The sequence below is a fragment of the Daphnia carinata genome, chromosome 3 (genome assembly GCF_022539665.2).
Source record: "Daphnia carinata strain CSIRO-1 chromosome 3, CSIRO_AGI_Dcar_HiC_V3, whole genome shotgun sequence".
NCBI lineage: Eukaryota > Metazoa > Arthropoda > Branchiopoda > Diplostraca > Daphniidae > Daphnia > Daphnia carinata.
In genome coordinates, this window is record NC_081333.1 from 5,224,153 (window position 1) to 5,296,241 (window position 72,089).

Consider the following 72,089-nt stretch of genomic DNA (forward strand, 5'->3'; position numbering starts at 1 on the left):
CAAAGTGGAAAAGCAAGAGTGAAAAATTTCGTGATGAACAACGGCAAACTCTACAAAGAAACTATAAAGAATGGGAAAAGTTATACAAGATTGTGCGTACCTGTTGACTATCGTGAGAGAATCCTATACGCCTACCATGACGACATCGTTTCCGGTCACCTTGGGATCAGTCGCACTCTACAAAAAATTTGTGATCGTTACTACTGGCCGAAGATGACACTGGACATAGTTCGTCATGTGCAGACTTGCGTACACTGTCAGAGCAGAAAAGGAGTTCCAGAAAACCTCCAGGACTTCTACAATGCATCAAAGTGGAAAGACCGTTTCAAAGAGTAGGAATGGATCTTCTAGGGCCATTCCCACTCTCCACAAAAGGAAACAGGATGATTATAGTGGCAGTGGACTACCTAACAAAATGGGTAGATTTGAAAGCTATGCCCACTGGAAAGGCAGACGACGTTGCAGAGTTCTTCGTTCAACAGATCTTTCTACGCCATGGGACTCCAGAACAAATTATCACGGATCGGGGAAAGTGCTTCATCGCTGATCTAACTCAAGCTGTCGTCAAGAAACTACTGACCAACCACAAGACGACTTCCAGTTATCACCCCCCAGGCAAATGGAGCAGTAGAAAGGATGAACCATACATTGGCAGCAATGCTCTCAATGTACGTCAGCAGTGATCAACGAGATTGGGATGAGACTCTGCAGTATGTGTGCTTTGCATACAAGACAGCTAGACAAGAGTCTACTGGATACTCACCATTTTATCTTCTCTATGGACGAGAGCCAAGACCTCCCATTGACTTGGAGTTGGAAGCAGATCCAAACCCATTGCTGGAGGAAGAGGAAGCGACAATGGCATATGCAGATCGCCTAATAACTGACCTAGCTGCAGCTAGAGAAAAAGTGAAAATTAGAATGGAGAGTGTGCGGCAAAAGCAAAAAGAAACTTACGATGCACGCCATAGAGAATTGTCATTCAAAGAAGGAGATTTGGTGTTGGTCTACAAGCCTGTGCGTAAAGTGGGAAAATCAGAAAAACTTCTTCATCGTTGGCTAGGACCATTCAAAGTGTTGAGACAAATCACACCAGTGAACTATGAAGTGATATCGGCAATCGGAAATCATTCCATGAAGCTGTGACGAGCCCTAGCATCACTGAAGAAACCTCAAAGAAAGAAGATGAAAATCATCAAGAAGAAGAATCGCAAGAGATACCTGCTTCAAGTGATCCACAACCTCAGGCTGATCCAGAAGAAAAACTAGTTGAACAGAGCAGTGAATCAACAGACATCGAGGAAAACGACGTGTTCACGCCCACTCCAGAAGTAATCACGCCAACTTCAACTAGAAGACCCACTCGTAACAGAAGACCTCCAGCCAGATATTTAACTCTACTGGTGCCGTTCCTTATTTTTCTGATTGGGCAACTGTCAGGCAACTCACTCATCCTGAGAGAAAACGCTATCTTCAAGCAACAAAGCGATGTCGCGTTCAGTAAATCATCATGGACCATCGTAACAGATCTTGACTTGGGAGTAGCTGATACTGCAACTGCATTCCTGAAGCAAAAGATACTTCAACAACAAGAAAAGGCAGAAAAGTGGAAGAATACAGGCTTACGATCACAACAGATAGCGGCCAGAAAAATCACCAGCAGAACGCAGACAATCCTAAAAGAAATGGAAATTGTAGCAGACCGATTGGCGAACATCAAAAAAGCTTTAAATCCTAACCAAAGAAACCGTCGAAGTCTTGTTGACGGCGGAGGATCAATCCTGAAATGACTGTTTGGAGTATTGTCGTGACTATCGAACCGGACGCGCTCCAATTCCAGTCGTCCGCCCCACATCCGCCGGGATTTATCGTCGTTACATGAGATAGGTGTGTCCGGACGGTCACCGGATCCCATCCGGCGGGATTTGACCCATCGACTGTGTTGTGGGCGGCTGGCGGGCACAATTCTAGTTAGTCTTTTGGACACTGTGGTAGCGTGTAGACCTTGAATACACTCCTTGACTCTGAGCTTTTAAGGCGAGTACGCGACAAATGGTGGAGATGCAGGCCCTTTAGAGGTGTTTTTTGAAGGGTAACGAGTGCGTACTTTTCCTTTTGAGCTCCGGCGTTTTTTCTTTTTGGTGTTGATGTCCAGTGGAAGGGGTGGACAGGCTACAGTGCGGTGTCGTTTGGGCAGTCGACGTTTGCGAGGGCTGCCGCCACTCGCGGAAAACGTAGCGGGTGGGTCGATGGACTCCTGTGATTGGGACAATTCGCAGACGGAAGTCGAAAGTCGCCAGGTGGGTCGTGGGCGCGGTCGCTTGCAAGACTGCGGGTTAGGCGCGGACATTTCGCACGTCGCGGGGGAGGTACGTGACGCGAATAGTGTGTTGGGTGTGTCGGCTTTCGGTTCACCGGGACGGGACGACGAGCCGGGGGACGGAGACGGTGACCTTGAGGGTCCGGCTGACAACGTTCTCCCTTCGCCGGACCAGCCGGCGCCGGACATTCCAGAGGAGCTGCACCCACGCGCCCCCGAGATGGCGGTGGCGCGGCCGCAGCTGCAGTTCAGGGCCCCGCCCGTGTTCACGGGCAAGGAGGGGGACGATGTGATTGACTGGCTTTCGCGATACGAGGCAGCGGGGAACATTAACCGCTGGTCGGATGATGACTTACGAATCAACTTGGAGATGTATCTGGAAGACACAGCCAGGAACTGGTTCCTGTGCCTCGACAATAGGCCTACAACCTGGCGTGACGAGGCACCCCGGGCTGGGCATCTAGGACAAGCCACTCCGGGGTTGAGGACCCTTTTTTTGAGAGAATTCCTGAATGGCAGCCAGGCCATCTTTCAGGAAAACAGGTTACGCAGGCGTATACAGCAGTTCGATGAGTCGCCCATCGATTACTTCTATGACGTCCTGAAATTATGCAGAACGGTGGACCCGGATATGACAGAAGCGGCGAAAGTCGAGCATTTGTATCGTGGTTTGAAACCGATTATAGTTGAGCGAATTTGTCCTTTCAATCCTAGGACCAGCGCGGAGTTTTTGGAATGCCTGCGGCGACAGGAGGAAGCAAAGGTGCGCACCTATCGTAGCGATCGAGCAGCTTCCCCCTTGCCAGCGGTGGATCGTGGCGTGCCGCTTGCCGCCTTGCCTCCTGCCGGAGATACGAACCGTGAGCTCTTACAGGCCATACGCGATCTGCACGACCAGGTGGCTAAGCTCACCATGCAACAGCAGTCCCGCGGGAGGAGACCAGCCACGCAGAGTCGCCCGAGCGGTCGCACGTTGGACGGGCGTACGATCTGCTACCAATGTGAGCTGCCGGGGCATATCGCCAGGAACTGTCCCAGCAGGCAGGGTCGGGATCAGACCGATGCACGACCGGATCAGTCGACTGCCAGAGAGCCCGCTCAGGTGCATTTTGCCCCGGTTCGGGCCCTGACCACGCGCATGGACGAAAACTTGGGAGTCAGCGGTTCGACGTCAACCGTCCAGATGCTGTGTATCCCTACCGCAGGAACGATGGTCACTAAGCGTATGGCGTGCCACGGCGAGCCGGTCGACGCCGTAATTGACACTGGGGCTGCCGTCACTGTCGTCTCCCCGCGATTGGCGGCCAGCCTTCTCTGCGTCGTGGTCCCATGGCACGGTCCACGAGTTCTGCTCGCCAACGGTACAGAAGCGGTGAATTTGGGCGCAACTTACCTGGAGGTCAGCGATGGAGCGCTGACGGCGAGGGGAACCGCCGTTGTCCTGGAAATGAAGGGAATGGAGCTCCTGCTTGGGAACGACTTCCTCCAACAATTCGAAAGTCTGAGGGTCCAGTATCGGCAGGACCAGGAGCCCCTCATCAGCTTAGGTGAGCTTCCACTGAGGGCAATCACGCTGGAGAGCGAGTCCCTCGGGCAGCGAGTGGTCAGGGTGAAGGAAGAATCCTGCGTCCCGGCTCGCTCGACTACGGAGGTGGAGGTTACGGCAGAGGGAGGGCCCTACGAGCAAAGGCTGTTGGAACCGGCGGAGAAACTGTTGAGCACCCGGGGGATGGCGGTTAATCCGGTAATCTTGCGCAATTCGGCCCAGATGTTGGTGCCCGTAACGAACTATACGCCGAAGAAAGCCTGGCTTTCCCCTGGCACGGCGCTGGGCGAACTAGTGGAGATCGAGGAAACCACCGAGCCGTCGGAGGAGCCAAGAGACCACACGGGAGAAGCCAAGAACGACGTTCTTAATTTGGCCGACCGCATAAACCCAGAGTTAGAGTCAGATAAACGTGAGATTCTGATTGCGATCCTGCTGGAACATCGACATTGTTTCGCCAATACTTCGCTGGAGCTGGGGCGTTACAAGGCCGTACAACACGCCATTCCCGTAGAGACGCAGGTTCCGCTTCACCAACCGCCCTACAAGAGTGCCTGGAAAGAGCGGGAACTTATTCAACGGCAAGTGGATGAGATGTTGGCTCAGGGAATCATAGAGCCTTCCGACAGCCCCTGGTCTTCACCCGTGGTGCTGGTCAAAAAGAAATGCGGAGGTTGGCGTTTCTGCGTTGACTACCGTAGGTTGAACCACGTCACTGTGAAGGACGTGTACCCTCTACCTCGGATTGATGACGCTTTGAGCCGTTTGACCGGTTCCCAGTTCTTTTCCAGCATTGATCTCCAGTCCGGTTACCACCAGATCGAGCTTAAGCCGGAGGATCGCCCGAAGAGTGCATTCGTCACTGCGGATGGGTTGTGGCAGTTTAAGGTCATGCCTTTCGGCCTAACTTCCGCGCCCGCTACGTTCCAGAGAGCCATGGATTTTACCTTGGCTCAGCTCAAATGGCACTCCTGCTTGGTGTATCTCGATGATGTCGTGGTGTACGCCCAAACCTTTGAAGAGCATGGCAAGAGACTCAGCCAGGTGTTGGAGCATCTTGGAGCGGCTGGTCTCAAGATTAAACTGAGTAAATGTCGATTCGGAGAGTACCAGTTAAAGGTGCTGGGTCATGTGGTGAGTGCGACAGGTATCGCACCCGACCCCGACAAAATATTGGCAGTACAGCAATTTCCAGCACCGGACGAGACCCATACGGTATCCCAAAAAATTAAAGCAGTACAATCTTTTCTAGGCCTCTGCTCTTATTATAGGCGACATGTCCCACAGTTTGCTAAACTAGCGTACCCGCTCAGTGAGCTCACCAAAAGTACCAAGGTTTTTATCTAGGGACCAGAGCAACGTGAAAGTTTTGAGGCTCTCAAGAAAGCCCTGCAAGAGGCAGCCACGTTAGCCCAGCCAAATTTCGATTTACCGATGGAACTGCATCCGGACGCTTGTGGTTATGGCATCGGATGCGCTCTCATCCAACGAGAGGACGGCACAGAAAGGCCGCTGGGTTATGCTAGCCGTCTACTCAGCCGCAGTGAGCAGAATTATTCAATAACTGAGAAGGAATGCCTTGCTCTGGTATGGGCACTGAAAAAGTTCCGTACCCTTATTTGGGGCACGAAAGTTCGCGTGTTGACAGACCATCAAGCCCTTTGCTGGCTGATGAGCAAGCGCGACCTGGCCGGTCGGCTTTCGCGTTGGAGCTTGTTCCTCCAAGAATTTGATTTGGAGGTTGTTTATCGGAGCGGGCGGCTACACCAGGATGCAGACTGCCTGTCGAGATTCCCGGTTGATAGACCCTAGCAGGAAGAAGAGGATGACCGGTGCCTGATGCTGGCTCAGATCGACGTTGATCCCGTACCGGGTCTGGATTGGCGGCAAGAACAAGAGTCTTTCCATCCGTTTGCTAAACACATTGAAGCGTTGGAGAAGGGGCTGAAGGCACCCAAGGCCTACTGCCTGGACCATCGCGTACTGTATCGTCGAGTATGGCTGGACGGAAGACCACAGCTTCGCTTGTGTGTTCCCCCCTCGATGAGACGCCAAATTCTAACCGACTACCATGATAGCACGATATCGGGTCACCTAGGAGTCAGCCGTACGCTTGCCAAGATCAAGCGACGTTTCTATTGGCCGAAGATGGCAGAACATGTGTGGGCCTACGTACGTTCGTGCTCAAGCTGCCAATCCCGGAAAGGGATAGCTGATAAGCCTGCTGGGTTCCTCCAGTTCATGAGGTCGTCTCGACCTTTCCAACGGGTCGGCATCGACCTGCTAGGACCCTTCCCATTGTCCACAGCGGGCAATCGACAAATCATCGTGGCGGTAGATTACTTCACCAAGTGGGTGGAGACTCGGGCAATGCCTACTGGTACCGCCCCTGACGTAGCGGGCTTCTTCGTGGAACAAATTTGTTTGCGACATGGGTCCCCCGAAACCATTGTCACGGACCGTGGCCGATGCTTCATTGCCGAATTGTTTCAAGAGGTCACCCGTCTGCTGAGCACGAACCACAAGACAACATCCGCGTTCCACCCGAGCGCCAACGGACAGGTGGAGAGGATGAATCATGTCCTAGCGGACATGCTGTCCATGTATGTTAGCAGCGAACACCGTGATTGGGACGAAGTCTTGCCGTATGTTTGCTTCGCCTACAACACCAGCAGACAGGAGTCGACGGGTTTCAGCCCGTTCTTCCTCATGTACGGGAGGGAGCCATTGCTCCCGTCGGACCTTAACTTTGAGATTGGTGGCATTATCACTAGTGAGAGTGACGCTGACTCCCCAGTTGAATATGTGACGCAGCTTCGCGAGCGCTTAGTGCACGCCCACGCTACCGTTCAAATGCGACTTTAGGAAGTGCATCGGAAACAGAAGGCGGCCTTCGATGTCAAACGCCGCGATGCTAGTTTCCAACCAGATACGCTCGTCTTAGTCTATAAGCCGATACGCAAAGTGGGCCACGCCGAAAAGCTTTTCCACCGCTGGTTGGGACCCTACCGCGTGGTGAGACAGACCACTCCGGTGAACTACGAGGTTAGGTTACCCAATGGACGGAAAACGGACATAGTTCACGTCAGCCGGATGAAACCGTTCCACGCACCGGATGATAGTTGGGAAGAACAAGAGGAACCCCTCTCTGAAGCACCAGATACTACAGGTATATCTCCGCGGGGAATCCTGGATGGGTTGCTGGTGCCGAGCCCACCGAAAATCGGTACCCCGTCCGGGCCAGCGGAACCGGAACCGGCAGTCTTGGCCGAGACCGAGAGCCCCCTACCACCCGAAGACGACGGGGGCCGGAAAAATCAACGCCCACTACGCAACAGGCGGCCTCCGTTGCGCTACGGGCTAGCTCTGTTGGCCCAATTGTTCCTTCTGTTAACAGCGACCGGTGAACCGCCCGCTTCCGATCTAGTAGTCCGCGGTAGCGTCGCATTCCTCGAGAAGGGGCAAGTGGCCTTCAGCGAGTCCACCTGGACCATTGTGACCGAGTTGGCGACTAGACCCGCGCTATCTATGCTGGAACGTCTCGAATCCTGGCTGCGTGACTTAAAGCCTTATGTCGGGGAAGACAAATTCCAAATCATGACTCAGGAATACATCAAAGCCCGGAAGCAGCGAGCTGCGGACCGCCTATTGAAGACGAAGGAACGGCTCACCCCGATAGTGGTAGCTCCGACGCGCGCCCACCGTCGGGTGCGAGGGGTGATTGATGGAGGAGGCGACTTGTTAAAATGGATGTTCGGCACCGCCACCGAGAAGGATGTGCTTCACCTTAGCCAGACCGTATCCCGGACGTTGGAGCAGAATAAGGAGATAGCCCATCTTGTGGAGCACCAGGCAACAGTGGTCAACGCCACCCTGTGGGAACTACAGTCACACGCGGAAATATTGCGTGGTTTGCTGACCGAAGACAATAATCTGTCTACTTCTCTCCGACATTTACAGGCCCAAGTTTTACGCACACAGGCTGCGGATGCAGAGAGGTGGGTGACATGGCTCGCGGTCGACCGAGCCTTTGAAACAGTGGAACAAGGCCTAACATGGTTGGAGGACTTTGCCACCGATGTGGAGGCAGGTTTGAGCGCCGTGGCTGGTGGACACCTTCCCGCCAGATTGTTCCCACCGAAGCAAGTCAAGACAGTTTTGGAATCAATTCATCGACAACTGCCTCCTGGTTGGGACCTCATGACCGGTTCCGGGCTCGGGGATACCTGGACCTTGTACAGGGACGCTAAAGTGAGGTTAAGAGTAGCAGAGGGTGTCATCCGGATCCTCATAGACCTTCCCTTAGTGGATCGGAACCACCTGTTCCACCTGTATCGGATCGTCAATTTACCTGAAGCGATAGAAAACGGCAGAGCCGGCAGGCAATTGGAGCTACCGGAGACTCGCTCTAGCTCCCGACCTGCAGGTCTTCGTGGAATTGACACCAGGAGAGACCTCTCATTGTGGGGGCGAAGTTCCTATATGCCGCTTTTACACTGGATTGTTACGGAAGACTACAAGACCCTCTTGCGCTTTCGTACTTTGGAGAGATGACACACGGGAGGTGGAGCGCTGGTGTCATCAGCAGCTAACAACTTGGGAGGGCTCTCGCACTGCGTACCTCGGACGACGACGTTGGATGGTTTCGGCTACCAAGAGCCAAGAAATTGTCGTGTCATGTCCAACTGGGTTCTCGGGACCTCCTCGACAGACGCTAAAGTTGAACCCGGTAGATGTTTTCCAGCTGCCGCCAGCCTGTACCACGCATTCGGACGAGTGGATCTTCCCGGCGAGTGCGGAGGGAGGAACCACGCTCGAGGCGACGCCTGTAGACGCCCCCGACCTATATTCGCCGACAGCCCGGCCACGGAAGACAGAGATCACGGTAGCACCCGCACCACCTACACGGGACCCTACCGAGCTGTTCGTAGACCCCAAGACGCGTGAAGAGGCCCAGCGGAACTTGAAGGATCTGCTGCGGTCCAGGATTTGCTGCGGAGGATGGAGGAGACCCCGGTATCAGAATTCTCCGGTTACAATTGGTTCGCGTCCCTTATCAGCACGATCGTCCCGACGTTGGCGGTGGTCGCGTGGTTACACCTTCGGGTCCGGCAACTGGAGGCCCGTCTCGCCCAGCACGAGTCTTTGGAGGATGCCGAACGTGACGAGTCGCCAGCGGTAGAAGGAGCAGTTGGGGGAGCTCCCTCATGAGTGTATCGTACTTAACGCTCTTTACGCGTTTTCTTTTTTTTTTTGTCCCTTTCTTCTCTTCTTTTTCTTTTTTTCTTTGATTGGTGGTTGTTTTTTTTTTTGTTGTTTGTTTTCTCTTTTGTTTTATCTCGTTTGTGTTTTGTTTTTGTTTTTTTTGTGGGTTTTGGTTTCTTTTCCCCCGTAGCTATGCCTGTTCTGTTATCGTTTACTTGGTATCTGTAGCTGTTAGCCTGTCTGTTCTTGGTCGCGTCGGCCGCTCACGGTCCTACTCGGGACGAGTAGGGCTTGGAGAGGGGGATCTGTCGCGACTATCGAACCGGACGCGCTCCAATTCCAGTCGTCCGCCTCACATCCGCCGGGATTTATCGTCGTTACATGAGATAGGTGTGACCGGACGGTCACCGGATACCATCCGGCGGGATTTGACCCATCGACTGTGTTGTGGGCGGCTGGTGGGCACAATTCTAGTTAGTCTTTTGGACACTGTGGTAGCGTGTAGACCTTGAATACACTCCTTGACTCTGAGCTTTTAAGGCGAGTACGCGACAGTATCTACACAAAATGATTTAGAAGAATTAAACAGTCAAATACAACTTGTTTCTCGAGATCAAAGAGAAGTAATCCACATCATTGATAAACAAGCAACAATAGTGAATGAATCACTTTGGGAGTCCAGAACAAACGCAAAACTCATCAGAGAGCTGCAAGGCCAGTATTCCATACTGAACAATGCCATAACACACCCCATGGAGACGGAGGGGAACATAGGACAGATAATATTAAATCACTTCGAGTATTACATCCAACTAGATGAAACACTTGAAGCCATGAATCAAATCTTGCGGTGGCTACAACAATTTGCTGATAGTCTCGATATCGGTTTCAGTCTGTTAGCCAACGGGCATTTGGCGCCACAAATTGTCTCTCCAGCAAGATTTAATAAAGTTATTAAAACGATAAACGAGCAATTACCAAGAGGATGGTTTATTTCCAGCGATGAGCTTTGGGTCGCCTACCGAGAATCAACGATAACCGTGGCGGCAATGGAAAACTCGTTTCGTCTCTTCATACATGTTCCTATCTTCGATCACGCTCAGCAGTATAAGCTCTTCGAAATTATCAACCTCCCGGCAGCTACAGACAATGGAACGCATGGTGTCTTGTTTGGAAATCTACCAGAATACCTTGCTGTATCTGCTGATCTCGAAACGTATCTAGAATTGTCCAAAGAAGATGTTAAAGATTGCAACAAACTAGGAAGACCACTGTGTAAATTCCATACCGGCATCAGCAAGAGAACAGCCCGAAAGTCCTGCGCAATGGCCGTCTTTTTAAACGATTCGGCCCGAATCAACACACAACGTAAAAAGAAGTTCACAGACTGGCGTGGACCCTAAGTAGTTTACATGGGATCCAATCAATGGGTCTACTCAGCCACAAAGCCGCACGAGATTGTATTCTCATGTCCAGCAGGAGGAGAGCAGCCACCTTTGAAAACAACAACGTTACCAGCTGTAGGAATATTTGAAGTACCTCTGGGATGCACCGCTCGAACAGAAGAATGGGTATTCCCAGCCAGCATGGAAGGAAGCGTAACGGCGCCAAAACTACAAACAGTTGTTCTACCATCAGTAAAAATCTTTGCACAAGATGTCCAAGAAGCTGGTGGCAAAAAGCACACTTTCGTTGAGCTCCCGACAGAAAATAGTTCGTCTGTAGACATCATTAGTCAGCTGCTCCATCGTAACGCACAAGCAACATTGTCGTCCGAGATGACTGGAGAACAAATCCATAACTTAATCGTTGAAAAAGAAAAACAAAAAGAGTTTTACCTTACTCGTTATCCTTACGAGTTAGTGGCTTTTAACATCCTATTAGTGTGCGGAATAGTGTTCCTAGTGATTAAATACTACACACTTTATAAGCGTCTTGTTGCTCATGAGAGGTGCGACAACGCTCCACCCGGAGACGGCGGGAGAGATGTAATAGAAACCGAAAATCTTTAGAAAAAAGAGGAAAAGAACATCAGTGTAGAACTAAAAAATCAAGTAAAGAAGACTACTTACCTGTAATAGAAGTCGTCCACCTAAGTGGGAATTGCTAATTGTAATTGTATTTTTTACGCTTGTATTGTTCCATAGTTCTAGCAAAATTCTTTTTTGATGAAAGCACGTTGACCACGCTTCATCGTATGGTTGACTTCTACTGTAGTTGTCCCTTTACCTCTCTATAGCGACCGCGCTTTATCGTATGCTTGACTTTTACTATAGTCCTTCCTCTACCTTAATTAAGCGATCTCGCTCTTTCATGTGCTTTCTCATTACTATAGTGTAACGAAGCCGAATATATCTTACTTTAACTTTTCTCGCTTTTGCTTCAGTAGTAAATACAAGTCTGGGCACGACAATTGCAACACTATACGCAGTACAGCTGACCTAGATGAACACCTGCAAGCTGATTCACGCAGACGATACGTCACCAATATCACACCATATTGAACGCGTCCTTTTGATTGGTTAACCGCGTGAAGCCTACAAGCTCCTCCCAATCACGCCACTTTGCAATATGCAAAGTTCCGTGGTTAACCCAGCATCTGAGGAAGATCAGACAAGTTGTTGCAGCCGTGCCGAGTAGTTGCCCTAAGTCATTTTTCCTTGCTTATTTGAGTAGTATTGTGCCTTAATTAATGTTTCAGTAACCAAACCTTTTGAGTAGAAAACTCGTTCTCGTCTTGAGTCTTCTCAGACGTTCTGTGCCAATTCTTGCGTTCCAAACTCTGTCTGTGTGGAAGCTGAATTCCAAGCTCGTCTTGTGTCATTTTATCTTCCATTCTTGCACTCGTGAGTTCACGGTAAGACCCTGTTTAATTGTTCCCTCTTTTAACTTGTTTTCTGAATGTTTCTTCTCGTCTTTTGTTCTCTTGTCTTTTTATTTCTTATGTCTTAGCTTATAATAAACACAGACGTCATTGTGGGTAAAACGCCTCGAGTTCGATTTACATTTATTGTCTTAATTTCGGTAAAGTCCATCTTCCCACACGGGAAGATGCTTTACATTATGGTGGCAGCGGTTTCTCGAACTCAACCACAATGACTGATGATGTTATTTATGGCGGCCATAAGATACCTCGCACACCTGTAAGCACCCCCTTGTTCCCATAACGCCAGTGGTTCAAATAACCGACGAAACAGTTGCTAAGTTAATTGATTTTGAGAAACTACCAGGTCGTTCGTCGTCCACGTTAGATAAGTTTCAGGGCTGTAAAGCGTCAGAAGCAGACACTGAGGTCGTTACGAAATCTGCTTCCCCTGTTTTGAAACCTAAAGTGCAGACAGATAATACTCAGTTACGTAAATTACGGTCGAATCCTGCTTATGAGGAAGTCGCTCCGTTCGTTAAACCCACCCATAAACAAACTGGTACACGTGCTAAGTCTACCGCCGCAGCCACTCAACGTCCACGATCGGTCTATGCTAAATTCTTTTCTCGTCTTGCTCCTCCAAAATCACCTACGAAAAGCGAATCAAAGGCTAGTCTCCTCTCGAGTACTCTTTTAAGCTTCTTTCAAAAGAAAAGCCCAGTGAATGGACGATCACCTCAACCTGAGTCTCCATCACCTATACCACGAGATCCAGAGCAATCCATCCAAAGTATTTCCGACGCCGTCGAGTCCGATTCCATCCCTAATATTAGCACTCAAGTGTCTGAAGGAGAGGGTGTTGGACTTCCAGTCACACGACCCGAAAATTTGGAGCCAGCTGACCCAACTACTGAACGACTTCGGGCTGAGGAGCCGCCCCTTGGGCAAACCACATTTGCTGACAGACGTGGAGACGCCAACAGTGTTCCTGAGATACCTAGCTGCGATTCAAGAAGTGAGGGCCAGCGGGAGGATAAAGCGGACAACGCGGAAGGCGGACCAACAGGCGACCGAGTTGACAACGTCCTTTACGACGTATGCGAGGCAGTTTACGACGTTCCTGTTAGGACAAACGTACAGCATAGAGGAACTACAGACGTTCGTACCAGCCAAGGACAAGGCCCTCTTCGGCATTGTGCCGAAGGTGACAACGCAAGCAAGCGAGGAGGAGAGGCATTACGAGTTTCTCATCCTGAAAACATTCGAATTCTCGATCCACCTGGAGAAAACATTGTTAGAGTTCCAGCTGACTCTTCTCACGGCAATATTAAACCTACTCTCGTTCCTGAGGAAGCTTCAATCAATCACCTGCTTGGAACCACTGTTACCCGAACTGATACTGCTCGAGACCAGATTGACCCACTTCCGGAGAGTGGCAAGACCGTGCAACAAGCAGCTGTCGGCCATCATCAAAAACGTACTCACCGCGACTGCCAAACAGTTGAAACAGTTGCTATCGTCCATTCGGGAAAATCAGGAAGAGCTGGAGATCAACCCAACTTGTCCGACATCATCACAGCAGACAGACAAGCGCCAAACAGAACGACTACGATTCAAAAACCGTCGATACAACTGACCGACAATAAAGTAAGCGAATCCCGGTCAGTTTCGAGCCGCATTCCGGGCATCACGCAAACTCACCATCGCGAAGCTCCAAACTCCCCTGTAACTTTTTTTACCGACAATATGGCTTACTCTTATTCCCCTATCAAGGCAGCTACAGTTAATGATTTGAATGATATGCAAAACAACCAGCATACCTTTTCACGTCTACAACTTCTCCCTCCTTTTTCCGGAAGTCCAATTTCTCGTTTTGACTCTTGACTGGAATCTTTTGAAAGTATAATTGATGGGGCAGGATGGTCTGAAGGGAAAATTATTCAAATGATGCGTGCAAAATTTACAGATAAAGCTTTTTCTGTCATACAAACCTTAATTAAAAATCATCCATACGACTATGGTTCCATTAAAACGGCTTTGCTCGATCACTTCCACGGAGACGAAAATGTTGATGTGTACATTAAGAAATTCAATAAAGCTAAACGTAAACCTGGAGAAAAAATTGTTGACTATGCTCATCGTTTACAGGAAATTTTTAAAAAGGCATATCCTGATGGGTATATGGAAAAATCCTTCGCCGTTATCCTCATGCAGAAATTTATCGAAGGATTAGATTCAAAATTACAAGCTAAAGTCAGATATAAGGAATTTAAAGATTATAACGAACTCGTGGCAGCAACACGCGTCTATGCTGTTCGGTTGGAAGCTCTAGAAACAGACCGCGAGAAGTATGAATTTGTTAGGGCAATTGACGAGTCATTTAACAACAAAAATTCGGAATTAAAAGAACTTAAGCAAATGTTACTTGACCAGAAAGAAATTGTAAGCAGTGCCGTTGCTAATATTCGCCAAAGCCATAAGCAAGGGGATAATCCAAAGTCGGATAAAGATGAGATCAAGGAGGTTATTCACGAACTCACACAGGCTGTAAGACAACTCCAGCAAGATAGGAAAGATTATTCTTCTGCTACACCAGGAACTCCTTATAGGAAACAAGTTTCATTTCAATCGATTAACCCTGATCAAGGCAGGAACTGGAGGCCTCCCCAGCAACGCCCCAATGATAATTATAATAATAACAATTATAATCTTAATCCTTACCAACACCAACCTCCTCGATTTCCAAACAGACAAACGCAAGCTGCGCCCCCTTTCTCAAGGCCACCTAACCATAATAATAGTGACAGGTCTGATCAGCAGATAATAACTTGTAAATTTTGTGGTTACCGCGGTCACACTCAGTTCAACTGTCGTCAATTCCAGCGTCACAGTCTGGAACAAGCCCAGCCTCCAGTCTGCTACTCCTGCCGAGAAATTGGGCATAAGTCTAATAATTGTCCGAAATATAGGAATTCACAAAGACCTAATATTCCAGGGCCCCCTCAACATCAGGGAAACCAGTAACTATCAACTGTAGCTTCGGGTCAGTTGATAACGAGCCTCAGATTAAACCCCGACAAGTCGCAAAATTAACCACTATTACGAATGAATCAACCCCTAGAATTCCATTAAAAATATTCCAGATTCCGTTACAAGCATTATTTGATACAGGCGCGTCTAAAAGTATTATCCACGAGAGGTTGTTTAATAAGTTACCCCCTAGAGGTCAGGTGATCTGCAGTCAACTTGATTTCGATTTATATGATGTAGGGGAGAAGAAATTACATACGCTGGGAGGAGTTATTTTACCCGTACGATACGGAGAAACAGTTTTTGAACAAGAATTTATTGTAACTAATGGTGTTTCTGAGGACTGTATCCTTGGATGGGATGCAATCCAGAAGCACGGATTTCGGCTTGACGGAGAAGCCAGAAGCATTTACCTAGCGAGGGATGAGCAGGGATCAGCCATCTCTGAGGTACCCGACATGGCGGTTACTACCGTCAAAAAGACGACGCTATTTCGTCAGACGTCGACAGTAATTGCAGCGGAAATGAAAGATTCATTTCCGTATGTCCCACGAAATACAGCATTTATATTTACCCCAGCACAAGATTTGCCAGCAGGCATTTATATCGAAGAATTTATCGGAAATGTATCGGAAGATGGAACTTATAAAATTTTGGTCGAGAATCATTCACTACATCAAATCAAAATTCATAGGAACACTAAATTAGGCGTAATTGAAATAATTAAACATTGTATCGGAAAAATTTCGTTAGCGAAATTAGAAGATAATCCTAAACCAGTAATTGAGCCAATTTTACTCACAGAAGTAGATTCAGAATTTCAAGAACCGCTTTCAAAATTATTACTCGACTTTCACGACTTGTTTGCGTCCAAAGATTCGGAATTAGGAAACACCAACCTTATAAAACATACGATTGATACACAAGGACGAGGCCCCATTCGACAACGCCCATACAGAGTAACAAATAACCAAAGGAAATTATTAGATGATAAAATTCAAGAAATGCTTGATGCAGATGTAATCCGATATTCGCATTCCCCATGGGCTTCACCCGTGGTTTTAGTAGAAAAGAAAGGTGGTGAACAAAGATTTTGTGTTGATTATAGAAAATTGAATAGCATTACGAAAAAAGATTCATTCCCTATGCCTAGAATAGACGAAACATTGGACAAATTATATGGGAAGAAATTTTTCACAACTCTTGATTTAGCTTCAGGCTATTGGCAAATTCAAATTGACGATCCAGCTATTGAAAAAACAGCGTTTGTGGTAGAAAACAACCTCTACGAATTTAAACGTATGGCATTTGGTTTGTGCAATGCACCGGCCACATTCCAACGGCTAATGAACTACGTACTGAGAGACGTCTTGGGGCGTAAAACATTAGTTTATTTGGATGACGTTATCATCTTTTCGGACACTTTCGACGATCATTTACGTGATATTCGAGAAATTTTTGAATTATTACGAGATGCTAATCTGAAATTGAAACTCAAGAAATGCCAGTTTATTAAACGCTCAGTAAATTATCTAGGTCACGTAATATCGACCGATGGTATTAAACCGGATCCGAGCAAAATTGACAAAATAGTCAATTATAAAACATCGACTTCAGTCGACGAAATCAGATCGTTTCTCGGATTAGCTGGATATTACAGAAGATTTATTAAAGATTTTGGATCAATTGCCAAACCGTTAACTCGATTAACGCATAAAGATCTTAGCAGAAAGCCTTTTTATTGGGGACCTGAGGAACAAGTTGCTTTCGAGAAATTGCGCAATTCTCTAGTAACGCCACCAGTTCTTGCTTACCCCAATTTCAATGAAAAATTTATTCTTTTCACCGATGCCTGCGACTACGGTATTGGAGCAGTGCTATCCCAAATTCAAAATGGCCAGGAACATCCCATAGCCTATTCCAGTAGACAGTTGACAAAAGCAGAATCGAATTATAGTACGACAGAAAAGGAAGCCTTAGCAGTCGTAGATGCCATTAAGCATTTTAGGCATTACCTATTAGATAAACCCTTTGAAATTATTAGTGACCACCGTCCCTTGCAATGGCTTAAAGAACAGAAAGATAATAATGGTAGATTAGGGAGATGGGCTATACTATTGGCCGCAACGAATTATGAATTGAAATATAGGCCAGGACGTGTTCACCAAAACGCAGATTGCCTGTCCCGCTTAAAAATAGCTAGTATCCAAACAGTGAGCAATATTACCTTAATTTGTGAAAAACAGTTGAACGACGAGCTTTGCATAGCCATTCGTAATTATTTGGATAACGGAGAACTTGATCAAGCTTTTCTTCAATCTAAACCAGATTGGGTGAAAGAAATTGAGTATTTTGAAGTTATTGATGGAACACTTTACCGGCACGTGCTGCCATCTACCGATAGCAAAAGAAACGAAACTAACCATCAGTTAGTCTTGCCTGCATCGTTACGCCATCTAGTGCTCAAAGAACTACATGACGCACCGATGGGTGGGCATTTAGCTTTTTATAAAACCTATTTGAAAATAAAGAATCATTATTATTGGCCGAATATGAGAAAGGAAATTAAAGAATACTGTCAAGCTTGTGAGGTGTGCATTGCCAACACTTCTTCTCCATACAAAGCATTGTTGCATCCTCATGAAATAGCAAAGGCCCCTTTCCAGGTCATTGGAATGGATTTTTTGGGTCCTATTACGCCGGCTTCACCTAATGGAAATAATTATATTTTAGTTATTACCGATTATTTTAGCCGGTGGGTAGAAGCTATTGCGTTAAAAGATCAAACAGCGCAGACGACAGCAGATTGTGTATATAAAACAATTATAGTTAGACATGGTATGCCTAAAGCCATCCTTTCCGATCGTGGAACTAATTTCACGTCCAAATTATTCCGTTACTTCTGTAAGAAATTAAAAATTGATCAAAAGTTAACAACTGCTTACAATCCAGCTAGCAATGGCGAAACTGAGAGATTTAATCGAACATTGACCACAATGTTGAGAAAGGAATTAAAAGATAGAGAACATGAGAATTGGGAAGATATGCTGGATGATGTTTTATTTGCTTACCGTAGTTCTGTCCATTCTTCGACATGTGAAACCCCATATTATTTACTGCACGGTAGAGATCCTAATATACCTATTAACGAATTCCTTGACGCTTCCCCAAAAACATTTATCTCCGCATCAGATTACGTAGGTAATTTAGCTGATCGCTTACGTTATAGTTTCCAACGCGTCCGTGAGGAGAGCGAAAAAGCAAGAAAACGTCAGAAGGAACAATATAATAAAAGAGCAAATGTAAAACAATATGTGGTAGGAGATAGGGTATTATTAGATATTAGAGTAGTCAAAGAGGGCGATAGTAGGAAATTTACCTCTAAATATAAAGGTCCTTATAGAATTGTAAAAGTATATTCCAATAATACAGTAGATATTGCTGATAATTCATACATTTGTCAACGCACTCATGTTAACCGCCTAAAACCCCTGTACGAAACAATGTTATGGAAAGACGAACATTGTCCCCCTATCGAGACGCCTTCGAAGTTCGAGAATCGATTTCGTAAATCGATTTCCACCCAAACAATCGAAACTATGGAAAACATAGAGCGAAACGCGAGCGAATGGGAAAATATGGAATTGGAACCTTTGGGAACAGTAAATGTGGGTACGGAAAGAAATGTTGAAAGTATGGATGCGGAAAGTGTGGAATTGGAAACTTTGGAATTGGAGGCAGCGGAATTGCAAATGGCCGCCACCCAAAACAATAAACATTCTCATATCGTCAGCGAAACCCAAGGAATATATACTTCAGACGATAATGAGTCAACTCATGTTGGTGCGTCCAATAAAACAAAGAACACCACAACAATTCACGGAAACAACGCAGCTGCGGTGATTAATCTTGAATCTGACGCCCGACAGGTGGCGCCTGCCATCAGTCAGCAAGAAATACTGCCACCCCAACATGCTACCGGACGCCCGCAAAGAAATCGAAAACTACCAATGCGTTATAGGAATTAGAAGAGTACATTTTCGTCGAAACAAAATCAAAACGATCACATAACAACCGTCGTGTATTTAACAGCGAGACATTTCAAAGGGACTTCACAACGTTTTCGACACTTGTTGAGTAAAGTTCTCCTCAATTGTGCTCCACAATTTTAAAAAAATCCCGAAAAATGGACCCGTGCGCTAACTCCGCTAACCAGCAATCCCAGGCAGCTTGCGAGTGGCTAAGTGCCGACGAGCAAGCAGAGAAAGTGATGGCACCAATGGCTGCCATCCCCGTCTACGCCGATTGGACGCCCGTTCCGGACAAATCTAGCAACATCGTCAGCCAAACGCCTCAGTCCCCGGAGCTCGACGACATGGAAAAATGGGACATGGAACGTGACCGCTACGAGCGCCATATCGAGGAACGCACGGCTGCGTTCATCCGTCAACTAAATACCAATCTTTACACCGAAGATTGGGAGGGAGCAGTCAACACCCTGAAAAAAATTCTGGATTTGGATCCAACAAAGCGCTACCCCCCTCTTTACAGCTTTTTGCCTGAGCAGTGGGACACTGGTCGTAAAAGACAGAGGCGCGACCCTATCACCATCCCACAATAAGAAAACGGAAAACAAAAAAGGATCAAGACCACGAACAAGACATTTTTCTCTTTCCCCTTATTTACCCCTACCCCAGTAGAAACATGTGTTTATTCCCCATAGGCTAGGACTCTATCCAACAATTTTGTTTCCCCCTTCACATTATATTCTCTACAAAAGTAAATCGAATAAACACAGTAGGATGCATAGATCTTTCATTATATTACTATTTAAAACAAACTTTTAAATAAAGCGACGATCTAGAACAGGCGAATGAAAAAGGAAAAGGGAAATGTAGGAAAATAAAAAAATAAAAGCTAACATATCGATTTAGGGGTATTTCAAAAAACAGCCGAGGCAAGGATTGAACCAAAGACCCTCAAGTTTTCACAACTCTAATTTTAGAAAAAAAAGAAAATAGTTCATTTTAAGGTTTGCAATGAAGGCTGAGCCGAGACTCGAACCTGAGACTCCCGAGTGGTGGTCGAGGGCTGTGTCGCTATGGCGTCTAGAGATATATGTACACCCCATCTTATATATCAAAACAATCTCAGCCCAAACCAGAACCTTCAAATATCTAATAAAAAATTCAATCATAGCAAACTAGTTATAAATTCATCAGCTTCGCAACTCGTGAGGTACTTACAAAATTTTTCGAGCTATGATCATAGCGCGGTTTGAACCTTCGAATTCTGAACCATATTCTAGGGCTATAACAACTATCCATATAGTTGTATAAATATAAATTTCAATACTCAGCAACATTCGAAAATTTGAAACAGGATAATTAGAATTTTTAACATTTATTGTTAATCAACCCACAGAATAACAATTAAGAATTAGCTACCCTCAGCAACTCAAGTGGAATCTACCAGTTAAATTCTAAGTCAAGGTCACGGCGTGATTCGAACTTAAGACTCCCGAGTCGAAGTCAGAAGCTCTAACGTTATGCCACGTAGCCAACGCCTATACCCCGAATCCCTCTCAAGTTGAGATACCCAATTTACGCCTAATCAACCCTATTCACGTGTAGAAGCACTATACTTCGTCATTTCTTCTTTCACTTTTCCTTCTTTCTCTATAACCATTTAATAAACAGTAGTGAATCTAAATTTAAAAAAAAAAAAAAAAAAAAAAAAAAAGAAATGAAAGAAAAACGAACCATGTGCGCCCTTGGAAGAATGCTACTCGACCCTACACAGCAATAAATAATTCCCCTCATGACAACGGCAGCGAAAACTGACACCTGCTAAAACAATCGAGGGCCACCTCGAGGGACTTAGTGTTGAACTCGAACTTTTGAAAAAAAAACATAGATGTGAAGAAGTGGTAACCTACAAGTGGAAGGTTTGACCATATAAGTCAACGCGGTTCGAACGCTGAGCCTCCACTCTCAATTCATCACTGGAGATCAACAGCACTACCAAAGCTACCAAGAGAACCACTGCTATTCTACACGATGGCCGAAAATCACTCTCGTCAAACGGGGATGCCTCCTTGGAAACGAATCTGTCACGGTCTTACCGCTGAACGATCCTTCATAGTGGCGGAAGCTACTAGCACCTCTTCAACAGTGGAAGAGAAGGACCGGGCCATGCGGGAAGCCCTAGACCACCGGCGCCCATCCGGATCAGGGCTGAGAAACTTCCAGCACCATCTCCAAAATCGGTGGAGAATCGCCAGGCTGACGAGAGCTCGCACGGAGGAACTCGTTCAACTCCTCGAACGTGAAGAATGGAGCCAGGCAACCGAAGTATTTGCTTCAATCCTGGATCTGGACCCGGAAAACCGCCGTCCCATTCCGCCGCCGGAAGAAAATTGAATTTTGTCTTCCCTTGTAACCCCAATCCCGAATGTATCTGTATGCTGTCATATGTTTCCTAACAAAAAAAATACACCCAGCTACCAACAATACTCGCCCCACTTGATTTTAAATAAATATGTCACGATCCATAAGATTTCCATCCAAAAGACAACAAGTAAAAGAGAAAAAAAAAGAGGGCCCTCCCTATAGCGGCGCATGGGAAAGATATTCTCATGCGTTCGACTTTACTATACAAATTAGAATTCTCTGAAACTCCCCCCTAAATTTTCTTTTTCTTCTTCTCCTTTTCTTCTTTTAACTTCTCGTCTCTCTCATTTCATGCAGTTCTTCCCTGCCCCTTTGGTCCTTCTAAACAAAACAATAGACATAAGCTCCCAAAATTTTATCTTCCGCCTATTTTTCCCCAACTCCGTGTGTCTGGGACAAATTTCCCTTGTCTCGCACGAGCCGCTTCTCTTTCTTCCCCATATGTTTCATTCCCTTTAGCGCCCTTTTACTTCTTTCCCCATACCATTTCTCATGCGTTGGACTTAGGAAATAAAAGTTAGCTTTCGCGTCGTTTTATTTACCATAAAGAATGAAGTATAACCTTTTTCGTAGGTTAGAACCCTCATTAATGGATGAGTTATCTAGTCCTACTGAGGATTCGAACCTCAGACCCACAGCATCACAGCCGAACGCTCTACCTTTTGAGCTATTAGCATCTGTGTTACGCCTTACGTTGAGCTTAGGAAAAATGCACCCTCCAAGCCCCCCAAGCGCGCCCTTTTTTTTTTTTTCTCTTCCCTTGCTCGTGTTTCACTTGCCTTGTACCCTATCCGTATGCGCCTTTGTGTCACTCTAAAGAAAATTGACCTGTGTTTTTCCCCGTCGTTACAATTATATCATGCATTTTCTTCTTCTCCTGTCTAATCGATGCATTGTTTCCCGAATTTTTCTTTTGCATCATTGAGATTATTCTTTCTTCTTCCCAATGACACCAGTCACCGCATAAAAATACTTACTCTTATATTAGATACATAATGTTTTTCCGTGCACTACATGCGTATTTTTGCTCGCTAGCGACCATCGGCAACTGTTTACGGGCCGACGGAAGATCGTTGACCTTTTTAATTGCCGTCATATATACCTTCTGCTTTTGCTTTTATTTTACCTTCTTTATATATTACTCATTTAGTTTTAAGAAACCCACATGATGTTGTATTATGCTTTTATCTATACCTTCCACTGTTGATGTTGATTGTAATGATTATTATATGTTGCCCTCTATAGAAAATGTCGCTGATTCCATTCATACTGTTGCTATGTCTTTACGGGCTACACCCGCAGGCATTTCAAACAACCGTATGCGATTGTTCCGAACCATTAAAGACGGGAATACTCCAATTTTCCGACGACAATTGCCAAGCGATTGCGCCCGATAATAAGGCCGTGAAAGTGAAATATGCGATTTATAGTGAAGACCGTGCCGCGGCTAAATTTCCTGGATATATTTGCGCAAGATGGAAGAATATACGGCGCATAACAATGAATTTTTTCGGTCAACTAGTGATTGTGCCGGATAAAATTTCGATTGACACTTCACCCGCCGAGTGCAATGAAATGATTAACCAAAAACGATGTGACGAAAATCGAATGATTTTTTCAGACGATAAATTTATATTTGATCGTGAACCTGACATTTTCGGATATTGGCTACAGACAATTGATTCTGAAATTATAAACTGTGTTTTGGAGAAAGTGCAACTTTTTCAACTGCACGAAGACGCCGATTTTACAACACCAATCGGAACAGCTTCCGCCACGACTGGAAATTTATCACACAATCACTTAACATTAATTTGGGACAAAACCTATACACAAAAGACTAAACCGAAAACCCGACTAGTGGAAGATGGGATAGGTACACTGGTTCGTCTACCGGGCGACGAAATAATTTTCAGGCTACAAGATGACGCCAGACAACTTGATTTTCATTTGACACCTACAACACGCTGTGCCTCCCTACAAAACGAATGCACCAATAGAACTTCGTCGTTCGAGATCATCGGCCAATCGAAACTCACCGTTTCGGCGGCGGCCATCATGGAAAATTTACCAACCACTTTGGAGACTCCGGCGCCATCTACCGATGAAAATTTAAACGTACCCGCGAATATACAATATATTCGAGACCAACTTACTGATCATGAAAATGAATTAGCAAGACAAATTCGACTAATGCAATGTGAAGCTCGCAAGGCCAAACACGAAAGGGCCGTTACAACGGCTCAATATAACGGATGGTTAGCAGCTTCACAGTTAAATTTACCACAATGCACGAAATTACAAGCCTTTGGAAAAACGGTTGTATTAATTCAATGTAAAACTTTAAATGTTACATTTGAGACTATACTGACATCTTGCGGACCGCAGCCGAAATTTCAAAATTACACCATTAATCTCGATGGATGGGAACTTGTTAAATATTCCCCTTGTTATTGGACTAACGGTTTCGTTAATTTTAACGACAAACCTTACGCCTTCCGTAACGACACATGGAAACCAATCGAAGCAAACATTGTGTTACCGGAACAAACACTTGCACATTCTTTTCGGTATGAAAATGTCGAGTTTCTCGACTACGACCATCGAAGCAACCCGGCATATACTGACAATATGCTAAATCATATGAACATTATGGCCGATATAGCCGCCGCGATTAATGAACATCCTGCACCTGAATTTGCCTTACACCACAAATACAGTGCGTCGACCGTCTTAATGACATCAGCCAGTGTCGGAACTTATACATCTTGGTGGGACACCATCACGAATTATTTCTTCATCGGCATTTTATGTCTTTTGGTGCTTATCTTCTTGCGCATTTGCTATGCCTGCGGTCTTTTTACCCTCATCTGGGCTGTCTGCTGTCGCCCTTCCGATGATCCAAGACCTGCGGCTCCCGAATCGATTCCGATGCATCAACTCTGATTACGGGACGTAATCTCACGCCGCCGGGAGTGATGTAACGAAGCCGAATATATCTTACTTTAACTTTTCTCGCTTTTGCTTCAGTAGTAAATACAAGTCTGGGCACGACAATTGCAACACTATACGCAGTACAGCTGACCTAGATGAACACCTGCAAGCTGATTCACGCAGACGATACGTCACCAATATCACACCATATTGAACGCGTCCTTTTGATTGGTTAACCGCGTGAAGCCTACAAGCTCCTCCCAATCACGCCACTTTGCAATATGCAAAGTTCCGTGGTTAACCCAGCATCTGAGGAAGATCAGACAAGTTGTTGCAGCCGTGCCGAGTAGTTGCCCTAAGTCATTTTTCCTTGCTTATTTGAGTAGTATTGTGCCTTAATTAATGTTTCAGTAACCAAACCTTTTGAGTAGAAAACTCGTTCTCGTCTTGAGTCTTCTCAGACGTTCTGTGCCAATTCTTGCGTTCCAAACTCTGTCTGTGTGGAAGCTGAATTCCAAGCTCGTCTTGTGTCATTTTATCTTCCATTCTTGCACTCGTGAGTTCACGGTAAGACCCTGTTTAATTGTTCCCTCTTTTAACTTGTTTTCTGAATGTTTCTTCTCGTCTTTTGTTCTCTTGTCTTTTTATTTCTTATGTCTTAGCTTATAATAAACACAGACGTCATTGTGGGTAAAACGCCTCGAGTTCGATTTACATTTATTGTCTTAATTTCGGTAAAGTCCATCTTCCCACACGGGAAGATGCTTTACAATAGTTTTTGATGAATTTTGGACGATCACGGGTTTTTCCCCAATGTTTGATTATGCCCTTGATTTCCTTTTAATAATTATTAGTACAGTCGGGTCGCCTGTCTTGAAGAAGGGGGACCTGTCGCGAGGAAAAATAGTGACGTTGACGTCATTTCTGAAAATTGCATAACAAACCACAATCAGATAAGCGTACAATGCCGCTTCTCTTGAAAAGAAGTTGCGACATGCAAATCATCTGTTAGAAATTAACCATTCCTTGAATTTATGTAACCATAGAGATGGGGCGTATACCTTTAACGAGGAGTATAAAAGCCCACACACTTTTAGCCCTAGTGCAGTGCTGAAGTCCTTAAGTTCTTCTCAAGTCCTCAAGTGAGTTCTCTTCACGTTCCCGTATTTCAGTTAAGTAAAGTGTAGTTATTCGACCTTTCTGTTATGATTTGTATTTTCCCCTTTTAAATTCAATACAATTTATTAACGAAATAAAGTCCAGTGCGACAATATTCCACTCCTCCCAGACCGTTCGTCATATAGTAACTACAACAACGGTCTGACGGAAGCAGATTATCGCAGCCTAGAATCTTTCTACCAATCAGAAATTAACAAAAAATCAAAACGAATTGGACACACCCAAGAAAGTGAAGCGAGTAACATCTCCGACGAGATACAAAATCAAATTATAAATCAATTGAAAAAACACGAAACCCTATTTGCAGAAAGAGAATCAGATTTGGGTCTAGCAACTGATGTAAAGCACTCTATTAACATAGGATACAATGCCCCAATTACACAACGATTGCGCAGAACACCAGAAGCATTAAAACTAATTGTCAAAACAAAAATAGATATAATGAGTAACAATATTATTAGAGAAAGTCACAGCCCATTTGCGGCAGCAATTGTAATGGTTCCCAAAAAAGATGGAGAGATGCGTATGTGTATTCACTATAGAGCACTTAACAAAATAACCGTAAAAGATAAATACCCATTACCAAGAGTTGACGACACTATTGATGCATTGAGCGGATCAGTTTACTTCTCAACATTGGACTTACTAAGTGGCTACTGGCAAATCGAGATAGAGGAAAGCGACAAACACAAAACCGCCTTCATCTGTGAACTAGGACAATACGAATTTAATAGAATGCCATTTGGACTAACAAATGCACCAAGCACTTTTCAACGAGCAATGAATAACATATTGAAATCAGTATTGTTCAGGTTTACATTGGTTTATCTGGATGACATCATAGTGTTCAGTAATAATATTGCTGAACATGTGACACATCTAGAAGCAGTGTTTAAGCTTCTTAACGAAGCAGGATTAAAATTAAAACTAAAGAAATGCGAATTTTTCAAAGAAAAGATAGACTTTTTAGGATATATTGTTTCCAAAAAAGGAATAACACCGAGTACGAAAAAGGTAGAAGCGATCATCACATACCAAGCTCCCAAAAACGTGAAAGAATTAAACTCATTTCTAGGGTTGGCTAGCTATTACAGAAAATTCATCAGGGCTTTTGCTGATAAAGCCCACCCACTGACAGCGCTAACGAGAAAATCAGCCGAGTGGAAATGGGAAGAGGAACAAAGGGACGCCTTTGATTGTATCAAGAACTGTCTCATAACTAGACCTATCCTAGGTTATCCAGATTTCACGCGCGAATTTATCATCTACACAGATGCTTCAGGATACGGTATAGGAGCAGTCTTGGCTCAGATGCAGACTCTACCTCAATCAGCGGATTCAGCGGATTCCGACGTACAGGAACCACGTGAATCAGACGGCGCAGAAGTCGTCATAGCGTATAGCTCTAAACATCTGAACGACCGCGAAGCCAAGTGGTCAACCACAGAGAAAGAGGCTTACGCAACCATCCACGCAATTGACGTGTTTAGAACATATCTATACGGACGCAGATTCACCGTATTTACAGACCATAGACCTTTAGAATGGTTAATGAGTAAGACAGAACCCGCAGGAAGATTAGCTAGATGGGCACTAAAAATACAAGAATTCGACATCGTCATTGGGTACCGGCCTGGGAAGTCGCACCAAAATGCTGACACCCTAAGCCGTATTCCCATAGTGCCAATAGCACGAGTAGAAACAAGGGCAATAGAAAAAGGAACTGCCATCAGAGAGCTTGAAAATATGCGAAAAGAAACTGAAAGACTAAAAGAAAAACAAAGGATCGAGAGATTAAAGAAACAGGAACACCTTGAGAAAGAAAATGAAAGTATTCAAAAAGAAAGCGAAAGTTTTAAGAGGGAAAGTCTTCAGATGAAGAATGCAGGTTTCGAAGGAGAAATTGGAAGTGAAAGTAATAGGTCTTGGAGTGAAAACAGATGAATAGAATTACAGCAAACAGATAAATATTGTCAACAATTAATAACGAAAATACAAGAAGATAGCCAGAACACTAGAAATAAAAGATTCTCAAACAACTTTGTAATCAACGAAAAGGGTCTATTTACAGATAGGCAAGGAAAATTAGTAGTCCCACTACCGTTAGTTACCGATATTTTACGTGCGAATCATGACCACATGTTAGCGGGACACTTAGGTATAGCTAAAACAATAGCCAGACTTCGAGAGCAATTCTTCTTTCGACATATGTGACAGAATACATCAAAAATTGTCTAAAATGTGCAAAACGCAAAGCTGTAGGAGGAAGCAAAAGACCATTGCAACCTATGCCCCCAGCCGAAAGGGTGTGGGAAAGACTTGCGATGGATATTGTAAGCCCCGTTCAAGAAAGCGCAAAGGGACATAAGTATATTTTAGTCCTATCAGATTACGCCAGTCGGTTCGTTTTTACAGTACCAATGAGAGACCAAACTACCCAAACAATTGCTAACATATTGGTTAATGATATTTACACCAAATATGGATCCCTCGAAGTAGTCTTAACAGATCAAGGAACTAATTTCCTATCGAGCTTAATCCTAGATATTTGCAAATTATTTAAAATCAAACAAATCAGAACAACAGCATACCACCCCCAAACAGACGGATTAGTAGAACGATTTAACAGAACCTTGTGTGACATGCTAGCTTGCTACGTAACGGACGAACCAGAAAATTGGGACAAATATCTACCATTTGTCACATTTGCTTACAACACAGCGAAACAATCAACACTGCAACAAAACCCATTCTTTTTATTCATCGGAAGACAACCAGTGCTCCCAAACGACATCAAAATAGATAGACGGCACGAAACATACGAAGACACCAGTGTAATGTACTCAAATCAATGGAAAAAGGCTCAGCAACTAGCGAAGGAACACCTATTTCGGGCACAGACAAAACAAAAAAGATATTACGCCAAAGGAACAAAAGCAATCAAATACAACATTGGTGACTTTGTGCTACTGAAAGCCCCACCAACGGCCGGAAAATTCATCAACAGGTGGAATGGACCATTCAAAATCATCAGAAATTTCTCAGACCTCACTTACGAGATTCAGCACGCGAACAATGAAAAACTAAAATCGGTGGTACACGTCAACCGCCTAAAATTCTACGTCCCGGAAAACCAAAGAACAGAAAGATCATCTGGTGCACCACAACAACCAAGGAATGAACCAGTACGACGAGGACCAGGAAGGCCAAGAAAAAACTTCAGTAACACCGTAAGAAGGCCTGTCCCTAGAACGCGTATACGTCAAACAGCAGAGGCGGAGAATTGTATTATCATCGCACCAAATATCCCCGGTTCCATACCATATAATCCTGCACGCATAGAATGACGAATCCACGATACAACTTACGGCAACACCATGAAGTATCGAGATTCTTAACGTCCAAATTTTCTTTTCACAGATGGAACTGATACTATTACTCATCCAATTACTCACCATCATTCCATCCACATATCCCATCTATTCAAACGTATGCGACTGCAAGAACGTAAGGACCAGAGGAATTTTAGATATAGAGGCACCGTATTACTGCAACAACAAAGAATCAGATACAGCTCACTTACTCAGAATACTCACGTTGTACACTTTAAAAACGACCCAGAAACCAGCAGCTTCTTGGAAAGGCTGGACCTGCAAGCAATGTATAAAAACAAAGAGAATAACTGGATCATTTTGGATCGGATCTTTCTACACAATATATACACAAAAAACTAAACTAATTACCCCACTGGAATGCTGGAGAATGGTGAACGACAAGAAGTTTGGCGATAACAACATGCAGACCGGACCAGCAGGACTAAGTTTTACAGCCACTCCGACAGGCGAAGGGCAATGGTATGCCATAAAACAATACCATACCCTCAACTGTGTAGCAGAACGAATCACGCTACGACAAGAAAAACCAGACGACCCAATCGAAAGCCCTTTCGGACCTTTGAACACAACACAACAAGAAGGACACTTCATCCAGAACCAGAATACAATTGTGTGGGGAGACAGAACAACAAACAATTCATACACACAAATACTGCTTAAACGAGATGGATATTTAGAACTCCCAAGATTGCCAGAACACAAAAACACTAGCCGTCTTTACGACACCAACAGACAGATCGAGATTTCATTCTTCAACAAACCAGATCGGGAGATAACACCACAAGGTTACAAAGTTGTGGGCGTACCGCTCACATACCTAATCTTTCCAGCCGAAACAACGAGAAAATTGTACGAGATGTTCAAAACAACTATACATACATGTATACAGAATACTAACCTAGACACATCAGTGTGCAAGGACTACAGGGAACTCCAGTTAACCAAACGGAAACGATCCAGTCAGCAGGAAGTTACATTCCTGCTCAACAATCCTTTGGAAGACTCAGGAAAACGTCTGTACAGCATTTCGTACGCCTGGGGACCAATAAGAATGGGATATCAACAGTCAATCAGAATCAACGAGAAGGACCGGAGTGTGAATTACAACGCCACGATATACATAATATACAAACCTGACGAAAGCACTCAGTTAAACGCTCACTTTCGTCTCAAAAACGATGATCCACTTCCTCAAGGATCAGAATTCGAATACATCGTTGACCAAACAATAAGAGACCAGAACAGTAATATCTGTATCACGGAAGGAGAAGCAGGCCGACTAATTGTTGCCAAATGTTCAGAATTTTCAACACGGTGGATTCTAGATCAACAAAACTATCAATTAATTTCACAAGAATCGTATCTCTGTATTACGATTGCCGGAGAAATAGGACCCGGAGATTTAGGGCCTCAAAAGAGGACCTGGAGAAATAGGACCCGGAGAATTAGGACCCAATCATCAATCATATTTTGAAGGGTCCTATTTTTCCATAGTAATGGTCCTATTTCTCCTTGGGAAATAGCCGTAAATCCCGCTGTTATAAAGGAAGAATCGGACGGCTTATGTAGTTTTCCGCACTCCAAACCACGTTATCAATTGCTCGTGTAATCAGTCCATCATAACTTTTTTGTTTGAATTCATATTTGCATTTTTTTTTGGACGATTACACGCATTATCTATTGCTTTACACAGCTCATGTATAAAAGTTATATTTATTTCTACGCAGTGTTTGATTTTTTGCCCTTGACCTTTCGTTAGTGGCGTTTCCAGTCCTAGTATCACCCTCCCCCCTGGCTGATATCCTTATTCCATGCGAATTCCCGGAGACGAGGGGCATGCTTTCCCCTAAGTACTCCTTAATACACTGATAAATAATAAAAAAATTATATATATATAATTTAAGACAAGCACATTTTTTAATAAAAAAAATATATGCCGCAAAACCATAAATAGAGACCTACGTGGCAAGAACGAAAATAATGAGTTCCGCTCGGATCATGGAAGGCATGCCAGTGTATTGTTATACAAAACTATCATGGCACGGCTTGTAAATAATGGAACACGAGGCAGCTCATCCATGTCAATATCGGCAATTCATACGATAAGTTTGTTTTTTTCGCTAGTTTATTCAGTTTATGCTTTCCTTTCATTTTTCGTTTTCTTAATGTTGATTTATCCCTTTTCTGTTGTTGTTCCTTTCTCTTTTCTTGTTCTTCGATGCGTTCAACCAACTTCTTTCTCGTTTGTGATGTTGATTTTATTATCTTTCCTAATTGGTTTATCAAGCTCGCAATCAATTCCACATTTTTTTTAACCTATTGCGCTTAGTATTCTTTTATCTGTTAAAATACAGAAAAGTAAAATTAGTTGAAGGTCTATTTTTTTTTTTTTTGTCGAAATCAAAGTTTACCTTGGCATCTGTTATTTTTCCTTTGCTTGTTTAGTTTCTTCTTCTCCAACTTATCTAACTTCCGTTTAAGTTGAGTTTTCATTTTATCAGAGTCCTGCTTTTCCCCTGAAATTGGATGACATATGCTGGCTTGCCTTCCTTAAACAAAAAGATTATAGCACATACATACCCTACTAGCCTTTGTCCGTCCCAGGGACATCCCATCTACGTCCTGGCTGGCCGATCGGGACGTCCCATTCTGACGGCAGATGTACGTCACCAGAATGTCCTAATGTCCGGTTTTAGGGACGTCCACTGGAGGACGTCCTACGGACGTAATTAATTGGAAGTCCTGGTAACGTCCTTATTTGGGAGTACTACGGACGTCCTTAGTTGGCCGTCTGCAGGATGGCAAATCCGTACGTTCAGTGAACGTACAGTATCCTGCACAAAAAGAAGAACACCCGATTTTATTTTTAAAAGCCATCTATGGGCAAAATATATTAATTATTGACCTTTTTTAAATAGGGTTAGGGCGGGTTTGGCGCAAAAACGCTATAAGTTGGGAAGGGTAGTTTTAAGTCCAGACACCTTTTGCTAATGCCTCAGGTGTTACGAAAAATGTCTGGAAAAAGTAGAGTCTAGTCTTTTTTTGTTAGACCCCAACCCCCATGCCCCAGGCTAAGATGACAAATATCTAATGAAAAAAATATTATCCTCAGTCACCCACTTTGTTCAACAGCGCCTTAACAGCGCGGGAAAAATTTCGTCTCACACCGGGTTAGAACCACTGCAATCCGTATCTGAATCCGATCCTGTGCCACTGACCTATTACTTTTACTCGTTGTTGTCAATACTTTTGCTTATAAAAGGATGTGGAAGATGAATACAAAAATGGCAGTGCTATACGCTGCCGATCTAGTTAGTCATTATGGTGCGTAAGCGGTAAGTTTCGCTTTACGACGCGGGAGATCGGTGCTCAAGACTTCACATAGAAAATCACTTTTATACATCATGTCGTTCTGAAGAATCGTTTGTAAATAATATAACTTACAAATAGTAAAAAATTTTCCCCTTCAACCTCCATGAAATAAACGATTATATAGGTATTTATAAGACAATGTCTTAAGAAATTGTAGCTCAGTGGTAGATGTTCGTATTCAGACACGGATAGCAGTGGTTCGATCCCGATATGAGACGAAATTTTTACCGCGCTGTAAAGTCGCCGTTGAACAAAGTGGGTGACTGAGGATAATATTTTTTTCATTAGATATTTGTCATCTTAGCCTGGGGCATGGGGGTTGGGGTCTAACAAAAAAAGACTAGACTCTACTTTTTCCAGACATTTTTCGTAACACCTGAGGCATTAGCAAAAGGTGTCTGGACTTAAAACTACCCTTCCCAACTTATAGCGTTTTTGCGCCAAACCCGCCCTAACCCTATTTAAAAAAGGTCAATAATTAATATATTTTGCCCATAGATGGCTTTTAAAAATAAAATCGGGTGTTCTTCTTTTTGTGCAGGATACTGTACGTATTGGAACATCCGCGAAATGTCCGGATCGCGGCAGCCAAAGGACGCAAGAAAATTTGTTTAAATTAAAATAATACCATAAATTTTTGGTAATTGATTTACATATCATTTATTTTTACAAAATACAAATAATTAAACAAAAAATTCAAAAATAACTTTTTCGATTTGACTTCGGTAGCAACAGACGAACTAAATCCAGGTAAGCATATTATTTACATTTGTTGTACCGATCAAAAAGCTCTTCAACTTCCGCCAAACAGCGATGATCTTCTTCCTCATTTTCACAAATTCTTCCAACGGATACTAAAATCACAAGAAATATGAGATCAGGTAATAGTTTGAGCCTAATTGAAATTTTAAAACTAACCTTGTGGCGAGGGAAGGTTCCAATTGGCCAGTCCTTTGTAGGAATGTCCAGTTTATGGACTGGCTTGGTATGAGTCGTGATTAACGTACCAAACGTTCTGTCGTGGAAAGCGCCTTTTGTAACAGAGCAAAGGCTTTCATTTAATATTGATTCAAGATTGTAACGTGTTTCTAAATACCTTTGAAAGACATAAGAGTCAGGTCAGAAACACCAGGCAATTGGTTCATTACGCAACTCGTCTTCTCCTCTGGGGTATATGACTTATCTCCCCTCTGTTTCCGGCGATACCAAACGAAAATTGCCTTGTACGCATTTTCGTTTGAGCACGATCCACACGCCATCGTCGTTACCTTTAAATATATTTTTTATTATTTGCAATAGGTCGGAACAATTAAGGAGCTACAACTTACCTCTGTATGGCCTTTGGGAGCAATACGTAACAGAGAATTCTGGACTCGCTGAGGATAATTTTCACCAGGAAATACACCGAGGGCAGGTCGGTTTATGAATCTTTGAGAAATATAAATTAAAATTTTGATGTTGCCCAGACAGGTAAATAATCAATTCAATTACGTTCTGATGTTTTCTTTATCTTGACATCTAATAATTCAGGGTGGTTGTAACCTAATGGAACTGAAGAGGTTTGAGTGGAAACATCAAGCAGAATATTGCCATCGACATCGTATAAATAGTTTCGTATGCTCTTCGAATAATCGGCGAACAACTGCACTGCGTCCGAGATCTGCAAAGATAAATTTGGTAATTTAAAGTCTTACGACGTTAACACAAAGTATGGCAAATAGTATAAAGAAATATGGCAACTGACTTGAATTTTTTTCACTTTTTTTTCACACTGCTATGCGGCCGTTGCTCAGGCTGCTGTTGTTGCTGATGGAAAAAGTCGAATAACTCTGTTGTTTTACTTTGCGGGCCTTTCAACTGCTTCCAAAACTAAGAAAGAAAAAAAAACTCAGGTTTGATGAATGAAAATTACGAACAAGAAAAACGAACAATAACATATAATATATAGCATGCAACAAGAATGAACAACATGGAACGAATCCGGGTTTTTACCATCTTTATTCCTGCTGGATGTTAGGGTTTGCCACCTAAGACGATAATAAATTAAGGTAGTTAATAGTTGAAAATGCGTCTAACTGAAATGATAATTAAACAATGGCTCTCAGATACTATCTAGTAGGAAGATTATAAAAGTTTTTCAACATTCCAAAAAGTTATAATTATCGAGTACTTTAAATTTTAGATAAATACGAAAGAAATTCACCTGTGGCAATAAGGCACTTGTCGTAGGTGATGGTAAGGCCGTCATCTAACTCAGCTTTGAGACCAGCAATGTCCAGTTTAACTACATGATGTCCTCGCACAACTGAAACACCACCATCATGTTCTTTGGCAACTAATTCCACTGGACTGCAGTAGAATTCATCCTGATCGAAGAACAAACTGGATCCAAAAATAGGTCACATTCATTAAAATAACGCAACACAAAATTATAACTTTAGACAATCACCTTCACTTTTTTCCGTTCCACTGCTTAAACTTCAGTTTGTTTGACACTTCGGGATCGTCACTGAACCACAATTCTTACGCGATAGTGGTGGCCTCATGTAAGGCAAGTGGTTTTCTTCACCAATGACTAAGACCTAGAACAAATGATTCAATTAAAAATGGCGAGATATTTTATGGCATGCTTATAAAAGTCCGATTCGATGAGTTGTAGCCTTGAACGTGAACGGAAGAACGAAAAGCCTTTAAACCATAAAAATAAAATTAATTTAGATTCAATTACACATATTTTACCATTCATAGCTGGGTGTGTAGTTGGTTTTCTCCTCAACAACAGAATTGGTTGTCTTGCTTATGTAAATTGAAATCCGTTAAAGCTCAGTACTTGCATCTTGAGATTAATGTCTTGACGTAACTAACAGCTGTAATGGTGTTATTTCATCTGAACGATAAGAAAAATGATTACATAAATTTCACGAACAAAAAACTGTGAACATCTAGATTACCAGAAGGATGATAGTTATAAGGCAGCTAACAAGTTGGTTCCCAAATGGTTCATGGTAAATCATCTCTAGTTTCATGATTCTCCTTGAAAGTAACCACCTAAGAAACATTTCGGATTAGTAATCTGTGTCAAATTTCCAAATGCAATTAATAAAATTATGTCTATACTTTAAATACCTTTCCTTCCAAGTAAATTTTTTTCTTCTGTGGTGCTAATGCCAACATGAATTTGAAATGTACCAAAACTGCCAAACCTAGGAAATAAGAAATTTTTAATTTTATTGAAGCTAGCCACTTACCTGTCAAACAAACACCGCTTACAATAAGCAACTTCAACGATTCATAGAATTGTAGGATGTTGACACTTCGAGCTTGCAACAGTCGTCTGCTTGTAGTAACCGTTGCAATATATATCGTAAAAAACAATATTTTGCGCAAGGGCAAACAGTGTTTTATTATGAAATTAACGTTTATTAAATTATTTTTATGTAATAATTTTCTTAGTTATCTGTGTATTAAGAGGTACTTATGCGCCCTCCCAAGAATCCTTATTGAGGCACGAAGAAAAAAAAGTGAATAGTGACACTAGTAAAGGGCGGGTGATGGTAGGCCTGAAAACACCAGTAAGAAAATGTAAAGTGCAAAAATTCAAATACTGTGTAAACAAAATTACTTTTCTATTAAATGAGCTCTAAAAAGCAATAGAAAAAGCATATAATCCTGCAAAAATATTATGAATGTAATTTTTAAAAATAAAAGTTATAATGCAGTGAAGAGGCGTCATATTGATAACGGTGTTTGGAGTGCAGAAACCAATATAGGCCGTTCGGGGTTTTTTTCAACATATAGGAAAACCAATTGTACATTGATTTTTTATGATGGAGAAATAGGACTTTAAGGCTGGAGAAATAGGACCCTCAATATGGAGAAATAGGACCCTTCAAAAAATGTTTGAAGAATGGGTCCTATTCCTCCAGGTCCTATTTCTCCAGGTCCTATTTGTAGGTCCTAAATCTTCGGGTCCTATTTCTCCAGGTCCTATTTCTCCGGCTACCCTGTATTACACTAGGAACATACCAAACTATCATATTGACAGAATGCAGAGATGATAAGAACAGCGTAACACAAAAATGGATCTTCGAAACTGTAAACACCAATCCAGACATCATAAAAAATTTCCCAGACAAAACTTTAGCAGAAATGCAGGAAATTCAGCAAGAACAACGGAAGGCAATCACAACCACGATTAATTCACCGCTATTTGGAGGAATTTTAAAAACTAATCACGGTAGCGGAAATATAATCTGGGACATGATTGCCTGGGGACTATTGAAGAATGGAAAAGCACCGAATGAAAAATGTTTAACACAACATGGAGTAAACAAACAGATGACACTAGAAGAATGCGACGCGGATTGGACCAAATGTCAAGAAAACCTAAGAACACTGGTAACCAGTAACGACCCATTGGTGCAATCACAAACTACAGTTGTTAACTGCAGCAGAACAACAGAACGAGGACAAGCTTTCGAATACACATCTGATTTTACCATCAGACCGTTCAACACAAACACCTGTGTTAAAGCAAATACGACAATGCTTGTTCTTCAAGAATGCGCTAACACCAGCTCAATCTGTGGCACATTCGAACACACAGGACAACTCATGGCAACAGATAGAACTGGATTACATTCACCTTCATCAGACAGAAAATGCCTAACACAGAGAGTAGGACGTGTTAGCCTGGGGCATTGTCACGGCTCCAGCCAAAAACAACATTTTAGCTTCGAATATCGGAACCCCCATCAGCCAAAAACGCTTTCAGCGGCAGCCATTATTGCACTACACACTCAACACCCATTGGACGGAAAAAACCTCCCATACATTCCACCACTAATGCAAAGAGAAGTCAACAACCAATCCGAAAAAAATGCAGCATTGACTTCCGCCCCCTGCCATGCCCACAACAGAGAAATCCACAACAACGACAAGCGCGACGACGACTACGAAGCCAACAATAAAAACAACATTGGGAACAACGACAAAAACAACGGTACAAACTACGACTACAATTAGGCCATTTGTAACCACAGCAACAAACAAACTCACAACAACGCATAAAATTACAACTAAGCCAAGTATGACGTCAACTTCATCAAAACCCCCAGCAACTACAAAGCCAATAATCACGTCAACAAGCACTAAACCTACCACTACAACTAGGTCTACGACAACTGTAATAATAACTTCGACTTCAACAACCAGTACAACTACTAAGCCTACGTCAACGACAACTATGTTCACTACGGCGAGTTCCAGAACAACAGCTTCAACAACAACGCGCCAACCCAGCACAACGACGCAAAGTACGACGACAGTAAAAGAGAGTCCAACGACCCCACAGTCGTCAAAACAGACAGTCAGGATGACCCCATTAACTACAACAGAAACAACGTCTACAACAGAAGACAATCAAATTCAGGCCATCGAGGAGAACAACATTCCAAAATTACCGCCAGCAGAGTCCTTGCTAATGGATTAGAAAAATGAAGAGTCATTAATTAATGATAATTTGGAATGCGGTTTACCTAAAAACATCGAAGAATTCAACGACAAAATTAAGTACGAGATAAATAAGATGCACGACCAATATAAAATCAGTATCGAAACAGAACACGAAAACAAACTAGCAAAAGAAGTTAGAGACGTTTATTGCCAATTATCAGCGATCAAAAGAACACAGGCAGTTATTTTAGGTCAAACCAACGGAATTATGGCAGCAGCAGCAGTAGGTTTACCTATTTGCACGAGACAACAAGGCTTCGGTCAAGCAATGACACTTCAACAATGCGAAGCCAAAAGAATTTTTATATCAGCAAATGAAACAAAATGTGGATTTCAACCATTTTTTACTTACGAAGGAAAGAACTGTACGATCGGAACAGATGGATGGTCAATTCATCCATTTTCCGATTGTTTTTGGAAAACACCGTTAGTGAATTTGAATGGATATCCACACACCTGGGAACACAACTCTACAACAGGAGATTGGATACGACAGAAACCTAGCATCCACATGCCTAATCTAGATCTCATTACAGAATTCGAAGAACTCCACCTAAATGATTTCGACTTCTCGCTGAAAAGTCACCCAGCACACGAGACAATGGAGATGGAACAATTAAATATTCTAAATGACCTAGTTGGCAGAATGCAAGAAGGAAATTCGAATTCTGTTGGAGATATGTGTTTGAGATATGCCCCTTGGCCGGGCGATTCTCAATGCCGGAGTCTGCCGGCTCAGCGTAAAGTAGTGGTGTTGGGTCCTCTGAGACCCAATGCAATAGCCGCGATACGTCTGGGCAGCCGGTTGGGGCACCGTGCTACTATGACTTGGCGGACTGGACCGCAACGACGCCAGACAATGGTTCAGGAGGCCAACGACCTCAAAAACGATGCCGAGACGGGGCGCGGCCAATATGACGGACACGAATAACAAAACGCTAGATTACTTGCGATCCTTGGCGTCGAGTGCCCCCGGGTCGAATGGATCTTCAAGTGAAGCGACGGCAAAAACAGGATCCAATCCGGATGAGAATTGCTGCAAAGCAGCTTCGTTGTAGCCGTCGAGAAAATGAGCCGGGCAGAACGAAGCGGGTTGACGGCGGAAGCAGCTTATCACGGCCGGGCAGAAGTTGACGGCCAGTTGCGACGGGCAGCAACACAAGTGATAATAAGCGAAACTTGATAGTAATTACCAGTAGAAATGAAGAGCCGACTCCGGGGGCTTCGGTGAAACTCGTGTGTATTGTACTCGGCCAAAACCGGCCTTTATATACTCAATTTACAAAACACCGTTGACTGATATATATAATAGCACGAACATGAATATCAACGCTGGAGTAGATGTCACCGTTGTTCCGTCACCCTTTTCAGCCTCAGGAACTGCCGCTAACCTCCAACCTCCAACTCTCCTTGGCCGACCCTCTGTCGGTTACTCCTCCGGCACCAACCTCTTCCCTCTGGGCTAAAACTGGCTCCAGTCACGATGGGTTTTAAATATTTATTTCCTCTGGGCTAAAACTGGCTCCAGAGCGGGCGTCTTTAATATTCATTTCTGCCTTTGCTCGACAGAGACCGCCCTACATAGCTGTAAACTACGTAAGGTTATTTCAATATTATAGTCAAACGTCTCCAACTTCTATCGTCGGGACTTATAGCATCAAGTCCCGCTTACATTCCATCTATTACCGTCTACCGGTCTTTCTCGTACCGTCACCGGGAACTTCTTGGTTAGTTCCCGCTTCACGATGGACTTACCCCGGCAACCGACTCTCTGGTTCCGAGTGCCCCGCATCTCCGCTTCTACTCGTCTATCTCTTCACCGTCCCCTTGGACAGTGTTGGACGTCGGATTTTCCGACACTCCCCCCGTTGGACCCTCGTCCAACTCAGAGTCCGAACTGTCCAAGTCTTCAGTGTCTTGGAACGGTGAAGTATTTTGATGGTCATCGTCTATCGTCCCTGCGTGTAACTCTAACGGGTAAAGACACTTAATGTCCCGGTATATGGGTATTGACCCTTTCCCTGAACCCTTATCTGCAATTAATACTGCTACCCTCCTGAACTTGTTATCTGAGCCCGGGTATAATTTGGCCACTCTTCCTACTTTCCATTTCGTTCTCTTGGATTTCTCGTCGTGTATCAGCACCACTTGTCCCACCTCAACTTGTTTTGTTCTACCCGGCGTTGGACAGTGGAACTTCTCGAGGTCTGCCACATATTCTTTATAGAAATCTCCCCACCAATTTGCTAGCAGGTTTCTTCTAATTTTCTCCCGCTTGGTTAGACGTATTCTGTCTGAATATTCTCTCTCCTCCTCGTCTATCGGGTGTTTTTGATTTTGTCTATAGCCTGTGATCAAATGCTTCGGCGTTAGAGGTTCATTATCGTCGTCAGAGACATACGTTAATGGCCTCGTGTTTATCGTATCTTCAATCTCGGTTAACACCGTTTGGAACAGGTCATATTCCAGACACTCGTTTCCATACGTTTTGTATAATAGCCTCTTCACTGTCTGGACCATCCGCTCCCAGAACCCGCCCCACCAAGGGGCCAGGCTCGGGGAGAATCTCCACTTGACATTTAGGTCCACCAGTGTATTATACACGTTCTCACTTTTGTACGCCGCTCTCAGGTATTTCGCGGCTTGTGTGAATGATTTCGCGTTATCTGAATACATGGCTTTCGGCACCCCTCTTCTTGCAAAAAACCTTCTCAGTGCAAAAATACAGGATGCCGTCTCCAAGTCTGTGGTCATTTCTAAATGCACGGCTCTTGTTACCGCACACGTGAACAAACAAATGTAGGCCTTTGCTTGTCCACCTCTTGCCGTCAGTTTTATCGGGAACGGTCCCGCAAAGTCTATCCCCGTTACATTAAACGGGTTCGCCATTTGAAGTCGATCTACCGGTAGTGGAGCCGGGACTTCGTTGAACGGTCTCGAATCTAGTTTCTGACATTTCATGCACCTTTTCAATTCTTTCTTGATCGTTTGCCTTAGTCTTGGAATCCAAAACGTCCGCCGTACCTCCACCATCGTCGTGCTTACTCCAGTGTGCAGCAACCGTTCGTGCGTCTGCTCTATGAGTTTGCCCGTCAAATAGTGGTTTTCTGGCAACAGGATTACCGCCTCTCTACCGTTAAGCCGCAACCAGTTTTCTTGGCGGCCGTAACACCTGATTAGCCCGTTTCTCTCGTCCCAGGCCAATCCCAGCTTTCTCAACTTATCATTTTTCCAGGGTTTTTTCTCTTTTATGGCTTCCCTTTCATCTTTGTATGCGTCCTTTTGCATTTTCCGCCATAGATCTAACTCCGCTTGTTCTACCTCTTCTACTGCGAGGATGTTGAACTGTTTCTTGTCGGCGCCACCCGACACTTCCGCCAGCGGTGTCTCGGGATTCGGTTGTCCCTTAAACCTCTTCACCGCTCTCTTCACTGTCGCCCAGATTCTGATTATCGTACGCAACGAACTATAGTTCTCGTACCACTCTTTTTCTTTTGACATCGAAACACTACATTGTGTTATCTCTTTCATTTTTCCTCTTTCTGATTTCTTCTGTACAATCCTGCTCCATTTGGGCTGGATTCTTCGGCCAATTCTCTTTTTTGTTCAGCCACTCTGGGCCTGACCACCAATCTTTCTTATGGTTCAGCTGGCTCACTGAAGCCCCTCTCGATGCTATATCTGCCGGGTTCTGAACTCCCGGACAGTGCCTTATAGACCCTATGTCGATCTTCTCCCTGATTTCTGTCACCCGGTTGTGGACGAACTGTTTCCAACGGCCTGATTCGCCTTTCATCCACCAGTAGGCTATCGCCGAGTCCGTCCACAGTGTTTTCTCAAACGACCGTCCCAGAGACTTTTCAATGTATTCCCCCAGTCTGACTGCCAGCAGATTACTGAGCAACTCCAGTCTGGGGGTCGACACTGATTTTTTGGGGTCCGGTGCTATCCGGGTTTTGCTGCATAACAGCTTTGTATCTTCTCCGTTCTCCAGATATGCGGCTACACTGTATGCGTCGTCACTCGCGTCGCAAAACAAGTGTAGTCTCGGTGAACGGATCTCTCCAGTCCACCGCCCCAGCTTTGTGTTCTTGAGGTCCGACAAACTTTTAATGAACGTCTCCCAGTGTGGCATTATGCTTGCCGACACTGGTTCATCCCAGCCTGTCTTGTCTATCCAGACCTTCTGCATGATAATCTTCGCTACCACCGTTACCGGCGATATCAATCCCAGCGGGTCGAAGACTTTCAGCGCAAGGCTGAACAACTTCCTTTTCGTCGGCCTCTTGCTCATCTCTTCGGCCTCTTCTATTATTTTTTCTGGCTTGAATCGAAATGAGTCCGTCTCCGGATCCCATGTGACTCCCAGTGCTTTGACTGCTTTCTCTGTACTGTCTCCCATCGTTATTTCCTCTTTTTGAAACTGTAACGCGTGCAACTGTTCTCTCAGTGCCACACTGTTTGTCGTCCACTTTCGAAGCTCCATTTTGGCCGAACTAAATATTTTCTGGGCTTGCGTTATCGCTTCGATTGCTTGGGGAACGCTACTCGCTCCCCCCAACCAATCGTCCACGTATAACTGCGCGCCCAGCTTTCCCACCAGCTCTGGGTATTCATCTTTATGCTCATCCAAGCATTTTAATATAACTGCTCGTAAGATGAATGGGCTACTCGAGAGTCCAAACGGTACTCTCTTCCACCTGTATTCTATCCATTCCGAGTTATCATCTTTCGGGTCTTTTATCCATAGGAATCGGACTATCTGTCCGTGTTCCTTCTGTATTCCTATCTGTAGGAATGCTTGCGTGATGTCCGCCATCCACGCTATCTCGTTCTGCCTGAATCTGAGCAGCACCTCCAAGAGCTCCGGGTTTAGGTTCGGCCCGGTCTCCAACAGATCGTTCAGGCTAGGCCTATTCTGCTGGTGGGCCGAGCCGTCAAACACCGGTCTGATCTTGGTGGTTGCCGCCTCTGTTTTTATCACTGGTCTGTGCGGTAAATACGTACATGCCCCTGTGTAATTTTTATCCGCTACCTCTATGTAGCCTTTCTCGAGGTACTGTTGAAAAACTTCGTGGTAGGCCATTCTGTCCTCCCGCTTCATTTTCTTCAACAGCCCCGTCAATCTTATCGAAGCTATGTTTTTGTTGGTCTCCATCGACCTTCTGTTATTTTTAAACGGGAACAGAATCTCATATCTGCCCGTCTGATCTTTCTTTATAGTCTCCTGATAATTTTTCAGGAACCCCGGGTCCTCTAACTCTTGGGGCGTAATTCCCATGTGTTCCAAGGCCCAGAATTCCTTAAAATCTACCATCGCTTTCTTTCCGTCGGCCTGTGTAACAATGTTTGCCGACACTTCTCTCGGATTTCCTGCTGTGGGTGCCCCAAAAATGATCCACCCCAGCTTACTGGCACATGCCACTGAGTCGTCTGGACCCTGTTTTGTCTGGTGTTTTAGAATTTGCCAATAATAGTCACACCCTATTATCATGTCAAACTCTGTTTTATTGTCTGCCCTCAAATGTCTTTCGTCCGCGACCTTCTCCCCCTGTTCCGTCAAAATCTCCACTAATTTTGACCGGACCTTAGGGGTTGCTTTCGCCACATATTTTATTGCCGTAGCTTTAATTTTTATTTTTCCCTGTCTTTCGGGAATCATCCATATGCTATAGGTCTTTAGCACTGATCTTTCCGCTTGGTCTGACCCAAACGTGTTCACTCTTATCTCTCCTTCATCTTCTTCGTCCGCTTTTAATCGTCTGATCAGACTCTGTCGGATGAACGTTTTTTCGCTCCCCGAATCTATCAGACCTAGCACTTTTATTTTTCTGTTATTTTTTCCTTGTAATACCGCCGTGAACGTGGGCAGTCCGATCGAGGTTGCCTGCGCACAATTCACGTTGGTATCTATCGTTACCGATCTGTTCATCGGCCTTTGCGGGGACTGTGATCTGACTGGCCCGTATTGTCTCTGTCTTGACAGGCACAGCGCTGGGCTATGGTCTATACTCCCGCAATTCCTACACGGGACCCTGGCTACGCAGTGTTCCGTCCGATGCGATCTGCCGAGGCATTTCAAACAACGGTTCTCTCGCTCGCAGAGCGTTCGTCTGAATTGCGGGGTATTTACCATACACCTGTGGTGTATGTGATTCTGCTGACAAAAACAACAGGGTGTCATCCTACCTCCCCTCTCTTGAGGCTCCCTTCTCGGGCTCTGCGGCTGGCTCACGGGATCTTCCTCCATCTCTCTTAGCCTTATCTCTCGATCAAGCTCTTTGAGGATGGCTTCTAATGTCGGTTGATCCTCATCGAAACCATTTGTCTCTCCACCATCGCGAGGTTAAGGCTTTAGGCAGTGCCTTCAACACGTCCCCCGCGATGTATTCTCCATAGCCGCCCATATCCACTTTGAGACTCGTCAGGGCGGCTCTTGCATTTGTCAACCCGTCAAAGATTCTCTTCAACTGGCTGATCGTTGCTGAGTCTCCCAGTCTTACGGCCACGAGACTTTTCAGTTCGTTTACGTAGTGGGCTTTTAATTTTTCTGTGTCCCCGAATCTCTTTTCCAATTTCAGCATTGCTTCCTGATATTGGTTTTCATCAAAGTGTATATGCGATATCAATTCTGCGGCCTTACCTTTCAGGCTTGTCCGCAGATATTGAAATTTTTCCGCCTCTGTCAATCTTGGATCGGCGTCATACGCCGTCCACATCGCTCTCCATCCTTTCCACGCTGTGATCTCTCCGTTAAACGTCGGTAGAGGTAGCGCTGTTCTGGTTACTGGCGATTGAGTCTCGCACTTTTTGTATTTCTCTCTTAATTTTTTCATTCTTTCTCTCAGTTTATCCTCTGTTTCTCTGTCACTCGCCTTCTCGGCTGCCGTAGAGACTGCGGCAAGCTTTTCGTTCAACGCTACGATGGCCACCCACCGAGCTTCGGCCTTGTCTATGTATTTCTGTCTACTCTCAGCGTCGGCTTCCGCCAACGCAATACTGTCTTTCAGTTCCCTTTTTATCAGAGCCCGATCCTCAAGTAACTCTTCCCGCGTACCTAGTGGGGAGTCAGCCCTTGACGAAGCCCGTAAAGGCTCTTGTCGTCTTATCGGACTATCCTCTAGGCCGGGCAGGCTGTCTTCTATCGTTCTCTCCACGATTGACCTTATTTCTGCTCTCACTCCCTCCACGATCTCCGGGATTTGTTCCTTCATCGAAAAGCTTTCTTTCGCTTGCTCGATTAATTTCGCTGCAGAGTTCAACGCTTTATTACTTCTCCCGTCTATTTCTTTCACCAATTCTGATATTGCCGCCAATCTTCCCTCTAAATCCTCCATGTCTTTTATCTTTTTCTCTATTGCCTTCATTTTTATTCCCATGTCTGTTATAAACTTTTCGATTGTTTTCTCCGCGACCTCCACTCTCTTGTGTAGCATAGAGTGATACCCGTCGCCTGCCTTGTATATTTTTTCTACTTTCTCCTCGACGATCGACAATCTTTCGTCGATAGTCGTCTCCTCTGGGTCCGTGACCGCTTGTCTCGTTCTCCTTGACGGAACTGACATTTTTTTTTTTGATAGTGATAGAGTTTTTTTTTTTTTTTTTGATAGTAGTAGAGATAGTTTTATTCCCGATAACAAATTATAACAGTACAACAAATATTAAACAAGCACTGGGGACTTAAGGATTTCGTCCTCGGAGGATGAAGCTATCCCTGTTTTTGCCAGTCGCTTAGATAGTTGCCTGCTCAGCCTTTCTTCGGGTGAAGACTTCTTCCAACTTTTTGGTATCCCTGATGTGGACCTCGCTTTCTTCGCTGGCTCTTTTGAAGGTCCAGCGGCGAGGTCACTTATTTCTTGGCTCAGCACCGTGGGGGTCGGTGGAGGGACCGGTACTTGAAATGTGGCGGGCGGCAACTCTTTGACACCGCGCGCTCTTTCCAATAACTGCTCCCTTCTCTGAAGCTCTTCCTTATCGCGTCTCAGCTTACTTGTCTCCAGCAGGAATCTGGCGTGTTCCTCGGCCCGTTCTGCTGCCTTTTGTGCCGCTGCTATTGCCGAGGAGTGTGACTCCTTAACTTTGGTGAGGGCAGCTAGCTGTTCCCTCTCCTGTTCGTTTAAGAACTGGGCTGGCGAGTCCAAAGTCGGAGCGGTCGGTCGTGTGTAAGGGTTTGGCCGACTCTTTTTCTCCACGGATCTCTTGGCACGTTGTTCAGGGAACGGCTCCGGGATGCGAAGTCTCCTGAACACACCTTTCGGGATGGTCTGTTCTAACTCTTTCCAGAGTTCGTAAGCACGAGCCTCTGAGTCTAGGAGTTGTTGGAATCTTGCGTACACCGCCTGCTGGTGCTGCTGATGTATGCTGTCCGACACTGTTATGGAATGTACGGACGTTTCTGTTATTATTTTTTGTTCGAAGGACCAATTTGAGATATGCCCCTTGGCCGGGCGATTCTCAATGCCGGAGTCTGCCGGCTCAGCGTAAAGTAGTGGTGTTGGGTCCTCTGAGACCCAATGCAATAGCCGCGATACGTCTGGGCAGCCGGTTGGGGCACCGTGCTACTATGACTTGGCGGACTGGACCGCAACGACGCCCGACAATGGTTCAGGAGGCCAACGACCTCAAAAACGATGCCGAGACGGGGCGCGGCCAATATGACGGACACGAATAACAAAACGCTAGATTACTTGCGATCCTTGGCGTCGAGTGCCCCCGGGTCGAATGGATCTTCAAGTGAAGCGACGGCAAAAACAGGATTCAAGCCGGATGAGAGTTGCTGCAAAGCAGCTTCGTTGTAGCCGTCGAGAAAAAGAGCCGGGCAGAACGAAGAGGGTTGGCGGGCGGAAGCAGCTTATCACGGCCGGGCAGAAGTTGACGGCCAGTTGCGACGGGCAGCAACACAAGTGATAATAAGCGAAACTTGATAGTAATTACCAGTAGAAATGAAGAGCCGACTCCGGGGGCTTCGGTGAAACTCGTGTGTATTATACTCGGCCAAAACCGGCCTTTATATACTCAATTTACAAAACACCGTTGACTGATATATATAATAGCACGAACATGAATATCAACGCTGGAGTAGATGTCACCGTTGTTCCGTCACCCTTTTCAGCCTCAGGAACTGCCGCTGACCTCCAACCTCCAACTCTCCTTGGCCGACCCTCTGTCGGTTACTCCTCCGGCACCAACCTCTTCCCTCTGGGCTAAAACTGGCTCCAGTCACGATGGGTTTTAAATATTTATTTCCTCTGGGCTAAAACTGGCTCCAGAGCGGGCGTCTTTAATATTCATTTCTGCCTTTGCTCGACAGAGACCGCCCTACATAGCTGTAAACTACGTAAGGTTATTTCAATATTATAGTCAAACGTCTCCAACTTCTATCGTCGGGACTTATAGCATCAAGTCCCGCTTACATTCCATCTATTACCGTCTACCGGTCTTTCTCGTACCGTCACCGGGAACTTCTTGGTTAGTTCCCGCTTCACGATGGACTTACCCCGGCAACCGACTCTCTGGTTCCGAGTGCCCCGCATCTCCGCTTCTACTCGTCTATCTCTTCACCGTCCCCTTGGACAGTGTTGGACGTCGGATTTTCCGACAATGTGATGTCAGAGCATCAAGATAATCAAGGGTCACATGTTTTCATGGTTCGACAAATTGAAAATAATAGGCCTTTCAGCGATTGGATTTCTGCTATTCCTCGTATGTTTACGAATCTTCATCATTTGCAACCCCATATCGAAGATTAAAAAACATATCCGCCGAAACCGGAAGTTAACAAGTAGATACGATGATGACATAGAGGAAGACCACGAACTGGCATCAATGATACCGGCACGAGAAACAAATTATCATTCAGAAATAGCCATTGAACAACCGTTCGTAAGAACACCCGCCCCTACACAACTGACGATGGAAAGACAAGGTCAAGTGCGCCCTCCACGACCAAGCGCTCCAAATTCATTAATCTACCCATCTATCGAAGAAGCCGACACACCCAAAAGATGCACAGGAAAACACACAACATGTACTTACGTAGTAGGGTATGGCATGGTTTGGGAAGACCTATGTCGTTGCATGTCAGAAACAGACAACAGTAATTCAGCCAAAAAGTAAAAGTCCTAAGGTCATCGAAATTAAAAGTAGCCACTAAACATAGCCCTTGACAATTTAATTAATTACATAATAAATTAGCAGCCCCAGCGAATAACACTTACCAGCATTTAAAAACTTCAACAATTAAGTTGATTCTTATTTTTTTCCTTACCATTGTGCCTTACTCCAAACTTTATAGTAAAAAAAACATAGAAACAAACTCAAATAACAATTTTGTATTCCCAACTAACACATTATCTACAAAATTAAAAGCAAAAACAAAACAATAAACTTAAAAAACTTTATGATAGACAAAACAAACAAACACACAAACTCGAATAATTTTTAAACCAAAACACCTTAACTACAAAATAACAAACAAACACAAATAATAACACAAACAGAGGAAAATATAATCATTCGTCCACGGAATCACGTTCGGGAAGAGGATCACCATAGAGTAGATAATTGTAAATCTGGGCAACATGTGTTATCGCCAACCGATCTTCATGTTCTTCTTGGAGCTACTCCCGCATCAACCGAGAAGACGTTGGAGTAGGGTGATAAATATCATCACCAGACTCCAGGCCACCAAAGAAACCGGGCGAACCTCAAAGGATAGACATCGCGATAAAGTGCGTACCCAAGATGGTTGCTGAAAGAAATCAGATTATTACTCCAACGAACAAAAAAAAAAAAAAAAAAAAAAACACAAACTTACAGATAACAATAATCATTAATCCAAGGGCGCTTATACCCGAAATCACGTGGTGGAGCATCCGGCATATCAAAGGCCATTCGAAAAATGCTGAGGAAAAAGCTCTGATCTTCCGTACGGAACCTCCGAAAAAGGCTTTCGGGAGAAGAAAAAATGGAACGATCAACACACCACAGTGCTATATCAACCAGAGAGCGATACTTAAAAATATATCTATATTCGAATGAATCCATCGAAAAAAAAAATTATAAAACTCAAAACAAGAGCAACAAAAAGAAACAGTAATCTCTACGAAAGAACGAAGATAACTAACTCAAGAAGTTCAATAAAATCTCTATAAGAAGACAATGACTAAAAAAGGAATAAAGAAAGTTGGAAATATTCGTCTATTCACTCGGCGACATATCCACAGGTCAGTGCGACAAGACGCGACGAAAAAGAATCCAACTCAACTTCAAGGGGAAGAAGAAATACATTAAAAATGCATGAAAACCTGTTATCAAATTAAGAACACAGAAGCAAGAACACAAGAAAAGAAACAACAACCTGAAGTCCCTTGACTATGCAAGATTTTGCAAAATACGAAAACTAAACTCTTCCCAGTGTCTCAACGACATAACTCCAACAAAGTTTCGCAAAAGCAAAAAACGCATTATAAACCAAAAGTTTATCTAAAAATAGCCCTATAACAACATCAATAACAAAATGGAAGTAATAATCAAACACCAGGAGACGAAGAGGGTATACGAGCTAATTACTATTAGCGATACCAAAAATGAGGATACGCAACAGGACTGCAAAGCAAAAGAAAGTGAGGAAAGTGCAGATAGCAACACGCAATTAGTGCAGTACATGGGATGGAACGGAATAGAAACAGAAAAGAACAATTCTTACGGAAATAAGGAAAAACGGAATGACAGCAGTGAATCAAGTGAAGATGATGGATTAACAGCGTATAGTGGAATAGAACCCGACTATGAAAGTGACTACAGTGTTGAGTTTATTGAGTTCGACAGTGACACATATCTTCAGTGTGACCCTCCTCAAGAACGAAACAAGCCAGAAAACCAACACAAGGAAACAGAAGCGTGTAAAAACTGCCGGATGAAAACGATAGCATCCATATCAGCAGACCGAGAAGAGAAAATTCATTTGCGTAGACAAGCCACGATAGACTTGGAAAACGGTAAGTTTTCATTGACGATGATGGGAGCCCCAATGCAGGTGATAAGAAGATGCATTCAAAATAAATTCAGCACGCAACAAGGTTGGCCAAGACAGAAGATGGCAACATTTCTAAACAAAAGATATGAGGAAGGACAAACATTACTCCACTCAAGCGTAAGAAAAAATAGGTACGACATCACAGACCTGCTACTATCCTTCGGAGCGGATCCAGAAGTATTATACCACGGAAAAACAATCGGCCATAAAGCAGCAGCCTTCAACGATTTACTGTTACTACGAATCCTGAAGCATTATAACTGCGAATTTACAGCCCAAGACAGCAGGGGAGAAACCCCTTTGATGGTGGCAATTTCACACAAAAATGAAGAATGTGCAAAGTTAATATGGACACCAACTAACATCAACATTACAGGACCACATGGAACAACCGTTTTGCATTATCTAGCCGAATATGGCCTGGAAGATGTGGCCATCCAAATTTGCGCAACAAGAAGTATCTACATCAACAAACAAAACGACTCAGGCACAACCGCCTTACACGTAGCAGCCGGATTCAACAGATTCGACATGATCGAAATTTTACTGTTACACGGAGCAAGCCCAAGGATAAAAGACTCCCATGGACACACGGCTGAATCACATACATGCAGTGATAGAGCTCGAGCAATATTCCAAAAATGGGATCAAAAACGTAACAGTTATTCCCAGACAAAGACTGGAAAGAAAGGACAAATACAATATCGCCGCGAGAAAAGCGAAAAAACCATCAACAAAGTTAAAATACCGGGCCTAAGAAAAAGCAAGAATAAAATAAGAAAAGAAAGAAGACAATACACTCGCAACTTGATTCAAATCGAAAAAACCCTCAACAAAGTTAAAATACCGGGCCTAAGAAAAAACAAGAATAAAATAAGAAAAGAAAGAAGACAATACACTCGCAACTTGATTCAAATCACCTGCAATTCTTTTTCTTAAAATTTTTAGGTGGAGGAACCAGTTTAGTCAACCATAGCCATCATAGCAGCAACTGTAGCCGGTGACGGGAAAAGAAAAAGAAAAAGAAATTCTTCTAAAATTTTTGGTGAAGGAACAAGTTTTATTATTCATCCATAGCAACAACTGTAGACGGTGACGAAAAAAAAAGCAAATTGGTGGACCAATTCTTATTATCGACGAGGGTAAGGAATGTAACGAGCCCAAAGGCTATCCAAAGAAAACCACACCCTTTACATCCCTCAAGCGTTTCACAAGTGAAAGTGAACGTATCCCCTCCCATTTCACCTTCAATTTGTGTGTTCTTAAGTAGTATAAATACTGCATGTTTGTACCTTGAAATTCGGAATTGTTTCGGCAAATCCACTGTAATACACGAGGTTCGAAACTTTACAGTAGCCTTCTTTTTCTCTTTGGTAAGTGTTCGAAACATTTCATACCCCAAAATGATACTCCTCCGATATTCAGCCATTTTTAAATTTTTGTTTCTCTTATTTTACTCGTTTTATTTCTAGCTAGTTCGCAAACGTTTAGAGTCGTGAATGTGTCACCAGGAAGCCAGATCCTGAACTCGTTTTCCCAGTTTAAGACCGTGCTAAGTGGCCACACCTTTAGGCTTTTGCCTAAACCCATGCAATGTGCAAGCACACATCCAGCACTTGTACTGCTTCTGAAACATGCATTCCACATAAACTTGACACCTTCTACTTGGTGGAATTTCAGTTTTTCTGACAACTTCTGATGCACCATCACCTGGTCTTCATTGTGAATTTGACTGTCTCTCTACAAAATCAGCTGATTACTATGGGGCAGATAAAATGAAAAAAATAGTGGTGACGCTAGAATTGAAGTCATTAGATTCATTATTATTAAAAATTCAACCTCAATTTGTGATGCTAAATTTTTGGAGTTCGCTGAACGAGAGTGTGGTACCAGCAGTTGGCTTTTTAGCAGCCGGGCTGATAGATCATAATTTTTTAAGTCTTCAAATCTGTCAACGAGAGTTGCTCCGATCCACCAAATCTCTATCCCGTAGATGGAACTCCAAGGGGCGCTGTTAGCAGTCCGGTTGGTGAACTACTTGCTGAAGGAGATGACGCTGCACATTTCTTCCGTGTTTTTCTGGGTGGATGCTATGACCGTACTTTGTTGGATCCACGCCAATCATCGCCGCTACAACGTCTTCGTCGCCAATAGAATTTCAGAAATCCTCGATTCAACTACCCTGCAGCAGTGGCGCCATGTTTCAGGCATCCTAAACCCGGCTGATGAATGCAGCCGTGGCCTCTGCCCGTCCGAGCTCGACCCACATCATCGTTGGTACCGCGGACCGGAGTTTCTTGCTCTGCCACCCGAACATTGGCCAGCCCAGTTGCCGGATAGTGACTTATGCGACGCCGAAAAAGACTCTATCGCCTGCCTAGTTGTCGTCGTTTCTAGCGGACCGCTAGACTATTTTGCCGCACGTATCGACAATCTGCACCGTTTCGTACGCATTGTCGCCTGGATTGGGAGATTTATCATCAACGCGCGAATCCTCGTAAATCGAAGACGGACCGAGCGAGAGGTAAATCCATGACGCCATTTTTTGCTCGCGTTGTCTCGTTTTTTTTTCCTGATTGAAATAGATCATTTTTTTCACGAATTCGCCGTTCGTTTTCGCTTTCGTTATGATTCGTTTCTCAACTCACGTGATTTCAACTAAGATACCTCTGTCTACTAAACATTTTTTTTCCAGCCTGAGAATATTTGCCGAATGTAACCTATGTCAAGTAGATTTCTGGCAACAGAACTAATCAGTGTTTCATGATCTACACTCTAAAAATTCAGAAAGTAAACATTAATTAATGCAGATTTAGAATAATCCTAAATACCCTTCAAGCTATTGGTTCCTGTCCAGGACGAAGATGGAACAATTTAACATGTAAATTTCCTATATGTTCAGGAGATCTTTGATCTGATTGATGAGTACTTTCTGACCATCATGCCACAGAAGTTCCTTCAGCCATGTCTCTAAACGAAAGTGTAAATTCAATACTCTTAGATTTAAACTTTTGTAGGACTATGTGTGTCAATGATAGTGTGTTCCTAAACTACACACTTACTTCAGACTGATGTTCACTTGACTTGAGGAATTTCAATGCCAAGGCTGCCCTTGGGACAGTGGCGACGCTCTTATTCCAGCCAATAAGTTCTCTTTTTAAACTGATGCTGAACCTTTTTTCCTAAAGAAAACAAAATTTGTTATCAAATGATTTGGTAACCGCTTTATTGTAGGAGCTTGAGCTATTTTGTACAAGTGATTCATAGCCTAGAAAGATCGGACAGAAACAAAAGTAACATTCTATTGGGTTTACAAATAGTGACTATGCCACAAGGCTTTACAAATAACAATTATCAAATGAAACGAACTGTTAAATTTACAATCCTATAGAGTTTCGGATTGAGCGGCACCCTGGAAAACGTGAGATTACCGACGATGCTTTAATATAAGATCGCTTGTAGGAGTTCTTCCCTTAGTTCCATATGTTTTCCAATGGTTGAGAAGTAAATTCTGTCGCTATTTTTTTTTTGTGTTTTCTGCAGACGAAGCCGATTCGCAGTGGGAATCGGTTGTCACAGAAATTTTGGACTAGTGTCCATTGCCACCACCAGGTTGTTTCGGATCGTTGTCAAGCTAGCCGTATAAGTTGTGCGTAGAGGATGCTGTTTAGACTTCGAGGTACAGTTTGGATTGGAGACGGAAGTTAACGAGGGATCACGGATGAGGAGCTGCGAGTTTGTGTTGATTTGTTGGTTAAGGCCAAGAATATTGATTGTGTTCCAGGTAAGATTTTATTGTGAGAGAAGTTGTTTAAGAGGGGCTTAGTATGTGGAAAAATGTTCGCAGGCTGTGAGAACATGATCTGCGTTTTCGATTTTAGGGCAGCCATGGCGACAGTGGGGCATGTGTCCATTTTCCAAATTTGCTCACATGGGCATTTAACCTGTTGTGTCCACTTCTGAGTCGGTGAAGAGCAGTGTTGATCTATCTATTTGGACGACGATGCCATTCTATGATTCCCAGCCTGGTTTTTGAGGTAACACATAGTTTCCCACATTTTTTGAGATCGTTGAGGGTTCATGATGACCATTTGTTTTATACAGGGCTATAATTTCAAGTGTGGATAAAGAATTACCTGATGGAGTTTTCAAGTGGGATATTTTCTGTGTCATTGGCGAGTTTGTCAGCCTTTTCGTTACCAGAGATGCCAACATGACTGGGGATACAGGTAAGATGAGTAATTGTGCCTGCCGCCTTAAGTCCTAAAAGCATGTTCCATACTTTGAGCAAGACTGGATTAGGTACAGCCCTTGGAGTGGCATCGATGGCTAGGAGGGCAGCCTTAGAGTCTGTGAAGATGTGTAGTTCAGTTGGGTTGGAGTCATGGAGGTAGCAGGCTTTGAGGGCTGTCAGGATGCAGTACAGTTCAGCTGTTTGGATGTTAGAACCTCTAGAGAGGTGCCAGGCTTTGTTAAGATTGATGGAGGGAAAGGTGTATGCACATGCTTTCTTGTTGGTCACTGTAGCAGGGGTCTTTCTCAAACGCATTTTTCTCTATTGTCATGATGTCTTTGATATGCAAGGCTAGGCTGGGATTGCTTCTGGGTGGCCAAGAATTGGGGTTTGTGGCGTGAAACTGTGCGCGTTTGTACATAGGATTTTTGTTTTTTCCCCCCGAGTTTTATCAGGTATCGGGCCGCAAGCCATTTCATTCGGGTTTTAGTTGTTTCCAGTCCTAGTTCGGAGTATAGAATTTCAGTAGGAGTGGATTTTAGGGAACCCAGGATAAGCGGATGACCGAAATAGTGGATTTTTCTGGGAGGAATTCTAAGCCTCACTTCTTACCCCATCTGTACAACTTATCCAGGTACTGTTGCAATTTGTCTTCTGCCGTTGTAGCGTTTTTTGCATGCATGTAGATTGCGACATCATCAGCGTAGTGGAGGGCGGTAATTTCAGGTGGGGGAAGAGGCAGGTTGCTCATCATAACGTTGAATAGTGTTGGGCTACGTACAGCACCCTGGGGGACTCCTGCGACTAGATGGCCTATGTCTGAAAGGTTATTCCCTACTCTCACTCGTCCACTTCTATCTCTGAGGAAGGATTGTATCCAGCTGAGGATAGGTCCTGTTATTTTCATCTTGGAGTTTGTAGATGACACCATCGCATTGGATGCGGTCAAAAGCCTTGGCAATGTCGAGGAATACCGGATATGTAGAGAGTCCCTTATCCCTTACTAAAGCCAGTTTTAGTGTCATTTTCAAGAGCTAGAATGTGATCTAGTCTGCTTATACCGGGACGAAAGCCGGCTTGCGATGGTTGCAAGTGGTTGTTTTCTTCTAGATGCCAGACCAGCTGGTTCTTAATGACCCTTTCCATAGTTTTCCCTAGACATGATGTGAGAGATATAGGGCGAAAGGACGCTGGGTCTTCTGCATTTTTGTTGGGTTTGAGGATCGGGATTATTAGGGCTTCTTTCCAGTCATTTGGGGTAGAGCCGTTTGCGAGGAGAGTGTTGAATGATGGCGAAGCATCTCACGGTTGTCGAATTCGATTAAACACCATTTTATTATGCGTGAGGTCTAGGCCCATTGAGTTACTTTTGCGTGTTTTAAGGGCTTGAGTAATTTCACCTGGTGTAATGGGGGAGTTGAGAGCACTGTAGTCTGGCGACGCGACGGCTGTCCTTATGGCTTCTTTTATGTTAGCTTGTTCTCCGGGGCGGCTATTGGAGTTGTCTATGAAAGTTTTTAGAAATATATTAGCTTTTTCTTCGGGATCGTTTATTAAAGTCCCATCTGACAAGCGGAGTGGATGCCCTTTTGCCGATGGGGTGTGGCCGCAGCCGGTCATCGCTTTGGCAAATGCCCACATGGTATGTTGGTCTTTGTGAGCTGAGGCTGGAAATGAATGTTTACCATGATTGTTTCTTGGCATTGATTAAGGTTTTTCTTTTTTGAGCCTCAGCTTTTTTCCAGGCGATCTTTTTGTTATCTGAGAAAGGGTCTGAGCGCCAGTCAGAGAGGGCCTTCCTGGTAGTGCGCACATGGTAATCGCAAATCTTATTCCACCAAGGCTTACTTGGTTCTGGTGTGATGCGATGTGTAGGGGAGCTCAGCTTGAAGAATGTATGACTGGCATCCATTAGGGCATCATGGAATAGCTTGTATGTTTCGACTGGGTTTGTCTTTTCAGTGTAGTGTTTGTTGAGGAGAAATTTATGTATGTGGGCATTCCAGTCGGTCCATAGCTCATCTCGGAATATCCATCTAGGTGGAGGGTGAGTTCTTTCTCGGGGGCTAATGGTTTTCATGATGACCGGGAAATGGTCGCTGCCAAGGTATGGGCCTAGTGTGATGGTGGAGTTGCAACCGGTTCTCGGTTTCCTAAACCTACCAAAATAATAAAAATTTAATAAAATAGTTGAATCTATTAAATTGAACTAGCATTTGTCTCCATCATTACCATTGGCTAAAGAACTGAATTTGGGACTCGAATACACAACATATTAACAAAGGAAAACAATTAATGACCAAAATTTATACGTTTTTAAGGATTTTTGTTAATAATTCAAATCATATTGACATTATCTGGATTTAAACGGTTTGTATTCTCCCATATTAATTCAGAAGCACTAGAAATAATTGTGCAAATGGCACAGATGTAGCAGGAATACATTAAAATTGAATCGCAACTTTGGAAAGAGGAAGCAGCTCAACTCGATTTCTTTTACTCTTCCAAAAATTCAAGGGTTCAGCAGCCCGGGGCAGCAGAGGCAAGTCGTTGTACTACGCAACACAGGTGGCCTTGTTGGCCTCGTTGCTTGGTCCTTGTCCTTTTCAATTGACGTTTGAAACAGTCATGGCGTAATCATAATCGTTCCAAATGAAGTCCTTCGTTGTTTTTGAACTGGTTGCTACGGTTATTTCAACCGGAGGCATGCTGTTTTTTGAAGTACAATCCATTTGGGTCTTCGTCGGTCTCTCAGCTTCATTTGAAACTTCTTTGGGAAAGTAGAGGGTCGGCTTCTTTAATCTAAAGAAGAGTTTCAATGCTCAGACTTCGATACTAGTTACTATAAGACCATTCAGTATTACCTTGGATCCAAATAAGTTGCAATAAGACGAGGTGTTGAACATTTCAATGTTATGCTGATCCGAGTATTCAACTCACTGAAATTATCTTCGTTGAGCTGATTAAGACATGAGATGTCGATGTCTGCTTTTCTCCGCTTCAAGAAATGTATTACCAATCGAATCGAAGGAGTAACCTTCGAAATCGACGAATAATACTGCAATGAAACGTCAGTGGTCACAACTATAGAATTTTCACACAAACACTCGCTGCTAGATGGCATTTCTTGGTATACCATAAGAGTAGTAGAGGAATGACCGATAGGGGGCAGCAGTTAATATCCTTCTCCCCCCCCTCTTACCTTGTTAAGTTGTTCACACATGGTTACTGTTTAATAAGAACACTTCACTTGTTCCATCGTCTGTTCGACTGTTAGATCTTTTTCTAGTTCTAGACATCGTTATGGTAACCTCTCGTTAGTTTTCCCTTCCTCATATTCCATCAATTTTGGTTCTTATTTTTAATGTATCCAATACCTTGTCTTTGTAGTTGTACTACGTTGAAACACACGCTTTGCCTGTATCAAATACAGATGCCTTATGTCACCGAACAACACCTTGTCTAAAAATCAACAACATCGTCGACTGGCTGCAACATTTCCATGGCATGACCAGGACTAAGAGTTTCCCACTCATATTCCTGTGAGTCCAGAGCTGAACGATCAGTGGCAGGTGATGAGAGAGAATCTTGAACATACTGCTTCAGCTCGACTAAACTGGCAACCATTGCCAGCGTCTGAGTGAGTTCTTGGTGTACCAATTACAACAAAACAAAAACACCCTACTAAAAACGACCAAGCCCTCCCCCTTCTACAGCCGTAGGTGACAACCATTGCCATCGAAACGTATTTGAAGTGAACCGTGACAGTTACGTAATGACCATTATTCCGGCACGTTCAGGCATCCGTTGTGATCGAAACCCAAACTAGTAGGGATAACTTATGGATGAGCTTGTCGACGGCCTCCTTGCACATTTTCTTAAGGTAGTTGCGGGTGATAGTGCTGCATGATGTTAGTCTTACTCGCGGATTGATGACCAAAACGAAAGCCTTGAAATGGACATCATCAACGACAGAGAGGCAGCGCATTCCCCCCACAATAAAGAGCAATAGCTGGCGTACAATGTAAGCCAGTGTATCAATCCCTTTGGGATAAGGAATGTCTCTACCCTCACTAGAAGTGCAATAAATGAAATGGAAATAAAATGAGCTAATAAAATGTATTGGTTACGAGTCGAAGTTGATGTCGAAGGAGCTGAGGTAGAAGAAGCGATTTGACTTTCTTCACTACCTTGGTGTGAGATATACTCAGTCGGCACAACAGCTTCATCGGCAATGCCATCTGTAGCGGCAGATTCAACTACAAAATAATATTTAAAAAATTATTCTTAGTAATTAAACAGGAAAATGTTATCGCAAGTATATTCGTCGGTGTGTGATCATCAAACAATCTTCCTGGTCTCGCCTTCGCTACCGTTTTGGGCAAGGCCGTATTCATTTTCGAACCCGGAAAAATGTAAAGATCGCTATGGTGTGTTTCGAGGTGCCTCATAATGTTGGATATGTTCCCACTTAGTGTCGTTTAGCAGGACGATGAAAACATTAGCAGACTTTGCAACCTAAAGGTCCTATTTTTAAAAATAAATCCACACTGGACTACGAGTTCGTCTTGTATTTTCAGACATCTGATATGACCAGCTAAAGCAAATCATTAATTTATAACGTACAAAAATTATATATAACGCACAACAAGGTTAGTTATTAAAAGAAGCAGATGTGTAAACTTACCATGATAAACGTACCGAAATTACCATGATAAACGTGCTAGGAAGAGGTGATTCACAATTTGAAACTCCAAAGGTACTAATGGTTTGCTGTGTGCTTCAACTACGACGCCATCTATAAGCCATACGTCTGGCTTATGATCTAATCAAGCAGATTATCAACAAACCTATGTATTTCAAGCGGATTTTCAAATGATATGAGTTTTGGTACCCAAGAAAAATATGTAAAGGCTCCCTAAATGAAGCAGGTTCAGAACAATTTAAAGGGTTATTTGACAAACTGAATCATTACTCGTACACAAAGTTTTCTATTTGACTGATTGATGATTGGCGTACAGTATGTTGCATAACAAACATAGCATTGATTATATAATACAGTCTTCGTGATTCAATGTATCTTTTTTTCAAATTCAACAACCAACAAATATCTTTATTTTGGAAGAAAGATTAAAATGAATTTTTTTACATGGTGTCAGTAATTTCACTTCACAATAAGGTATTAATTGCATAGTGTAACATAAAGAGTTTTAAAAATTCAAATTTTAAATGAGAGAAGATTACTGATAGCAATTGCTTTGCAACATACAATTTAGCTTTTCGTAAAACAGACGCTGACCAGTTTCGATTTGTATCCTGCAATTTGTATCGATATTCGGTAAAAGTATTGTTATACTTAGCATAGCATATTTGTATAATGAGGGAATAGCGCTGTGATAAATACTGCGTTCGTGGTTCGGAGTATTATTACTATTCATATATTTTGTTCGTCAACCATCTGTTTCAAAAATATTTTCTAAACATGTCTGATAAAATTAATCTTGGAATTCTTGTTTACTGTTAACTGAGGCGTGTACTGTACTAATAACATAAAATATTTTGTAAATTCAATTTAAAATAAAACTGATATTAATAGCTAAATAATATTCTGTTAAGCATAGTGAAATGAAGCATATGACGGAAATTAGATTTTAGTCCGAAATTTGTATCGATACTCGGCAACAAACGTTAGCCATGATACCAATAAATGTTGAGAGTTAGCGTTATGGATCATTACAGCCTTCATGATTCGAAGTAATCGAGTTATAATCCGTCTTAGAGAATTTTATTTTATTTTTAAATGCTTACGATAAATATATTTTAAGCAATGGTAAACTATTGTTTTCTAAGACATTTGATATACATTTAACCAAAAATGTTTCAAAAAAACTACTGTATTGCTTAAGGCTATCCTGATTTTTTAAACTAGAAATTATCCCAGAAATACATGTCGCCTGTTTATATGTCAATAGTAAAATTATCACGTTAAGAGATTTTATGTATCAATTGAAATCCACGTAACTAAGGTTTTAACATCGATAAAGTCATAAAATCTAATTTTGCTTTCATCCCCAGAGTTCTCCATCCACGTATTGAATGCTTAAGTTAAGGCGCTTAAAAAACACATATACATCTTAATAACTAAAAATGGATGAAAGAGTATTGAAAAAATGAAATGGACGAGAAGGGGTTGAAATTATTGACTTGGATTGTCAAAAAATACTCCTGCCCAAAAGACCAATTCAGATACATTTTTCTGATAACTTAAGTAACAAATCTTATGATTGGGAATGAAAAAAGCCAAGATGACAGACTGTACAATAAATCTAAATATAGATTTGACAGTATTGCAAGCTACAGGCACGTTAGTTAGAGGCACTAGCTACGAAATTCAGTAAAGGGAAGAAAAAGCACTATACGTGTTAGATTCTTCTGCCCAAGTCGAAAGAAGTGGGTAAATAACAATAGAAAAACTTATGTCCCTGTCGGCAAAGAGAAAAATTATTTTTTGCGATGAAAGTGCTTGTTTGTAACCAACTAAAAAATTCCTACTGACAAACTACAGTGATTTAATTGAAATCATTAATGGTGTGGGAATATTTAATGTGTTCCATCAAACAGTTTAAAAATAATGTATAAAAAATAATTTCTTACATATTTAAAATTTTTTTAAAGTGGTATGAGTATTCCATAAGCCACCATGTTGCCGACCACGGTGTTCGATTAATTGATGACTTGCATCCTACTGCTAACAGAAAGTGGTGATAAAAATTTAAAAAAAAATTGCAAATACTTTGTTTTTCAAATGAAACTTGGCCAAATTTTTATTTAAATGTGCCGATTATTTCTCCTCTTTTCATCCGTCCGCGGAAGACACCCGCCGCCGTAAGAGCCCGTGTTATAAAGCTCTGAAAAGGCTGGGTCCTCGGCACTAAGGAAGGGTACTGTATCTCATATGGAAACTGCTACAGTATTCATTTATTTTAACCTAAATTAACTTGCTTTTAGTTAGTTATATACAAAATAAAAAAAAATTTTGGTGAATAGTTGAAGACCACAGGTCATTGAAAACCATTTAGAAACAATATTTCTTAAACGTTTTTGTTAATTTTTGTTTATTCGTTGCTGAAACCCAAAGTGTTCCTAAATTTTCAGAATGCGTGTTTATTTTCCTCGTTAAATTTAATGTTCAACGATTTGCAGCGCAAATAATCATTTAGTACTTATTTTTGCTTTCCGTTTTCTTGGTCTTTATTATTTTCCAGTTTAACACCGCATTTGCACACGTATAAAAATACCGACTCGGAAACAACTATCTCATTGCGACTCCGCTGGACCCTACAAAATGTAGATGGAAAGGCTGGTAGTTTTCTAGACTTCCTACAGGCATCAAGGTGAGTACGCAGTAGATTGGGGTCGTACACAAGTGCTGCTGGATCTTGCCCGTTTGCCAAACTTGTAACGAAGGCTATGGCAAACACGCCGCATTCAAAACCATTTGTTTGCCGCTGACAAGCTTTAACAATGTACTTCATCTCGTTGTCAGGTGTTTGTAGAAGAGATGACAGGCACCTCAAAAATGTGCTTAGACCGTCAATTACTTCTTGCCATACTGTTGTACGCCACGATGTGATCCTGTCCGCTGAATCCTTTCGCAACCAACACCCAGTGGTGTGATCCATCGCGCACGATTTGCATCCATCCCCGTCCGGTGGCCTGGGGGAATTCCAGTGGACCACTTATGGTGCAACAGAATAATCCACCGATATCTGGGTGTTCTTCTTTTATGCTTTCCATGGCTCTGTTGATGTAGCCAGAAGAGAGCTTATTGGTTTTGGTCAGTGTTTCCACCTTATCGAGGAAAAGCATGGACTGTTTACTCCTGTTTTGGTCCATGTTTTGGTAACAAAGATAAATCATTTCTTAACGAATGTAATTATGCAATAGAAGTACCTCATTAGGTAACACCGCTAGTTCGGGTGATGTTGGAGTGATAGAAGAAGTGCCATGGAGCAAGTATTACTCAACCTCCACGTCCACATTGATCATCATCTCTTCTGACGCCAACAATTCAGCTTCCTCGGCAAGTAGCATATCTTTTATGCTCATGTTTTCCGGTTCAATCCTAGGACATTTCCGATGTTTTGTGATAAGAAGACAAATATCCAGCATTCTTCCTTGGACGGCCTCTCGGTTTTGGAGCTGTTGGAAGATGGAGGGAAGACCACGGATGAGGTAAATCCTAAATTTTATAATTAGTCAATGCACGTTTTTCAAGAAGTAAAGTTTGTTTTTAATTTACACTTTTCTCTGCCGAATCTGGTATAACGCTTTTTCGGCAGCAGACGCAACCTTAACTGCCGAAGAAGTTTATTGCTCGTCTACATGGGAAGAAGCATCTGGTACAACAATGCGGCTCGCGATGGTATTTCGAGGAGAGGCAACGTGATTCTGAATTATCTGCACTGGCTTATTTCTTTGATCAGGAGTGAATCTACCGGAAAAGATGCATTTTCTGATCGAAGTCTGATGTAGCCAGGAGACTCATTGTACCAACCAGTTTCTTGAAGAAGATCATGGCCTCATTAAACTGATCTTTATCATTGGTAGCGATGTGTTTCTGCTTCGTTGGATGTAAGCCAGTTGGGGACGTAGCAACTGCATCAACGATTACATCATTCTAGAAAACGTACGTATTTTATCAATCAAATTGAATCGCTTAATACCAAAAAAATATTGTATACCCCTAAACATTGATTGCTTCAGTGGTTCAAAAAAGATCCGGCAGAAATTTCAATGTTATCTTTTGTGTGGAAATTTGGGATGTGGTGACAAGGTAGCCCAAAAGTCATGAAAAAGTTGCAGGTACAGCCGGTCAGATCGCATTTCAACTGGTAAATTGTGTTGCGAGACGCAATGCTGTAGGTAGACAATTCCTATAACATAAAACAGGTATACGTATTAATTTTTTACTTATCATAACTCGGTGCACTTGGCTTACTTCGTTGAGAATGAAGTCGTACGTTGATCTCATTGTCTTCATTATTTCTTCCACTTTAGTCCAGGTAAAGGGTGAAATGGACTTGGCATAGTTATGAAGCAGTGGGTGCTTAGACCTTGTGGAAAATCTGAGCTCCCGGATATTCTGCTTAATTTGCCTATCATTCAGGGGCAGCAAAACTATGTTAACCAAGGTCGTTATTACTTCGGGAAGTCGCTTGGTTTTCTGTAAAACATCTTTGATGGTGTGGTGAAAGCGGGTAAAATGTTGCCATTAATTGTACTTTTAGCTAAACTGTAATAATTATTACCGTTCCAGGTGGTTCGCTGTGTTATTTCCGAACGTTTCGACTTCACTACGCCCAAGAGATGACCACTAATCCGAAATGTTGAACCAGTTGTCCCGGAAATAAGCTGCGACACATCCATCAAAAAAGTAAATATGTTATAAATTGAGTTTCTTCACACGTAACCTTATTGCCTGGTTACCTAGATTCATCAAACGCTCGCGAGATGAATCAAATTCCTCCTGTGTAGAGGCGAAGAGAGCAGCATGAAAGTTCTGTTGGATTTCCCGCTTCTCTTCGCCCAGGCTTTTCAACTTGTTCAACTTAGCGTCGACGGCCTGAATATGGCATAGAATATGGGTTGCGCAAGGAAAATATTTCGCCAGAGCAGCAATTTCCGCACAGATTTTGTCGGTCCGCGTTACAGTTGTAATAGAGACGTCGTTGTTCAGTATAGTTAAACAATATTAATAGTTTTGTAATTTGCCTGTTCAATATGGCATTTTAGCCGTATGCGTAATAGCTACATTACCATTGGTTATGCTTCTATTGTATGCATTCAATTCACGAAAATAATTAATTCTTGCAGAAAACTAGAAAATCCACAGGATATTGAACAAGGAATGCCTATGATTCCATTAAGAACATGTAACAATGTCCATAAAGACACACGCAACATTCAAGGTAGAGGCCTATGCTGGAATGATTTGAGTGACGCTCAGTGTCACCGATTTGATCGGTAAGGGCAAAACTCTCTAGAGGGCTCCCTTATCGGTGAACTAGCTTTTGTTTTTATGTGTTTTCTCGGGAGTATGGGTGGGTCGATCCAGTTCCGTTTTTTTGTTATACTCGACACAGATAGTGCTCGAATCCCCTCCAAACTTGTCCAATAAATTAAAACAAAGTGTGCATTTTTGTTGAATACATTTACTTAAACCTTCGTTAGCATATTACTTTGACAAGACAGGAGAACCAGGGGCATTCAAGACTGTCGGTCTGTAAAGCCAATGCCGATGTTTCGAGATCCGAAACAAATGGTGCCGAAACCCGAGACTCTGGAAATCGAATAGTGTAAATCTCCATTTCCAGCTGTCCAACTTTTACTGTATCGACCTCGTGTTGTTCACGCTTCGTGTTCACATTGGTCGACTAACCGTTCGAATGGTATCCGTTGATATCGTCTACATCCTGTGTGAGTTAAGCATTTGTGCTACTCTACTTCAATTGAAAGATGAGTGAGACTCAAAGAATTGTCACAGATCTCACCAAGAAAGATTTTACACTGGCCTCAAAAATCGTGGAGTCGGGGACGGATCCCCATGGAGGAAGTACAAGAGTCACCTCAAAACCCGCTACGGAAGAATCTGTAATGGCCTTAAAAATCGTTGAGTTGGGGGCCGATCGCCACGGCGGATACAGGAGTCACGACTCATTAATTCTTAGTCTTACTCAAGCACGAGGTATACGGAAAAGAGAGCATACCACGCTGTCGACCAGGATCTATGATTGTATCCGTCAACATCATCAAGGCATTTGTCTCAGCAAAGGTCAAATGAGCATTTGGCGCACCGAACTCGTGCGCCTGTTCCAACGAACCATGAAGCTTCACGAGAAATACGTGGAGACAGTTACCAATCTACCAGGTAGACGCCGAACAGAGTGCGAACGCTGGTAAGTAGAGTTCGCGACAGATCACCAGAGTGTACGGTCAGAGATCGACGAACATCTAGCATCGCGGTCAATTTTGTCGTCACGTGCATCATCAGTTACTATCAACTCGACGGTGACAAAGGCAAGATTTTTCTACACTGACAAAGGAGAATTTTCTAAAAGAAAATTCGACTGTAACTGCAAAGATCCAACAGCTCGAAACCCAAGCTGACAACACCCAAAACGCTTAAATCAGCCAGACGACAGAGTGAATCGTTAAACGCGATCGAACAACTTCTACAATCGATCCATGAGGTTGACGAAAAATCTTTAGCAGCTGTCGAAAAGAAGATGGACATTCGACTCAAGTCTGCTATGGGCCAGATGGTGGAAGCGAATGAGTGTAATTCAAAGAAAGTCGAAGAAAGACTAGAAGCCATTCAGAAAACCAGTGAATCGCAGTCGAAAGAACTCGAAAAGTTAAAATACCTTGTACAACAGACTTGCACAAAGATGTCTAGACAATGCCACGAGGGTGAAAATATATCATCCCAAGGTCGGCAAGACACATCGATGCAAGGGAAGTTGTCTCAGCGCCGCGAAGCTTTAGGATGGCCGCAAGGCAGTACCCCATCCTCACCACTACAGACAGTCAGCCTCTTGGAACAATGAAGACGAGCGGGGACAACGGGCGAACAAATAAAAAACATGGAGGCAACTACCAATATGTCTAACGATCCATTGTTTAGCTGCCAGTAATAGTCAAATAGCGATCCGAAATCAGATTCTAGTCTCATCTGCCAATTTGTCGATTCTTTGAGAATGCGCACTTCCATCTCTCACCATCGCCAAGTTCGACAGTAACCCGTTAAACTACCAAATGTTCAAGTCGAAGTTTATGACGCTGTATCACAACCGGTGCAGCGACAATGGAATTCGTTTGGCGCATCTGCAGGAGCTGCTTGCCACGCAGGTTCTCAACTCGATAACTGATTGTGTGCATGACCCCAGCAAATACGATGTAGTCTGGCAACGAATTGACCAAGAATATGGGCACACCACTATCATGACTCAGACACATCTAAACAATCTCCTTTGACCTCCGTCCGTGCAGCCAAATGACAGCGCCAGTTTGAAAACATTCTCCAACAAGCTTCATGGAGCCGTCTCCGCTCTGTCAACCACTGGACTTGCGAGCGAATTAGGGTCGCTAGGTTACCTAATGCAAGTCGTCACCAAACTGCCGAAAACCTTTAGGGAAAGATGGGGAGGAAAGGTGATGAAGATGCATCCTGTTGTGCCTCCAATAATCGATCAGGTTAACCCTACAGTCGAAAGGTTCAGATTTTGCAAAACTAATGGCAGGCCGTTCAGCACTTCCAACGACTCCACCAGTCATACCCAAGAAAAATGGGAAGGCATATCCAACTCGCTATGTTTCTACCATCAACCACGTCACCGCCTCGACGTCTGAAACAATTTTGCCGCAAACAAAGGGAAGAAGAATGCGGGTGAACCCACCCAATAAAGCCTTGTTTAGCCAAACCAAATTCAGTCAAACGTGCTTTGTCTGCAAAGAGCCAATCCATCAAATTGAAAAGTTTAACACCTTACGGCAGATGTCTCCAACACTAAGAGCGGAGACAAGTCTTCAAAGCAGGCCGGTGTCTGCGATGTCTTACAGGCAAACACACCAGTCGATTCTGCAGACTGAAATTGATTCGATGTACGGTCGAAGGATGCAAAAGCCCAGGGCACTCGACATTCCTTCATGGTTCCGAGTTTTCCATAAAAAACAATGAAAATACCTCTAGCGACTACAAAGCCGCACCAGGATCGGAAACACAACGTCGAGAGGCTTTCGACAACAAAGTCGACGAAGCCTTCCTTGGTGCTGTATCACGCACCGGGTCGAACACACCACGTCGAGTGTTTTTCAAAATTGTTCCTGTTCGTCTACAACAGGGAAAGAAATTCTTTGACACCTTTGGATTTCTAGACAGCGGAAGCGACTCCACTTTAATCCGAATTGATGTGGCTAGAACCAAATTAGGTTTATCCGGGCCAACTGCGAAGATCAACGTGACTTGCTACGATGGGGGAGTTACTCCAGTTAATGCTCACATAGTAGACTTCGTCATCAGTTTGCGAGACGGGTCAACAACGTTCAAGGCACAACGAGCTCATGCAGTAGATAACCTACAGGTGGCTCAAAATCCAACCCTTTCGGATTTACAAGCAAAGGCATTTCCCCATCTGCAAGGCCTGAAGCTCCAAGAAGTCCATTTCGACCAAGTAACTATACTAATTGTTCTCGACGTAGCAAACGCTCACGGCCACAGTGAATCGCGGAAACCAATGGATGGGTCGACCGGACCGGTGGCTTTCAACACGCCGTCGGCAGAAGATCGGCGGGGAGAGGAGATCCTGAGAAGAACCACCAGATACATAAAGAATCACCATCAAGCCGGTCTGATGTGGAAAACTGACAATCCAGAGTTACCGGACAACCGCAGCATGGCGCTCAGCCGCATAATCCAAATCGAACGGCGCTTCAAGAGAGACCCCAACTATGCCAAGCGGTACGATGACGTAATCCAAGAGTACATGAAACTTGGCCGTACGCGTCTCTTGTCCACCGAAGAAGCTAAATGACGAACACCAAAGACGAACTATATGCCTCATCACGGCGTTCAAAGCTCGACAAGTTAGACAACAAAAACAAGAGTGGTTTTCGACTGTTCAGCAGAGTGTGAGGGTACCTTCTTAAACAAAAATCTTCTTCGTGGACCAAACTACCTTGGAATAATCTTGCGCTTCCGCAAGCATCAAATTCCCATCAGTAGTGACATCGAGAAAATGTATCATCAAGTTTTAGTTCCAGAGGAGGATCAAGATGCCTTTCGATTTTTGTACCGGTCGCCTAATAGCACGTCGCTACCGCTTACCTACAGAATGACAGTTCACGTCTTTGGAGCTGTCTCATCGCCGTCGACCTGCTTGTTCTCTTGAAATAAAACGGCAGAAGACAACAAAACGAAATTTCCAGAAGCAGCAGCCAGCGTAACAACACGTTTCTACGTCGACAACTATTTGGATTCGTTCAAATCAGCAGAAGAGGCAATCGAACGGGCCCGCCAGCTAAATGAATTGCTGCAACTGGCTCACCAAGTGGTCGTCGTCGTCAAGAAAGGTGCTCACAACACTTAAACCATTAGGATTGACCAATCCAAAGCTGGGCTTAGACTTGGACAAATTGCTTATGGATGGCGCTCTAGGGATTCTTTGGGACAGTGAAATCAATGCTTTCACTTTCAAGGTGGGAAAGAAAATTAAGTTGTACGCCTCACCTACTAAAAGAAACCTCGTAAGTGTGGTGGCCACTGTATACGATCCACTTGGGTTCGTCGCTCCGGTGGTATTTGCCATGAAAATATTGACTCAAGATGTATGGCGCGCAAAGTTAGATTGGGCCGAAGAGCTACTCGAACCCTTGAAATTTCGATTTCTAAAATGGTGTCAAAGTTTGCCAAACTGAGAACACATCACAGTTCCTCGATGCTTAGTAAACGAAGAGCATCCAACAACTCAACAGATACACATCTTCGCCGACGTGAGTTAACTAGGATTTGGAGCAGTCACGTATGTGCGAACAGCATACGCTAGTGAAGGAGTCGACATATCGTACATCATGGCCAAAACACATGTCACGCCGCTAAAACAACTCTTGATTCCTCGGCTCGAACTTCAAGGAGCTGTCGAAGCTTTACACCTGGCCATAATAATTTGCCGTGAGAAGAACCTGGATCTTAGTCAAACCACGTTTCACGTCGACTCCCAGACAGTTCTGAGATGGATCCATCCGGCCAACGTCAAATACGAATTGTTTGTGGGCAATAGAATTGGAAAGATTTTAATGAACACCGATTGTCGACAATGGCGCCACGTACTAGGAATCAAAAATCCATCAGACGTTTGCAGCAGAGGATTGGATCCCGACAACCTCAAAGAACTCAGTTCCATCAAGGACCAGCCTTTCTATTATTGGAACCTCCATTATGGCCAACGTGGGATCAGATCGAAAAAAACGATTATCCAGATCCCGAAGCCCTCGCAACCCATACAACGGAAACCGAGCCCAGTGACAACGTGATCGACAAGTGTGTAGAATATTATTCAAACAAAGTACGCCTTGAACGAGTGCTTGTGTGGTGTTCGCGGTTCATTGCAAACTGTCGTCTTAAAGCAAAGAAGCTGAAGATGATTTCAGGAGAACTGACGCCAGTGGAAACCGAAACAGCTCTAGAAATGTGCATTCAAAGTGCACAAGAAGTGGAATACCCAGAAGATGTGTTGTTCTTGAAAAAGGGAAAGGAATTGTCAAACCGGTCGAAACTCAAACAGTTTCGACCATTTGTTGATGAACAACAACTCATGCGAGTGGGCGGTCGAATCGGTCAAGCACCTGTTGACTATGTGACAAAACATCCAGTGATTCTGCCTCCAGAAGAACGTATTACGAACCTAATAGTCTGGGATACTCACGTTTGAAATTACCACATCAAGGCCGAACGCTTATTGTGCAAGCTTCGAACGAAGTAATGGATAACCGCTGGACTAAGGGTAATTAAATCTCTACTCAACAAGTGTATTCCTTGCAAGCGAAGAAACGCACAACCAATTATGCCACTCATGGCTCAGCTACCAGTTCATCGCTCAACGCATTTCTTGCCTCCGTTCGCTCATACAGGAGTCGATTACTTTGGCCCATTGACTGTCAAAGTAGGAGGGAGAGGGCGATGACACGAAAAAAGGTGGATCTGCCTTTTTACGTGCCTTACAACTCGAGCAGTGCATCTAGAGGGAACGGCCAGCCTCAGTGCAGAGGCATTTCTCATGGCTTTTTCTCGATTTTCCAGCATAAAGGGAAAGCCAGTCGTTGTGTATAGCGACAATGGCACAAATTTTGTAGCTGGAGAAAGGGAGTTGAACGAGACAGTCGCAGAACTACAAAGGAGCAAAGATTACCTTGAAGCACAATTCATTTGTCGACACATCGAGTGGCGTTTTTCTCCACCAAGTGGACCTCACTTCGGAAGCGTTTGGGAGAGGCTCGTGCAATCTTTCAAAAGAACTATGAAAGTGGTCCTCGGAAAGATTGTCGTAAGTGATCAAGTCTTAAACACTGTCGCGGTAGAGATCGGGGAATTGCTTAACGCTCGACCTCTAACTCATCTCAGCGTAAGCTCCGAAGATCCCGACCCTCTCACTACAAACCATTTTCTACATGCCAGACCCATGCCATATATACCGCTGGCATTCGTTGGATTTCGACAATACGAAGATCTCAAAAAACCCGTTCGCACAAAGCCAGCTCGTTGTCGACCACTTAGAAAGATGGATTACCGAGTGTTTACCATATCTCACCGAAAGGAAAAAATGGGCCAAGCATCATAAAAACATCGAAGTGAACGATCTTGTACTCATTCATGTTGTTCACCCATTAACTCCTCGGGGTCAGTGGTCATTGGGAAATGTAGTCGAAATTTTACCAAGCGTATCTGACAATGTCGTGCGCGTAGCTAAAGTGAAAATTTCCGGCGCAAAAAATACCCTAATTCGTCCTGTAACAAGATTTTGCGTGCTTTCAACGCTAAATGAAATAGCACCTGAAACGAGTAAGACACCCGCACTGCCAAACTTGTCCCAATGCGAGAAAGAAAAAACCATCCAATAGCCTTATTTAACAATGCACACGTGACGTTGTCTAGGACCGCCCTCTAGTGAACCCTTCGGCAATTTACTCTTTCGAACGTCGTCAAACGTATTGCGCAGCACTTACGAGTAGCAGAAAATTGCTAGACTGTCACTTTATCGAAGGTTAAACATTGTGTCAGTGGCATTAAAATCGTGAAAATGGAACAAATCAACGATCGTCGAAAGAAACTCTTGATTTAACTGAAAAGTGTAGTACAAAATTTCGACTGCGAAGAACGAAGAACTTGGATTTTGCTGACTCGTCGTCCCTTAGACGTCAGTGTCGTGAACAAACTATCATTGCTCTAAATCCCAGCCGAAACTATACGGCAAAAACACTGTGTGAAAAAATCATGGCAATCACCCCACCACGTGATTCCCTAAGGCAACTTTATCCGCCATCCATTCCCACGCTATCACTACCAGCTGTAGCCGTCCCACGTTTTACGCCGTCGGTGCCGTGCTTTGTGGATCACTTCGAAATCTTGCCACCACACAACATAGACGAGTGCCGAGTCTTCATCGAAAAATTGACGGCCACCGAACGAGCAAAGCTGATCGTCCAACGTTCATTATGCTTCCGCTGTTGGGAAAAGGGAGCCCTTACGGGGGATGCGAAACATGTAGGAGCCTGCTGCTCTCATCCTCGACACTGTTTCCACGTAATAGCGCAACTCATCACGAATTGCTTTGCCGAGCTGATTTTGTCACTCAACAGAGCGACCAGTAGTGCAACAACATTGTTCTTTCGGTGTGCTTCGTGGTCGACATTTCCTTTTTCACGTTGTGAACCAGAAATTCCCCCTTTTTTTGTTCCCTGCTATGTTTTTCCTCAACTGAATATTGTTCGTCGAAGAAACGAACAAGGGCCCGCTGTCACCAATTTAATCGGTAAGGGCAAAACTATCTAGATGGCTCCCTTATCGGTTAACTAGCTTTTGTTTTTATGTATTTTCTCGGGAGTATGAGTGGGTCGCCCGTACAAAACGTTAAGCTTACCCAAACCTTGAGTTAGCTTAGATTGCGACCGCTCCAAACCCCCCTAAACTAACGATTCCAAGCTTAAATTTTTTACGATTTAAGCTTGGAAATTCAAGCTAACCTAGCCCGCGCGTCGCTAGCTTAGCTTAGCTTAGCATAGCATAGCGTGGCTAGGTAAGGCAAAGCGAAAAAGAAAAGTCTATGGCTGGGATCGAACTCGGTTCTCCCGTACAACAACCGGATGTCCTATCCACTGTACCAATCTATTCATGTTCTAAATACCATTCTCGAACAATACATTGGAAATCTTGAAATATACGTTTTTTTGAT

The 72,089-nt window shown here is 43.6% G+C and overlaps 1 protein-coding gene and 1 pseudogene across 1 annotated transcript; one reads left to right on the plus strand and one right to left on the minus strand.

Moving 5' to 3' along the window:
* Nucleotides 1-33,058: 33,058 nt before the first annotated feature.
* LOC130693882 (4-aminobutyrate aminotransferase, mitochondrial-like) lies at nt 33,059-33,822 on the minus strand (annotated as a pseudogene).
* Nucleotides 33,823-51,900: 18,078 nt separating this feature from the next.
* Nucleotides 51,901-52,824, plus strand: LOC130693090 (uncharacterized). The gene is made up of 3 exons (XM_057516216.1): nt 51,901-52,374; nt 52,638-52,640; nt 52,753-52,824. The coding sequence occupies exons 1-3, from the start codon at nt 51,901-51,903 to the stop codon at nt 52,822-52,824; spliced, it is 549 nt and encodes a 182-aa protein (XP_057372199.1).
* Nucleotides 52,825-72,089: the final 19,265 nt, after the last annotated feature.

Bases quoted from the DNA above. Each gene is read 5' to 3' on its own strand.
- LOC130693090 (XM_057516216.1), top strand. From the start codon at position 51,901: ATGACGCTGCACATTTCTTCCGTGTTTTTCTGGGTGGATGCTATGACC.